The sequence below is a fragment of the Gracilinanus agilis genome, chromosome 3 (genome assembly GCF_016433145.1).
Source record: "Gracilinanus agilis isolate LMUSP501 chromosome 3, AgileGrace, whole genome shotgun sequence".
Taxonomy (NCBI): domain Eukaryota; kingdom Metazoa; phylum Chordata; class Mammalia; order Didelphimorphia; family Didelphidae; genus Gracilinanus; species Gracilinanus agilis.
This window is the reverse complement of record NC_058132.1, coordinates 143276560-143348648: the sequence shown is the minus strand read 5'-3', so window position 1 is coordinate 143348648 and position 72089 is coordinate 143276560. Positions and strand designations below refer to the sequence as shown.

At 34.5% G+C, this 72089-nt stretch overlaps 1 protein-coding gene across 1 annotated transcript; it reads left to right on the top strand.

Annotated features, from left to right (window-relative positions):
* The first annotated feature begins 24088 nt into the window (after nt 1–24088).
* Nucleotides 24089–67596, top strand: NUP58 (nucleoporin 58). Its single transcript, XM_044668969.1, has 16 exons — nt 24089–24150; nt 24630–24778; nt 29667–29702; nt 31781–31933; nt 32620–32754; nt 35241–35351; nt 36149–36173; nt 38860–38925; nt 39711–39885; nt 48122–48201; nt 52439–52557; nt 52997–53079; nt 57733–57934; nt 63655–63753; nt 65479–65574; nt 67015–67596. The coding sequence occupies exons 1-16, from the start codon at nt 24089–24091 to the stop codon at nt 67182–67184; spliced, it is 1761 nt and encodes a 586-aa protein (XP_044524904.1). The 3' UTR covers nt 67185–67596.
* Nucleotides 67597–72089: the final 4493 nt, after the last annotated feature.

Below are 72089 nucleotides of genomic sequence, written 5' to 3'. Positions count from 1 at the left end.
AATAATGTCATTTGCCCAAAGTCATATACCTAGAAAATGGCAGAACTAAATATTGAGCAAGAATCATCTGATCCCCAGGATACTGGTCTCTCCAATACATTAAGCTATTCCCAATCACAACCAAGATGAGTTTATTAATTATTAATGGTCTTTTCAAAAGTTTTGGAATTATATTGGAAATGATGTAGTATATAAGTACTTGTTGAATTAGGACAAAATCATAGTATTAAAATTTAAACCACAAGTGCTATGGCTATTTTGTAAGAAAATTAGTTGTACTGTGGGAAGTTTTGTGTTTTTTTTAAAGCATTTATTAAGCACCTACTATGTGTAAGATACCTCATTAAGTACTTTACAAATATCATCTGATTTGATTCTCATTACAATCCTGAGAAGATGTTTATATTATCCTCATTTTATACTTGAGGAAACTGAGGTAAACAGGTAAAATGACTTGCCCAGGTTCACACAGTGTTTCAGTTTATATTTGAACTCAGGTTTTCCTGACCTCTGTTCATTGCTCCACTTAACTGCCTCTGTACCACCTAGTTATCTCTACAATCTTTTTTTTATATTCTGTATAGTACAATTTTTAAAGAGAAATAAAGGTTAAGTAAAGCATGTAAGCAAATATATAAAACTTCTTGGCATAAGGAAGTTTGCAAAGCACTAAGAATTTAAAATAAAAACTACTCTTTTCACAGATATTGTATTCTATCAAAAACAATAATATTAAAAAATAATAAAAATCACACAGACACATCATGTATAATTGTTTAATTGATTCTAAGTAGCCATCTAAGTGTTGAAAAGTGTCTTTGACATACATTTAAGACAAAGGATAAAATGTACTTTTCTAACATTGTATATTGTAACCTTTTTATCACATTTGAGTATATAATTTCCCCCTTTTACTTCTAAATCAAGATTTTAAAGATACTTTATTGCTAAAAGAAGGAAAAAGGAGACAAATGTGTTCATCCTAACTGCCCCCCTTGCCCTTAGTAACCAATAACAATGCCTTTTAATGCTGAGTCTCAAAAGCTCAAAGATGAAAAGGTCTGAATAACAATTAACCAACTATTATTTTAAAAAAGGCTTTTAGATAGATTTCAAGACATTAGTTAGTGGAGTACTGTCACTGAGAATCAGCAAAACAAAACTAGCATGGTAGTGTGGTTGGGAATAAGGTTTCAGAAAAATTAAGAAAATGCAATTAATTCTTAGCCATTTTGCCAGGAAACTACCCTTAGCCTTTTAGAGAATAAGATAAAATCATTTGACAGCCTCTCCATTTCAAAGGAATGGTCAGGCTGTAGACATGTATATTGGTGGGTGCATTTACTGTCTCAAAATGAAAATCTAAAAATCAAGTAATTCCCTCAAAATTATATAAAAACTTTAGGATTGCTTGGGAAAATAAAAGGTTTATTCAACTAATTTCCACAGACATTTATTTAAGCACCAACTAAGTGCAAAACAGTGCTAGAGATGCAAAGAAACCCTCAAGGATTGTCTGGAGGATGAAGGAGGGGAGGAAAGACAGGGAAAGATAAAATTTATACAAGGATACAGTGGGAAAACCACTGGCCTTATGAGGCACAAGACGTGTCAAATCACAAGACCTATGATTCTGGACAAGTTACTTAAAATCTTAAAAGCTTGGTAAATTAGGGGAGCATTAAATAGTTTACCTGTCATACTTATGAAGGAAAAAAGAACATTACAGAATATTAAAATGAATAATTTTGATTACATTCCATTAAAAAGGTTTTGTACAAGCAAAACCAACACAACCAACATTAGAAGAAAAACAGAAAACTGAGGAAGGAGAAAATTTCCAACAAAGGCCTCATTTTCAGATATATCAAGAACTAAGTCAAATATGTAAGAATATAAGTCATTCCCCAATTGATAAATGATCAATGGATATGAATAGGTGGTTTTCAGATTTTAAAAAAAAAATCAAAGCTACCTTTAATTATAAGAAAAAATGTTACAAATCACTATTGATTAGAGAAATGCAAATTAAAACAACTTTGACCATCACCATCTCACATATATCAGATTGCCTACTATGACAGAAAAGGGAAATGATAAACGTTGAAGGGGGTATGGTAAGATTAGGAAACTAATGCACTATTGATGGTTGTGAACTAATTCAACCATTCTGCAGAGCAATATAGATCAGTTTTTACTACGGAGAATGGAACAATATTGTCCCCATTTTATAGTAAGGAAACTGAGGCATACAGAGGTTAAATTACTTTACCAGGGTCACAAAGATAGTAAGTGTTTATATTTTTTTAATTTTATATATATTTTATATTAGAACTCGGGCCCCTCATCTCTTCAACCTATTTGATCTCAGCTTCCTGGTTAACTTTTCTCTCACTGAAAAGGAGATGCTGTAGACAATGAGTAAGAAATTGTACTATGGCAGTGACTGGCTGGCTGTACTCCCCACAATTAGTCCTTGACTATTAAGGGGTGCCAGAATCACTATTCTTCACATTCCATCATAGTGACATCCCTCTGGTACAGGCTGGAAAAAGTAATACATGCTTGTAAAAATCCCCCAAAACAAATTATCAGCAGTCTTTTGAGTCAAATTCTTTCCCCCACTTCAGAGTAAAAACAATAGCCCTCTTCAAGGAAGAATAACTGCAAAGAACAAATGTGGAAGACTGAGCCAAGGACCTCTTTATATATAATAGCTGCTACTGCTCTGGTCTTTACTTTTCTAGTCCCATTATTTTACTATAGGCCTCCTCAAACTGCAGAACTATTGTGATGATATTTTAAAATAATACCATTTAAAATCATATGTATGGTACTTTACAGGGCACAAAAGGCTTTAAGCATGTTTTTCTCATTTGATCTTTATGGCAATGCTGAGAGGAAGCTAGAGTAGGGGGTATTATTTACATTTCAAAATTATGAAGCTGAGACTTGGAGAAGTTAACTTTGTTCCAAATTCACAAAGTTATTAAATAGAAGAACCAGAACTAGAACTCAGGTCTCCTCACTGCAGGTCCAGTGTTCTCTCTACAATGATCTCTCTAACTTAGCACTAAAGAATGAATCTGGCACTGAGAAACAAAGCTTTTTATAATTTAAGTGTCAACAACATCCCAGCAAAAATGTATCAAATTCATGATATCAGTTAATAGCTGTGATGGGAATGAAATATCTCATCTATAATTCAGTGCCCTGCGGCACAGGTCTTAATCAATGCTTTTTCATGACAACACTTTTTTTTTTAACCTACTACAAAGATCTCCAAAATGGAGTATGAGTACCCTGAGGACTATGTAAAATTTTCTTCTAAGGTGAAGAAAGAAATTACCAGATTTATATTTATCTTGTTTCAAAAAAATAAAGCTTTACTAATACTTAATATATACAACTCTTGATCTATAAATGAGATGGTCATGTATCCTGAGCCAAGAGCTGGAATTCCACAGTACAGAAAGGCTGACAGTGGCACCTCACTAATTTGTTTTCCGTGTACAGAGACGTATTGCAGTTTATTAGTGCCCAGTTGGGTGGAATTATATATATATTATCTAGGTTTAAATAAATGAATTCTCCAAAATTGGACAAGTGGAAAGATTCTTGCAAAAAAACTGAAAATTCAAGAGAATGGTAATAACATAAAAAACAATAAGAAAATGTAAGATCTGACACTTCACGCTTAATACAAGCTCTTCCCTCAATTAATCAGACCTGATTAGATATCAGCCAAAAAATTCCATATTATCAAAATTAGTTGAAATATACCTAATCTACTACCATTAATGATGAATCCTATGCTAAAGTATTTATTGTGTTTTGAGATAGTTTGATTAACAAGCTATTTTAAAACTATGCTTTTTGCTACTGAAAATTATGTCATCTAAAAAAAAAAAAACCTTACATTTTTTACACCTGAAAAACTTGGAAACAGAATTTTCTGATCTGTACAAAAATCTTTCAAATGAAGTTTCAGTGGATCTTAATCCATTCTTCAAAAATAAAGAACCATAATACCTTCTGATTGCTTTGTTGGAATAACTGATTAATATCAGGAAAATTTGCTAGCAGAATTTGAACAAAAATCCATTAACTAGTAGAAAAGATTAAAAAATGAGTATCATGATTCAATAAGCATAGGCAAAGAAAAGATCATTTCCACTTCCATCCACATCAGTTATCTTTTTCAGCTATGACAGCCATGAAATGTCAAAATAAACAATAGAATTAAACCTTCAAATGGTTGCATCTCAAAATATTATAACAAGATTTCCAAAATAAGAAGCATATAATGAATTATACTGCTATCACTAAAAAAAAAAATTCTAGTAATGCTTTTAGAGAGCAAAAAGATTTTTGTATGGTTAAAATAAAATTTAAAATTTTTAAAAAATATTTTATTTCACCTTTTTTTGTAGTATATTAGTACAGGAAATAAGTGCAAAATGATTAAAAGGTTGGAGGGGGAAATGAGAAATAATTGTTGACAGAAGTAAACACAACTAAAAGCAGGAGAGAAGATAAAATTAGAGAGGAATCAGAACTATAAAAACAAATAGTAAAGCAAGAATATTTTTATTATGAGGTCTATTTTTATATAAGAACAATAGGTAATATCTCCTTAGGGTAGCATTATACAATATTTGCTTTGCATAATAATTGCAGATAAATTATAGTCCCTATTCCCTAAATTATGAAGCATATTCTTTAAGAAGGCAGTTATGTATTCAACAGATTTTTTTGAAAAAGATTTCCATTGATAAAAAAAAATTAAGTTTTGATTTCAAGAATATGCGTGAGTAGAAAATTCGCTTTTGTGGGAGACCTTTATATTCCAGATAAATTTAGTGTTATATTATTTCTCCAAATCTGAAAAATATTTATAGAGAAAAATAATCATAATGACCCAAATAAATCACAGACCCAAAGAGAGGAATATTTTTTTTAATCAGATTCTAAGTCCATAACCATATTGTCCTTTACAACTAACTATATACAAAATGAGGTTGTTTTTTTATTACCTTCCTTAGCTAGATTTTGTTTCCCCAAGGTATTTAGTTGTCTATTAAAAAAACAGAATAAAGGAAAAACTACAGTTTAAAGTGAATAAAATGTCAATTCAAAAAAGGTCATAAATTATATTTTTAATTACCAGCTAATATTTGCATTTCCTTACTCTTTGAGTAGGTCTATGTCTTAGTTTTGTATTCTCACTTATTTAATTCTCTAATTAGTGAAATGTGGCCTCATATTCTACTGGCAGGAAGAGAAGTAAAGCTAAAGGATAAGCTAGTGGCTAGTGAGCATTGCTTTTGGAATCTGTACTACTCACTAACTGAAGGTTTAGATTCGGAAGGGAGAGTATTCCATAATGAGTCCTAGGAAGTGATATTTCACAAGGATCATGGAATCATATGATTACAACTAGAAGGGACCTTAGGGAAGCTCTTACCATTGTCCATCACTACCATGATTATTTTTTCTATTAAATTCAATACAGTATCACAGTTTAATTTAAAACCAATATGGAACAATTAGTGCCTTTAGAGGAAGAAGAGTCTGTATAATAAAGAATTGTCTTTATATATTTTTCATTGTTTCTTGGCAGGATTACCTCATTGGGGCTAAATTGGGACTCAGCAAACAGAGATGGCTCTGAAAAGCAAGTATATCTAGTTAAGTAATGCTCTTTCAGAGATCTAATCAGGCATTTACAATTTCAAGATCTTGCATAGATACCAGAAACCAAACCAGAAATAAGTTAGAATATTTATTCTTAAATGTAAATTTTTAAGTGTTCTTATGGCTGGTACTTTTATAAAATAATTGAGCTTAAATGTATTTATAAAACTATCAATAAACAAAATAATCAAAATGTATAAGCGATTTGAAAGATTAAAAAAAAGCTTTTAAAACAATTATTAAGTTCTATTGCTTTTTAAGCCTAAATAAAACCAAGCTACAACTCATGAAAACCATGCTGACACCTCACCTAAAAACACTAGGAGGAAAGAGAATAGTTTAAACAATGGTACAGTTTTATATATCTCGAATCTATCATTGGGGTCTATCAGAATTTATTTCCTTTATGTGTACTATGAGGACAAGTCTCTTAATAATCATTTTTATTTTCTTAGAAAATAAATTTGACTAGCAATATGATTACAAAATCCTTGAATTTGTCTTAGAAGGGAAATTATGAGCTAATATTTAGTGCAATTCATTCACAAAAGGAACTTTTGACAATAAAAACCTGAGAAGTGGTCATCCAGAGTAGGCTAAAAACCTTATAAAACATCAAAGAAATAATTTGAGAGAAAGAAAAGGGCTTAAAATTCATAAGAAACCAAGTTCAAATCCTAGTGACTTAACAATTTCTTTATCTATAAATCAGGGACAATACAAGTACTTTTAAGTTTTAAAAACCCAAACCATTAGGAAAATTGAATTTTTCTAAATTAGTTTTGTATTTCTGACAATATTCTTTCACAGACGCCAAAGTGATTTTCCTCTTTCACTCTCTTCTCTATAAGTTCCATCAATTCCCTCTTACCTGTAAGATAAAATGCCTCCGTTTAGTATTTAAAACTCCGGGTTGCATTTTCACTACTCCTATTACACACTATAGTTCAGTCAATTTGTTTACTTGCTATTACACACAACCTTCCATCTCCTATCTGCTCCCTCTACCAATCTTGAGAATGCACTCCTGCCAATATTTTTGCCATTGAAATCACAGTCTTCCTCCATGACACAATTTAAGTGCCACTTCCTTAAGGCCATTTCTCATTCTATCTACTCCTTCCTCCTCTCCCCCTCCCCCATGAAATTTCCTTGTATTTATTTTGGATATATTTTTATCAAATTACAGGTGTACATACTGTTTTCCAAGATACTAGCTTGATTACTAATTATGACCCTGACTAATCTCTGTTTCAGTAAAATAGGGATAGTAACAGTACCTACTTTCCAGGGTTGTTGTGAGGTTAAATGAGGTATCTGTAAAAACCTTCACATTATAAATGCTAGCTATTATTATTTATAGAATATAAATATAAATTTCTTAAGAGTCAATCCTACTATAGCAAAGATTACCTCAATATCTTAACAGTTCATCTATTTACTAAAACTACACCCACTTTCAAACCTTAAAAGCAAACTCCTAGATAAAGTTTCTAAAAAGAGGATTCCAGTCAAAATCTGGGAAAAAAATTGTGTAAATGGAGCCAATTACCATTACTGGTTTCATTTTGTACTTTATGAAGGCAAAATATGAATTTTTGAAACCTACATATACTTTAAATAAAAAAGATATGCAAACTGGTTTTAAAACAAAATTTTGCTAGTCAAATAAGAGGGTAACTGTTTTTACCATCACTTCCCTAAATGAATGGTACTTTAAAAAACGGGCTGGGTTGAACTGATGACTTCAGCAGAACACAGGAAGTTAAGAATCATGGGTGGATTTATCTTTCCTGATCCTGCATTCTATGATTTGGAGCAAGGGTAGATCTCTACTCCATCCCACCTCTACCCCAAACTTACAAGTATGAAACAGAAAACTATAATACATGTATGCACACCAGTATTAAGCATCCAGGGTCCCCCAACAGTTTGTAGACAAGGAAGGAGGAGGTAGCTAGGGGTTTCCAGGTGCACAGACTGCCCAGCCCCTGACCTGCGGCCTTTTCTGTACAAGAAAGAGTGTCTGGAGGGCGAGAGCTGCATATGTTTATTTCTCCAGTCCTAAAACTCCCATAATCATCGTCTCGAGGGCGGAAGGGTGTACACAGAAGGCCTCCCTCCTCTCTCCTAGGCCAAGGCATACTCTATTTCCTCGGAACCCCAATGCCTAGTCAGGAAAGACACTTTTGTCCCAGGACCAGCGAGTGTCTAGGTGACTCCCATCCCCCTCAAACCAGCGACCCCGCCAGCCGCTAGGCTGGCTCTTACTCCCGACGCCAGGAGGACGACGGGAGTTCTCCGCTTCGGTCCCCGAACTACCTTAGTCGTGCGAATATGCTCCATCCCGAAGCGCTACTGAAGGAAGGTCCCAGGGACTGCCTCAGGGGCGCGCCATGGATCCGAGAGAAAAGGTACGGCGGTGGCGACAGACGTGCAATAGACTGCGACAGACCGGAGTTACGGCACCCGGCACTGCACGATCCCGCCTACCAGCTGGCCCCCAACCTAGCGGACGCGCGCAGCCGCAAGAGCGATCGCAGTAGCCGGTCTCCTAGAAACTGTCCAAAACCGAGGCTGGGCGGAGAGAACGAGCTAGGGGGAGAGAGTGCCAAACAGAAGAGAGCGGTGCCACTTGGGTTGCGTTCTTCACAGCGCCCCCTGCAGGGAGGAGGAAAGACTGGTTCCTTACTAGTGATGAGACTTCAATAAGAACGGCCCTAGGTTCTGGAAGCTTTTTTTTTTTCCCCCAGATTTATTACTAAGAAATAAACCATAAAAGCTGCGGAATCATGTGGGAAAATATTTTACAACACTAAAAAATGCAAATAAGGTTTTTTAAAAATCCGTCTTTATTTGAATATTGTTTTAATGCTTTAATTTATATTTCCAGTCTAAATATACAAAAACTATCTCCATTTTGATTTTATAAGGCTTTGTGAATTTGTTTTTTATTATTTATTTTTAACATTAAAAATTTTTTTAATTCCAAATTCTCTCTCTCTCTCTCTCTCTCTCTCTCTCTCTCTCTCTCTCTCTCTCTCTCTCCTTCCCTTCAACTGGACCTCACCCACTGAGAAGGTAAGCAACGTGTTATTAATTGTACATATGAAATTGCAAAAAAAAAAAAAAGCAAGAAAAATAAAGTAAGAAAATTATACTTCAATTTGCCTTTAGAATTCGCTGTGGAAGTGGATAGCATTTTTTTCATCATAAATCCTTCAGAATTACCTTGGATCATTATATTGATAAGCCCTGCTATGTCTTTCACAGTTGATTATCATGCTCTTTGACTCTGGAGTTTTATAGCCCTTTGGGCATAGTTCCAAATTGTTCTCCAGAATGGTTAGACCAGTACATAACCTCACCAATAGTTTTTTTGGTGTAACTATTTTCCCTCATCCCCTCCAGAATTTATCATTTCTAATAGGTATGAAGTGGTTATTTTAATTTTCTTTTCTCTAATCAATAGGGATTTAGGACATTTTTGTCATATAATTTCATATAATTACTATAGATGGCTTTGATTTCTTTTTCTGAACACTGCTTGTTCAGTATTTGACCATTTGACAGCTTGAGAATCTTTTAAATTTATTAAAGAAAAATTAATCTTAAAAATACAGTTTTTCAAAGAGTTAATCAAATGAATTGGTAAAAAATATAGAATCAAAGAAAACTGAGCTTAATTAAAAACGCTGAGCAATTTTCCAATGGCAATCATGATGAGTCTCCTCTTCATTTCTCGGTCTATTTCAATGTCCATATGCAATGTCTGTCCAAGATAAGCATACATATCCAGTTCTATAAGTGGTCCATCCAATTGTATATCGTAGGATAGGGATTAGACTTATAATTTCATTGATATAGTACACCCTCAGATCAGGGAACACTCCCTTCCCAACCTATTGAGAAGGCAAGAAAAACAAAACTCATTACAACTTATGCAAAATGAATTCTTGTGTTAGCCATGTCCAAAACAATATATACTTCAATTTGGATACTGAGTCTATCAGTTCTCTTTCTGTGAGGGTGGTTGGTCATTATGTTGATTGGTTAAATCTTTCAAGATTGATTATCTGAATTCACAATGTTGGTGTTATTGTATAAATTGTTCTCCTGGTTCTGCTCACTTCACTTTGTATCAGTTCATACAAGGCTTCCCAAGTTTTTCTGAAACCATCTCCTTCATCATTTCTTCGAACAGAGTAGTATTCCATCACATTTACAACTTGACCAGTCATTCCTCAATTTGGGGGTAACCCCTCAGCTTTTAATTTTTTGCCACACAAGTAGAGCTGCTATAAATATCTTTCTATATATGAATCCTTTTTTTCTTGATCTTTTTGGGGAGATAGGCCTAATAGTGGTATTACTTGGTCAAAGAGTTTGCACAGTTTAATAGTTTGGGGAGCATAGTATTAAATTGCTTTCCACTCACAATGTGAGAAAACTTTATTGTATTGCTTGAACCATTGCATGGCTGAGAGACCAGTTCTGTTGCTTAGAGGCCAGATTTGTTTAATGCTTAACTCAAGACTCCAGTTAAGCTGACTAGAAACCTTCCAGGGGATCATAAGGAATGTAAGTTTTCTCCTGATATACAGCTCAAGAAATTGACATATTTTATCAGGAAACTGCTTCCATGCTGGCCAATAAGCTACTGTTTCCTTGTTTCTGTGTTTGAACTGTGAGATTAATATTGCAGAGAGTTCAAGCTACAACAGAACACCCTATAATGTAAAACTTACAGAGGCTCAAGGGAAAGTGAACCCCATCTGCCAAATGATAAAATAAACTTCTTTCTAATTTTTTTGAATTCTGGGTTTTATTTTCTACCAAAAATTAAGTGATAATGGTCTATCAAGAATACATTAACATACCCATTTTTCCTACAATCCTTCCAATATTTATCAGTTTCCTTTTTTTGGTGAATTTTGACAGTCTGATGGGTGTGAGGCAATACTTCAGATCTTTTTTAATGGACATTTAAAAATTATTTAGTAATTTTTAGTAAAATTATTTAGTAATTTTTAGTAAATTTAGTAATTTTTAGTAAAAATTATTTAGTAATTTAGAGCATTTAAAGAAAATGGATATTGATAAGTTGGATTTCTTCCTTTGAAAAATTGCCTATTTATATACTTTGACTCTTTGTCAATTAGAGAATGGCTCTTATTCTTATAGATCTGAAGTGAGATCTTTATTGCAAATATTTTTTTCCATTTGCTAGTTTGCTTTCTAATTAAAGCTGCATTAGTTTTGTTTGTGCAAAAACCTTAATTTTATGTAATCATAATTATCCATTTTAACTCTGTGAACCTCTGTATCTCTTATTTGGTCATGAACTCATCTCTTTTCTCTGGATCTGAGAGGTAATTTCTTCCATGTTTTGCTAATTTGCTTATGCTATCATCCTTCAAGGCTGAATCATGCACCCATTTAACTCATTTGAAACTAACAAAAACCTATGAAGTAAGTACTCAGATAAGGAATCAGAGGCACAGAGAAACTAAGTACTTACCCAGGGTTAAGCATCTAGTGTCTGAGTTCAAAATCAGGTTTTCCTATTTCAAAGACCAGCATTCTATTTACTCTGCCATCTAGCTGTTTATATAGGTCAGTATGTATTTATGAATGTTCTCTTGGTGATTAGTGTTTTTGCGTAAGGGTGCACTCAAAAGTATTTTACTTTTAAACTTGAACTTGGTGAGAACCTTTCAAAAATAAATCCCTTTGCCTTAAAATGAGTGCTGAAAGGCTTTTGAATTGGAACAAAATTTGGATGGGGCTGGAATCAATGTCTACACTCAAGGGATTGTTTATAAATTACCAACTGGGTTGGGAAGAGATTCTAAAAATTGGCGCAAAATGATATTATAGTTGACTGGTAATTTTTTTTTTTTCTGGTTGTCCTCTGATCTCTACCTTCCCCATGCTTCTGACTGGCTTCCTTAGCTTTAAGCCTCAACTAAAAAAAGGTCATCTTTTGCTAGAAGTCTTCCTCCTCTTAATTGTAGTGCCTCTGCATTTTTATTTCCTTCCTATGCTTTGGATTAAGGACTATTGAGCCCATTTTAATCATTTTAGAATTGTCAAAAGTGAGACTGGAGAGGGTCAGATCAATAATGGAGGCCAAGTGCTCTTGTTACAGATGAAATTGGTAGTATTGACCTTAAACAAGAAGGCAGTGGTTAAAACTTGAGTATTTACATCTACCATTAAACATTTGCAGTTTTATATTGTAGTTAACTTTGTTCTACAACTGACCTGTTCATTAAAACCTTGACAATTCAACTGTGGCAAAATTCTTTTACAGCAGTTTATACTAATTTTGCTTCCCCCTATTTGTTTGTTTTAATAGGGACTAAAGTGGAAAGGACTGATTTGTCACTTTACTTAAATGTATATAGCTTGCTTTGTATATATTTGTTTGCCATTGTGGGCTTCTTTGCTTCTTTTTGTAATTCCCCGACATGATTGTGGGCTTCTTTGCTTCTTTTTGTAATTCCAAGGCTTAGAACGCAGGCGCTTAACAAATATTGACTGATTGCACTGCTATGGGTCACCACCCCCTCATTAAAATGAGTTTAAGTAAATAACATCTAGAGCCCCTTCTTGTCTCAGAATCTGTGGTCTAAAGATTCGAATCCAGGAGCTCGATTCCCAAATCTGCGCACGAATCTACAGAGAGTGTCGTCACCTAAATAGAGAGGAAAAGCTTCTCAGGGCCGGCGCCTGTCCCTTTAAGATACGCGCTGATGACGTCCCAACTTCCATCCCGTGCTGCACCGCGGTGGCTCGGCCGGCTCCCGCGCGGCGGCGTGCGCGGGCCCAGGAGTTGCGGCCGCTCGCTCTCTCACTCTTCTTTCCCGCCCCCTCGTTGAGACTGAAGTGGCTGCCGTCGCTCTTCCAGGATCCTGCCGCCGGTCAACCCGGCCAGCCACTGTGGAGATGCTACGGTTCCCCCCGCGGCGCTGAGACGAGAGAGGAGGCTCAGGCCGCCGCGGCTGGCCGGCTTTAGCCATGTCCACGGGCTTCTCTTTTGGTACGGGGATGCTGGGCTCCACGGCCACCGCGCCGGCGGGCACCGGGACCCCAGGAGGAGGGTTCTCCTTTGGGACGGTCACTTCCAGGTAAGCCATCTCTTCCCGCTGCAGCCGCGCGCCCCTAGGCTCCGGGCACCCCGGGGCTCTCCTTGGCCTCGGGCCCGGACTGGCTGCGGCCCCACCGCACCACATGCTCAGCCCTCCGGCCTGAAGTCGGGCTCTTCTCTTGTCCCTTTTCTAAGGGCGGAGCCCCCCTTTTTCTCCTCCTCCTTTGGAGGACTGACTCCTCTCTCTTCCCCTCATCCTCTTCTTTCCCTGGAGGCGGCTTCACGCTTCTCACTCGATCTCTATTCATCCTCTTGGGTTCTGTCAGGGGGCGAGAATTGTAGAAGGAAAGGGAGTAGTCTGTGCAAAACATCTCTAGATCACCGTAGGGTTGCAGACATTGTTTTTCTAGGCCGAGGGGGGGGAGGGGGGAGAAGGCCAAGAAAGGGAGCCTAGTGATTGTGACTAAGGGACTATGGGAACAGGGGTTCCAGGTGATAGTAGGGACTGGGAAGGAGTAGCTGATGGGAATAACAGCCCCTTTCTTTGGGTACCCAGCTTTTGTGTAACTCTTAACACAGTGCCAGGATTTATTAAGCACCTACTGTGTGCCAGGCACGGTACTCAGCGTTGGGAATACAAAGAAAGGCAAAAGATAGTCCCCAAAGACATAGATTAAGATGATAGGGACTTCGGGTTCTCCGATCATAGGGGCTAGGGCAGGGGCTCCTAATCTTTAATGTGCCCTTTGGCAATCTGGTGAAACCTATGGACTCCTTTTCAGACTGATTTTAGATGTATAAAGTAAAATACATAAGATTACAAATTAAACAGAAAGTGAGTGGATATGATTCCCCCCCCCCCCAATCAATTTAACTTATTCCCGGAAATCTGTACTCGGACCCTAGATTAAGAACCTCTGCACTAAAAGATTCCATAAAGAGTAGTAGGGATTTGAATCCAGATCCTTTGGTTCCTTGTCAGATTCTGAAATTCTTAATATTAATAAAGTCATCTTAGTGGGATTCATTGATTACTTTTAGGGTCTGGGATCATGGATTTTTATTTGTACAGTGGCAGATAATTAAAATCTGATATAAATAAGTTTTTAATTTGATATGTGTGGAGAAGCAGCAATGCTTAGAACATTTTAAGCTTTGAAACTTTGAAGACTGAGTCCAAGATCTCTGACACAAACTGGTAGTATGACTTTGTCAAGTTACTTAAACTCCCAGTGCCCTAAGCAGCTCTCCAAGAGTACAGATTTAGAAGAAGAGGCAGTTTCCTATACCAAGGAAATCAGTCATCCAGTTGCTTCTCCTATGACATGTGTATAAGAAGAAATACAAAAATATAGTAATGATAATAGCTAATATACACATAGTGTCTATTACATGCTAGGCAGTATGCTAAGCACTTTACAATCATTATCTTATTTGATCCCCTCAACAACCCTGAGAGAAAGGTGCTATTGTTATCTCTATTTTGACAATTAGTAAATTGAGTCAAACAAGCAAAACGACTTGCCTAAGATCTCACAACTAGTGTCTGGAGTTGCTTTTGAATTCAGGTGTTTCAGATTCCAGCTCCAGTGCATCATACACTGCTCCACCCTAGCCACTTCAGATAAATAAATTATTTGGCATTTGGTAGTGTTTTACATGGATAGAGTATTTTTTTTTCCTTAACCCTTAATTTCAGTCTTAGAACCAAAACTGTGAATTGGTTTTAATGAAAAAGAGCAGTAAAGGCTTCTAGGCAATGGGAGTTAAGTGACTTGCCCAGAGTCACATAGCTAGGAAGTGTCTGGGTCATATTTGAACCCAGGACCTCCCATCTCTGAGCCTGGTTCTCAATCCAGTGAGCCACCTTGCTACTCCCATGGATAGAGTAATTTTAATAAATTCTACAGCATTTGGTATTGGAGATCCTTCTTGTTTTCTTCTTGTTGTTGTTAATTGTTTATCTTACTACTATTCTCACACTCCAGAGCTCAAACTTTGGACCTTGGAGTCTTCTTTCACTTCCTTTTCTTCCACATCCAACCCATGGTTTCTTGCTTCCCATCCCCAGGTCCATACCATACACTATATATCTTTTGTATGTCACATCCTGCTTTATATTACATTTATATGTTTAGGTTTCTTGTATGCCCTTTTAGCTTGTAATTAGTTCCTTGGCTTCAGAGATTTAGTTCTATTCTTTCCATTAAGTCTTACCTGATCTACCAACTAGAAGTAACTCTTTCATTCTTAGCCTTATTTTTCTCTGATCTTTACTGTGTTTCAGAGATTTCACAAAATATTAGAATTGGAAGAGAGCTTAGTGATCTCATCTATTCCTGCCCAAAAGAAAAAAGAAAAGAGGCTCCTTGAAGTTAAGTGACTTTCCCTAGGAGGTTAGGAGGTCAGTAGATACAAAATTCTGGCTTTCAAACTTAGGAATCCACACACTTAGTCTAGTGCTATATCTACTTTTATCACTTTATTACTGTCTAACTTGTTTTATAGTTATCCCCCTAGATTAAGTGGGCATTCATTTTTTTTTCTTCCTTGTATCTCCAGCATCTACTACCTCTACTGTTCTGTACTTTGTTCGGTTTTCAGTCATGTCCCACTCTTTCTAACCTCTGGGGTTTTCTTGGCAAAGATACTGGAGTCATTTGACATTGCCTTCTCCAGCTTATTTTATGGATGAGGATATGGAGGCAAACAGTAGTGACTTGACCAAAGTCACATAGCCAGTAACTGTCTGAGACCAGATTTGAACTCAGGAAGATAAAGTTTTTGTGACTCTAGGCCTGATACTCTAACCACTGTACCACCTAGCTTCCCTGTTCTGCCATGTTTTGCACAGCAAGTACAAATTTTATAAGTGTTCTTGAATTATCACCTTTATATTATTATAATTTGTCTGTAGGTAGCCACTAAATAGGTTTGGGTTGAATAAATATTAGAATTTCACCCAAGTTTAGATTGGAATTTTTGCATTGTCTTAAATTCAGAATGCAAAATATATGTTACTGATTCAATACTTATATTGCTATCAGGGCTAGACCTATGATTTTACTGTTACAAGGAACTCCTAAATGAAGAAATAACTATCAGTGTAGGTCATCCTTTCTTTGCAACTCAGTCTTAAGAGAGTTGCCTAGAGAACTGAGGAGCTAAATGATTTTTCAGAGGTCATAGCCAGTTTATGTCAGAGGCAATATGTGAATTCAGATATTCATGCTCCCAGAAAAACTCTGTCACTGCCTTTGCAGTTATAGATATGCTGTCATATATTTAACATTTTTGTTCAGTAATTTCTGATTGCCACAGAAATAGATCTAGATAAGGTTTATAAGTAGTTAAATAAAATCAAGGTGATAGGCCTACAGTTAGAGTTTTGAGATCTAATAAAGGTGTTGATAGAGAGAACTATTGTTAAAGTATATAAAATAATAAGGGGTATAGTTGGATGATCACTGATATTTATCAAGTCAGCATTTTGGAAAACTTTGGGTGGGTGAGAAGAGATAATTGTGTTTCTATACTATGTGATTGACTTTGATGGGAGACCAACAAAAACTTATACTTAATTGCAGCTTTTCTTACCAACTCTATTCCTTCGTATATAATAATTAAATTGAGGAATAGTGGAGGCATAAAATACCATTAGAAGAAATTTATTGTAATGAAAGCAAAGTATTTTAGTTAATAAAGAATTTATGCAATTGAAGAGAGCGCATATTTATAATATATATTTATATTTATAAATCAATGAATATGTATTCTTCAATGTGAGTCTTCCATCAATACAAATCATAACTTATCCAAGCCTTATCCTATGTGATTTTTGTTCAGATCCTCCCATAGACTCCACGGGTAGCCCACCAGTTTGGGGCTTTCTTAACTTTTGGTCTCTTGACATTATGTAGATACCTAATAAGTTATTAAAGATAATTTGGAATGTAGAAGATTTTGGATTAACAGTAAGGCCAATCATACTTCCCCAAAAAGATCCTCATTGTCATTGTACTCATTGTCAACAAGAAAGAAATACCAGGCTAGGTAGATGTAGTCTAATTTAGTACAATCTAGCATAGCATTTTTATTGGTGAGAATGATGTTATATAGTGAAAAGATTATTGGATTTGGAGCCAGGATTTCTGTACATGTCTTGCCTCATTCATTTACTACCTACATTTGTGATCCTGAGCAAGTCATTTAACCTCTACAGGCTTCAGTTTTCCTAATCTGAATTGAGATTGGACTAGACCAGTGATGGGCAAACTTTTTAAAGAGGAGGCCAAAGGAAAGGAAATGCTCATCTGTCAGTTTTTTCCTAAGGCAACTCTTTCTAAATTTCCTTGTATTGTATCTCCTACTCATTGTATTCATCGGATTAGGAATAATGTGGAGGGAGGGGCAGGATCAAACGTTTCAAGTCCCACCCCCACCCCCCCAATCTGGCCCTCAGGCTGAAATTTGCCCATCACTAGACTAGACAACTACTGAGTTTCCTACCAATCTTAAATCTATGATCCTATGTCGTTCTTTGAACTTTCCTCTCCTTGACACCAGGAGTTATCCCTATAACATCTCTAAGAAGTTCATTTCTTTAGTGGTATATCCAACTTTGGTTAGACAACTCCCTCTGTACTTCAGTTAAACAAATTCTAATTTATTAAGGGCCCTAATAAATGTAGAGAATGATAGGAATTTAGAAGTAAAGAGATAGATGAATAAGGCGAGATACTTCTGTTTATAATCTATCAAGAAAACTGAGTCAAAAAGATTTGCAAATTATTCATATTCACAAACCTAATAGAGCATTTAGCTCCTAGGGCAGTATTTTCTCTATCTTGTTGCCCTTGATTGTTAAATTATCTTAAGGCAGAGGTTCTTAACCTGCTGTCCATGACCTTGTTTTTAAAAATATCTCAATAATTGTTGCAGTAGAGTTGATTTCCTTTAGAATCCTATGTCTTTCATTTTGTAAATTTAAAAACATTCTGTTTTCTGTTGATAGTCTTCACTAAATTGCCAAAAGAGTTTGTGACACACTAAAAAAGGTTAAGTTCTGTTTTAAGGAATATTCAGAAATTCTTACCACAAAATTCCCTTGAATCAATTTTAGTTTGACAAATAAATATGCTATACAGTACTTTTTTTTCTATCTTTTCTTTTTAATTTAATTTAATTTTTTAGAAACAATTTTTTCCATGGTTACATGATCATGTTCTTACTCTTCCCCCCCTCCCCCAGTCAACTCCCCCTGTGGCCGACACACATTTCCACTGGTTTCTTCATGTGTCATCTATCAAGACCTATTTCCATATTATTGATAGTTGTACTAGGGTGGTCATTTAGAGTTTACTTCCCAAATCATGTCCACATCAACCCATGTATACAGTACTTTTTAATTTCTCTGGGTAGTTAGACAGTATGCTAGTTAGTCCAAAAATTTGGAGATTATTGACATTTGTAGATGAAGGAAAAATCAATTTCTTAATTTCTTTAAATTTTACAAATTATTTTAAATGATCTTCTTAAATGTTTGTTATCTTTGCTATTTAAAATAAGACCTAGCTTTTAATCAGTGAAGTTGGCAGGGACCTCAGAGACATCTTCCCCATCACTAACCAGAAATAAAATTTACTTCTTTCCCACATGTCATCTATCCTTTTCTTGAAAATCCCTAACAACAGGGAGAGATAGTTTCTTACAAAGGGAACCCATTCCATTTTTTCAGCAGCTCTTATTTTAGGAAGTTCTTCCTTACATTGAGCCAAAATCTGTCTTCCTTTAATTCACAACTATTAATGTGAGTTCTGTTTCTGGGGCCAAGCAATATAATCCTTCCTCCTCTGAAGAATCTTTCAGATATTTAAAAACATCAGTAATGCCCCCTTCAAGTCATCTTCTTCAGACTGATCATCTCAACAAATTATTTGATTTCAAGTATTCTTACTTGCTTTTTATCCTTACTTTGGTTATTCTAGCTTAATGTATTTTCTAGGATGTGCTCAGAGCTATAATCTATAATTATAATATATATATAATATATAAAATATATAATAAGTATATATTTTATATATTATTTATCTATAATAATATATATCTATAAATATATATAATCTATAATTAGTCAAATTTCTTTTTAAAACTGTTAATATACTTATATTTACAATGAGGTTGTAAAATCCTTGACAACTGGAACTGTTTTCTCCCATGACTTTCCACTCTGCCTTGTTTACGGTCTATCCTTAATAAAGGACTGATTGTGTCTAGTTCCAAGTATCTTGAAGAAATACCTCAGCATCTTTTCTCTGAGAAACTAAACATAGACAAGCACCTACATATATTGGGAAGATAGCTAAATTTGGAGTTGAATCTTGGTTCAAATTCCAACTCTTTTTACTATTTTGTGATCTTGGACTTGTCAGTCAATCAGTAAACATTTATTAAGCAACTATACTGTGCTTAGCTGTGGGGACATAAAGAAAGGCAAAAGACCATTTTAGCCCTCAAGGAGTTTACAATTTAATAACCTCTGAGTTTGTGTCTCTTCCAGCCTTCATTTTAAACTGAAGACACAGTAAGGGAAACTGATTCTAAGACTGTTCCATTATAATAGTTCAATTTTTTATAGTGCTTTAAGGTTTGCAAAGCACTTGACATACTTTATTTTATTTCTACATGCTACTGAGAAGGCGGAATGAGAGGAGCAGGATTGTTTGGAATAAATATAGTTGCATTTGTTTCCTATATACCCCATTTTTTCCTGCTCCTGCTGCAAGCCCCTTTTTCTACTCCCTTGATGGGTTACTCTCTTCACTTATAAAACTGTTGAGACTTTGAAATCTTGGTAAGAGTATTTTAGTAGTTGTGAATGGTGTTGATCTGTATCTTATCTGCCTATAATAAATGGAAAAGTTTACCTGCTGTTCAGATCTTAGCTTTTAATAAATTTGCAAAGAACTGATGCTCGTAATCATTAATATCTTGATAGAATAATTATACTTGGGACTTTATTCTTAGGAAAGGAGAAATAATTATACTTCAGGCTTCAATCTTGCTAAGACAGCTTAATTTAAATTAGAGGTTCATAAGGACTTCTAGAAGAGGTGGAGAGATCATAAGCCTCTTCTGTCCATTTTTTTCCCACCATTTAGTAGCAAATGGTTTCTCTATGAGTGCTTTTGTTTAATAGTAATAATTAATAACTTAATTAATGATTAATTGATAATTAATAAATCATCTGCCACACCAGGGGGAAAAAAAGAAAGATCATTCACAAAACCTAAGGATCTGGAACCAGATTTATTGAAAAATATTTAGGGTTCCCTCATTCTTTTCCTCTGTGGAGGTCCTAAGTTTTAGGATAATTGCTTACCAAGATCTTTTGAAGCACAACATGTAGACCTAGCTTATAGGATAAAAGCAGCAAAATGGCTTTTCAGCTTACTCCATATGCAGAAAAATTTCTTCTGTGATTTATATGACTATTTTATATTTTTTTTCCCCCAAGTTTTCAAAATGTATGTCTTATGTAGAGCTCAGAGGTCAAAGTTTGGCTTATGAATCTAAGGGCTTTTAAAAAAATGGTTTATTTGAACATTTAAAAGAAATTAAAATCTTCTAATTAAGGTAATTTCCAGTTATATTTAAAATATGGCATACATTTGTTTTTCCATCATGTCTGACTGGCTCTTCATGACCTCATTTGGGATTTTCTTGGCAAAAATACTGGAGTGGTTTGCCATTTCCTTTTCCAGTTCATTTTGCAGGGGAGAAAACTGAGACAAACAGGGTTAAGCAACTTACCCAGGGTCAGACAACTAGTAAATGTCTGAGGCTGAATTTGAACTTAGGAAGATGAATTTTCCTGCTAGGCCCAGTAGTCTATTCATTGTACCACCTCTCTGCCCCGATTAAAATAACTCCATATTAGAGAAATATAAAAGTTGTTCATTCAAGATACTTGCTAAATTTCTCTATCTACTTTTGCATTTCCATACTGAGTAGGTGTGGGCCAGAAAGCAGGTCCTTTTCTTCTCCTTCATATTGGGGTGGGGGGGACTTTCAACAGAAAGGGGAGAAAAGAAAGTCGAGCAAGTTAGCAACAGGAATAAAAACACTGTTAACTTTTATAAAGTTAAAATAATGTATCTTTGTATGTATATATGCCTACATGTAAGTAAACATAATATCTACTTAATACAGATGTTAATTTCCAACGTCCACATTTTATCTTTTGAAGGCAAGTCAAGAAGTAAGCTTGAAAAACTTTGTTCTTTCTTTCAGGGAAGTGTTTTTTTTCTTTCTCCTCTATCAAGAAAGATATTTTCAATTTTGTTTCTTGAAAGGAAGGAGAGTGATAATAGAGAGTGGCTTTAATAAACAAAGATAGTTTTAAAATAATTGTTCCCTCACTAATGAATTTGTATCTGTAGTAAACTTGGACTACTTGAGAAGGCAAAATATATAGCTACATATTAACAATAATGTTACATTTAGTAGTAACATAAGTAACATTTTAGGGACAACTAATTCCCTCTATATGGAAGATCTCAGAACTTCTCTGTACAAGGTCATGGCTGCAAAAACAAAGGCTTTATCATAGCAGAACAGGGCACTGGAAATTTTGCAAACAATTAGATTAATTTGTATTTATTACTAAAGTTATTTCTTATACTGAAAAGGGTAGATATCTAATCAGAAATTGATATGGGAGAGTGCTCATTTGCATTATTTTTGTAGAGGAAGACTATAATATATGTGTGTATATCTGTGTATATACATATAGTAGAAGTCATGGGTTGTTGAATTAAGATTTTTTACTATAGTGACCCCTTGAATAATGAGACCCTCTCTAGCAATTTCTTGGTTAGAACACTTGCCTTTAATTATTGGTTCTCACAAAATAATTTATAAGCTTTGAGATAAGTGGGAATATTTATTCAGTACTGGAATGTTTAATTTTTCACATTAAATCACCTAGCATTTTAATATGGATCAAACAAATGTGAAACAAGAATAGAGGTAGCTAGGTGATATAGTGGATAGAATGCCAGGTTTGAAATTAGGAAGACCCGAGTTCAAATTCTGCCATAGACATCTATTAGATGTGTGACCATGGGCAAATTACTTCCTTTTCCAGGCTCAATTTGGCCTCAGTTTCTTTATCTGTGAAATAGGGAAAATAATAGCACCTATTTTACAGGGTTATTTATGAGCCTCAAATGAGGTAATATAAGTGCCATATACATGCTAATTTATTAAATATATAAGGACCCTAATAAGCAATATTGCTACATCAAATTTCCCTGCATCCAAAAAAGTCTGTGTGTGGGTAGATAAGAATGAATATGATTATATAGCAATAGACATAAAGGGAAGGCAGTGTAGAAATTTATTCCTGGCCTATCCTTAGAGCCATTTTCTTTGTTTTTAATATTTATTGGGTAGAAGAACTAAGAAAACGGGATGATGAACAAATATATAAGGAGTTCACACTGTCATCTCGTACCGTGATCAGAAGGAAATTGATACATCAGATTAGTATGTGACCTGCTAAAAAATGTAACTTTTCAATCAGAAATAAAATTAGATGCAAAAAAGTATTATGTGATATGTATTTTTGACATAATCTCCTTTGAAATCTGAAGTCATAATTGCTAGAGGCATTTTCTTTTATTGAATATAGCATTATATTCATATTTCCCTTCCCTCCATTGATTTTATCTTAGATTTATTCGTTTCCATTGCCGCTATTAATAAACTAGTTCAGGCTATTTTCAATCCTCTCATTTGGACTACTGCAGTATTCTAATAAGAGGGTTCCTTGCTTTCCTTCTTATCTTGTTCTTGCCCACTTTATAGCTGCAGGTGTAATCTTGCTCCAAACTGTCCTTTAAACATCTACCAAAGTACTTTTACTAGTGCTTAGCACTGATCATCCAAATCTTTAAAACCTTTAAAGAGGTCCCCATTGCTAATTATACTAAATTAAGACTATATCCATCTAGCCTGTTTTTTTATCATTTGCTGACAGTGGGTACCAAAGGATTTTTTTTTTTAAATCCTTACCTTCTGCCTTAGAATCAATATTGTGTATTGGTTCTAAGCAGAAGCGCGTGGTAAGGGCTAGGTAATGGTGGTTAAGTGACTTGCCCAGGGTCACACAGCTAGGAAGTGTCTGAGGCCAGATTTAAACCCAGGAACTCCCATCTCTAGGCCTGGCTCTCCATCCAGCTGCCCCACCAAAGGATGTTTTGTGGGAAAGTATTGATTGCCCTTGTCAGAATCCAAAATCTTCTAGCATTGTCTAATTGTCTTATGTTGTTTCTTTTCACATATGTACACATTCCTATCAAACTAGATTACTAGCTGCACCAAGTGCTGTGCCTTTTGCATCTTTGCCTGTGACTGTATTATACTCTTCTGCCCAAACCCAGTTCTCACTAATCTCTTGAAATTTACCAATCCTTAAAGCTTAGTTCATCCTCTCTAGCTCTTTCTTGTACTCTTTTACCTCATTTGATCAGTGCAGAGAGTTCTTTTAAAACACTTACCTTCTGTCTTAGAAGTGATACAAAATATTGGTTCCAAGGCAGACAGGCGGAAAGGGCTAGACAATGGGGGTTAAGCAACTTGCCCCCAGGATCACACAGCTAGGAAGTGTCTGAAGCCAGATTTGAACCCAGGAACCTACCGCCTCTAGGCCTGGCTCTCTATCCACTAAGCCATCTGGCTGTCCATAGAGAATTTCTGTGAGGAAACTCCCTTTGATTTTTCCATTTGACAACTATTACGTCATTTATTTATTTATTGTGTAAACTTAAAAAGTTACTGTGGGTCTTTAAAGGTTAGGTCACTTGCCTGGGATCACCCAGCTGATATGGGACAGGAACTAGACTTGAACTCGGCTATTCTAGACTTTGACACTAACCCTGTATCTACCAGATGCATGTCACCTCCAAAACTCAAAGGTATAACTGAACCAGATTAAAATGTAATTGGAAAATGCTTAGTAAAATAAATAAAAATATAGTTAATGTTAATTTATACTTTTCTAATTTAGTATGCTGCCTCCAGGGATCCTGTTTGAGTTTGACACCACTTGACTATACCATACTACTATGCATCTATATTTTTATCATGTTCTGATATATATAATTTATTTTTGTAATTATCTTAGCCTCTACTAGTTAGAGGAAAACTACATTAGTCCTTGACAGCCTAGATTACCTCTTATTTGCCTTTGTGTCTCCTATCATTTAAGAGTTGTTTGTATATAATAGATGCTAGATGAATGTGAGATTGAATTGTTATGTTATCCTGAGAGCAAATTTGCATGATGGAGATGTACTGTATGTGTATTTTTCTCTGGATATTTATTTATTTGTTTGTTTATTTAAAAACCCTTGCCTTCACCCTTAGAATCAATTCTCTGTATTGGTTCCAAGGCAGAAAAGCAGTAAAGACTGGTAATGGGGGTCAAGTGACTTGCCCAGGGTCACATAGCTGGGAAGTGTCTGAGGCCAGATTTGAACCTAGAACCTGCTCTCTCTAGGTCTGGCTCTCAATCCACTGAGCTACCCAGCTGCCCCCTCTCCTTTAAAAGAAAGGAGAAGTATGTTTTTAACTACTTCATTAAAACTTAATTCATTGGTAATTATTCTTTTAGGAATTGGCATTTAAGGTTAAAAGTTGTATGTGATATGTTCAAATGAAAGAACACATTGGAAATTATAAAGCTCATGTTCTTTTTCCATTCTGATAAGTCTGTAATTTTATTTTATTGTATTGACTAATCGCTTTTGTTTTGTGTTTTATTTTTATTAATAAGTAATAGCGCCCCAGCAATAGGACTCAATTTTGGATCTCTTGGAAGCACAGCCAATCCAACAACTACAACTGCTCCTTCTGTGGGGTTTGGAACTGGACTGTTTGGTTCAAAATCTACAACAGGGTTCACTTTAGGTGGCACTAATACAGGTAGGGAATAATTAATTTTTAATTATATATTTTATTCAATTTTACAAATTAAATTTCTCAGCCCTTCTCTAACCTCAGCATGTTAATTGAGCCCTTTTACATATTTCAGTTTATGGGCTTTGCAGTTGATAAATGATTGCTCATACACAGTCCAGCAAGAAATATAGTGGGGAGGGGCAGCTGGATGGCTCAGTGGATTGAGAGTGAGGCCTAAAGATGGGGGGTCTTAGGTTCAAATCTGGCCTGAGACACTTCCCAGCTGTGTGACCCTGGGAAAGTCACTTAACCCCCATTGCCTAGCCCTTATAGCTCTTCTGTCTTAGAACCAATATTGATTCTAAGATGGAAGGTAAGGGTTTTAAAAAAAAAAAGAAATCTAGTTGGGTTGAGGGAAGTTGATATTAAAAGGCTCTGGAGGTTAGAAAGGGTTGAAGTAGGAAGAGTGAAGGGGAAAAGAATCTAGCTAGTTAGTCTATATATCTGGAATGACCCAGGTATATATGAAAGGTGTTATAACAGTGAGTAGATTGCTAGAATTAGAGCCCAAGATTAGACAATTTAGCTCCAATTTAGGATAAGGCATTATATAGTAGAGCAGGATTGGCATGGCTCATAGAAATAAATACTAGACACTTCTTCTCTGAGCTGAGTAGCTTATTTAATTTAAATTAAATTAAAATTAATTTCAATTTAATTAATTGGTCATGTTGCTTTACAGTATTAGAAGTTACTACTGACAGTTCTCAGTATCACAAAGGGACTAGTACTTTCTTTAGATTCTGTTGTGCATGAGAGAGTTTTAACTTTTGAATTAATGTTAAAGTATCTGAAATTTATAAGCAGTTTTTTCCTTTTGTTATAGTAGTATTTACAGGAACATAATTGGAAATTCTGGTATTGTTAGGCTGGCTTAGCCATTTAATGTTTAAATTGAGTTTTACTTTTCACCTCAAAGTTTGGTGAAGTCTTTCTACTTATTTAGGTTTAATTTCACATCATAATTTCTGAAAAATCAGACATCCAGGAAATAGATACAGAATATGAGACTAATGAAAGGGTACTTTAATTCACCTTCAGGTTTGGAACTGTCAGCTCATAACTTGTGGAAATAAATGAAGACTTGAACCCCAGGGTGTTAAGTGATTTATCCGTTGTCACATAAGTAATAAAATGGCAGAACCAGGATTGGAACCAAAATTCCCTTACTTTAATCCCAATACTTTTTCCAAGTTAAAAGTGTCCTACTTGAGCAAATGCGAAGGTTTATTTTTCCCTTTATCCCTTTGATTGTTAATTTGTAACAAAACTTAATGTTGCATATTTTAAATGTTGAGAAATACAGTTAAGTTTTCAACTGTGGATATGGGTATACCCCAAACTGTCCCTCTTCACTTCTTTTGCTATGCTTGCTTACTTGATAAGGCTATTAGCTCTCATGTGTTTAATTATCATCTCTGCATATGACTCTTAGGTTCATAAATCCAACCATAATCTCTCCTGAATTCTAGGTCTGTCACTAGTGCTTATTGGACATTTTTAATTGAATCTTCTTGTTAGAATCTCAAAGTCAACATTTCTTAACAGCTCTTTCTCTTTCCCCTTCCACCCTTCTAAACTTTTCTATTTTTATTAACTATTTCTGGAGTTTGAAACTTCACAGTCATCACTGATGTCTTTCTCTTACCCCCCATATTCAATAAGTTGGCAAATCCTAATTCTACCATCACAGTGTCTTCCCAGTTCATCCCCTTCCTTTAGTTTATATAGCTCTACCTAGTTTGGTCCCTCAATCCTTTTGGATGGATTATTGCAATAAATTCCTAATTAATCTTCCTGTTCCAAATTTCTCCTTTCTACCATACAGCCACCAAAGTGGTACTTTAAAAAAATAATTTTTTTCCAATTACATGAAAAAATATTTTTTTAACATTAATTTTCTTTAAAATTTTAAGTACCAAATTCTCTCCCTTCTTCATGCCCTTACTGTGTGGGATGAGATAATGAAACAAACAAAAGCTCCACACTTAAGAAAAACTGGATTCAGAAGGCTAGAGCAAGGAAGCAGCAGGTTTATTGTCATTCTTGAGAGAGGACAACCCCCAGCTTTGGATGCTTAAGGCAGGGGTAGGCAACGTATGGCTCTCGAGCCATATCTGACTCTTTTCAGGGCCAGATATGGCTCTTTCTACAGGAGCCATAAAGTCAATTTTTTTCCAGGTCCTGTTACAGGAGTGCGCACTGTGAGCACGGTATGGCTCTCATGAAATTACATTTTAAAAAATATGGCGTTTATGGCTCTCACGGCCAAAAAGGTTGCCAACTCCTGCTTAAGGGATGCCAATTGTTGAGTACAAGAGATCAGTATATATAGAATTCACTAATTGCAACTACCTTTTCCCTTCTGCCTCCTCCTTTCCTTTCATCCTGCCAGATTCTGGTTATCAAAATCATGACTTACAGGCGGTATGTATAGGTGTTTAGGTTTGAGGAATAGTGAGATAAATTCAAGGAGAAAACAAAGTATGGGTCCTCTCAGGAAACTTGTTCCTTCTGCTCCGAAATGGTTGCAGAGATCCTTAAGAAAGTTCCTTCTAAAATCTTTTTCAAGACAGATTTCAACATTATGAATATGTAAATAACAACACTTTTGTGAATAGTTTTCTCTACTCCAGGTTCTTTAAGAGATATAGAAATTCCTGGGCCATAATCCTGAGTCCAAGATTCAAGCTCCAATCATGTCAGTTAAAACTGAAGGTCCCCTTTTATAACTGTTTGGCTTCAGGCATCTCATTCATGTTCTGATTCTGGGGCACAGCTGTTCTTATGCCCTAAATAATAATTCTCCTAATTTCTATCATATTCTCCTTTTGGGCTGGGTTGCTGTGCTCCCAGTTAGGATCTTGTAGAGGGGATTTCTGTTCATCCCTCTGTCCACTTTGGGCTATAGGATGCGCATGATCCCAAGCTCTTGTAACAGTTTGCCTGATCTGGCTCTGCTCTTCCGAGAAAAGGTGATCCAATATGGACACTGTTTTGGGCCATGTATATAGATTAGGGTCAAGAAATTGATTAAATTGCTCTGCTAAACCCATAGGATCTTCCAGGTGATTTTTTATCTCTCTTGCTTGAAATTTCTAACCTCAGAACTACTCAGGGGAGCATTAATAAATCTGAATCCCTGTCCCAGAGGGACTTCCCTTAATGGGCACTGCTTCACTACCCAATTCCCCACCCCCACCCCCAGATTCTTCTCCACTAGCTGTCTAATTTCTTGACACAGAGGTCCATGAGGAGTAGGTGGAGAGACTAAATTCTCCTCAGTTGGGGGTGTTGATGCCTGGAGAAGAGGAGGCGGCAGTGGTGGTAGATGAAGAGGGGGATCTGGAGCTGGTGAATATAGGCAAGGAAGAGCTTCAAGTAGATTCCACAAATTCTAGTCTTCATAACATAGTTCTAAAACCTTCTCTTTTTTTCTTTTAAAACAAATGTTCCCACGGCAGCCAGAGGGCAGCATAAGCATAGTCTTCCTCATTCTGAGGCTGTTTTGAATTCATGTAAAGGTTCAACATTTGACACACTTTGTCCTCTTCGGACCTGAACCTGGGCCAAAACACATCAACTTTATCTAGGGGAAATCCAGCCCATTTCATATAATAGTATTTTATCATTATCTTAGGTTTAAATTTAGGTGAATCTTCTGGAATTATAATCTAATCCCTAAAGGGCTATCTCTGTGAAATTCGGTTGAATTTTTTTTCTCTCCTTCTTGTTGCCTTTCTTAACTGAGATTCTTTGACCTGTTTTCAATATTCAATGTTTGTTGGACTAAGAATCAAGATATTTAGAACTCTGTAAAATTTTTGTCAGCAGGCCTTAGCTGCTCAGTCTTCAGATACCTTGCAACCCAACTTTTCTCTGATTCACTCACTTCCAGACTCACCAGTCCTGACTGAGTCTTGTGTTTTGTCTGAGATGTCTTGCAACCCCCAAAAACCCACTAATTTGCTCACCCCTGAACTTCCCAGCCCAGAATATCTTGGAGATCTAGCCAGGGCATTCAGTCTTGCAAAACTTTCAACAGACTTAAGATGTTCTAGAGTCATTCAATCAAAAGACCATTCATTGTGCCCTGCCCACCCCCCACCCCCCCCATTCCAAATCTTTACTTCCCTTTACTCTTACCTTCCTCTTCCTTCTGGGCTTGGAAGCTTAGCAAAACAGACCGCCTTTCCTTGAGAGGCAGCCAAAAACAGTGGCTGATGCATCATCTTGCCTTTCAAAATTGAATTAATTGACTATTGGCCCTGGAATACAAGGACTGTTTTAGTTTTGTCTTTGTATCCCTAATGCCTAGCACAGTGCTTGACTTGTAGTGGATATTTAAGAAATGTTTAGTGGTTGATGTTGGTTTTAAACTCTCCTAAATGGTTGCAGTAAATATAATTTTTCTATATACTCAATCAGTATTTATTCAAACTAAGCATTTCACTAGGTACTGGGAATATAAATAAAAAAAAACATTAAAAATGAAATCTCTCCTTTTGAGCTTATTACTACATTCCCATGACATGGCATTATTAAGATACTATTTTTCTTGTAGATCATTCCAAGTCTTTTGCTATAGCACCATGATTACAGTGTGAGACCTACAGTACTGAATTTTGGGGTTCTAATCCCTTCTCAGACACTTAGCATTGTGTGACTCTGGGCAACTCATTACTCTCTTATGTTGGTTTCCTCATCAATAAAATAGGGTAATATTTGTTGCAAGGATTTATATGAAGCTCAAATAATATTTAAGTGCTTTGCAAATTTTAAAGCAGTATATAAATGTCTATTATTATAATCAATAACTGTTAACTTCTATTTTTTTTTTTTCTGTCTCTAGGAACAGCAACAACTTTAGGTACAGGATTAACTCTAGGTAAGAGCATTTTGGCAATAGATCTGAAACTAATTAATGGTTTTTGTAGTGTTTAATCCCTTGGCCACAATTGGCATGACTTTCTTAGAACTTGGCTAACTTTGCTATACTTTTAAAGCTAGGGATGTATGGAAGGAAGAAAATGCAGAAATAACTGAACATAATAAAGTCTTTTGAATGCCCTGAGAATCCAGGGATTGCTTTTATCCCTGTTTTAATTGTATTTCAGAGTTTTTAAAGTGAAAAAAAAATTATAATAAGCTACTAGAAAAGAAAATGAGACTGATGTAGTAGCTGGACCACTGATTATTCATGATATGACATTGGATCCCAGCAACATTGATAACCAAGACAAAGGAGCTAGAACCAACTCCCAAGGTACTAAAACACCTGAAACTGCTCCTGGCTGTGGGATTTGTAATATTTTTTTTATCTATCATGCTACTCATGCTGAAAGATATGAAGTCTCTTTGGTATGCTAACAATTGATGAAATAAACTAAAAGATATCAAAAGATTTTAAAAAATTCATGAATTATTTAAGAGACATAACTTAAAATTGGAAAAACTTTACCTAAAAATCACAAAACTTGACACTGGCAACTAATTAGGGATGGTCATTTGAAGTTCATTTTCTCATTTATAAAATAAGTGACTGAACTCTAGGGCGAGTCCTGATTTATGTGTTTGATTTCTGGCCCCCAACCCTCTGTTCTCCCAGGTTACACTCACATACAAATACTCATTCTATGGTAAGTTAGGCCCATAGTCTTGTGCAGTAATATTTCTAGTATGGTAACAGATATTAGAGGATATTATTAATTGCATCTATCATGGAAGTTTCAGTCAATCAATTTCAATCAGTAAATAGTAAGTACCTACTATATATTCCATACAGACACTTAAGCTGAGGTTGTTAGCATATAACTGCTTTCCTGAAACAAAATAGAAACTTGGAGATTGGAGCCAGTCTTCTTTGATTCTCTTACTAGTGAAATCAAGTGCCTTTTGCTCTTCCATTGTCAGTATCCATTCTTCCAAATCACTAAGGAAGTCTTTGTGTTTTACCTTCTTTAGTGCTGTTGATTTGTTGGTCCTTATCTATATCTTGAGTTGTTTTTCTTTTATTTTGCTTGAATCCCATGTTTGATTTGAGAACAATAATTAATCATTGCGCTTAAGAAAAATAATTTTTAAATGATATTGTATTAGGAACTTTTAAGAGAGCATATTTCTTTAAAAAGAAAAAAAAATCACGAATTTGTAGTTTTGATAGTCTAATTTGCTGCTCTTACCTAATCTACTAGGATCTGCTTGCTTAATTACTATTTGGCGATTTCATTTTATCTTTTTTTTTTTTTACTATAATTTGTTTTCACTACTTGGAATAATACATGTAGTTTATAAAATAATTTCAAATAGTTTGGAATAAATAGGAGGAAGAAATACAGGAATTCAATTAAAGAGGTATCATAGAATCATTGTATTCTGTCTTGATCTGGCCATACTTGGAGTATTTGAACGAAGTTCTGATTTCCCTAGTGAGAGTGAGATTTCAACTGTTCCCTACAAGGATAGTAGTAGAAAGAATGCTGGATTCGTAATCTTAGGACTTAAATTTTGATCTTGACTATCATACGTCTTACCTGCAAAATGTTGGGCAAGTAAGTTAACATCTCTGGAACTTCTTTTCTTCATCCATAAAATATGCAAATAGGACATGGTGTCCTCTCTAAATCTATTATCTTATGATTATTCCAGAGAAGTGAAGAGGTAGTTTAATGGGAAATGGGGAAACATGATATCACACATCTTCAAATATTTGAAAGATTATATTTAGTCAGCTTAGCTCTGGAAGCCAGATAAGCATTAAGGGATAAAAGCTCTAGGGAAGTAGATTTTGGTTTTATATGTAGAAGAACTTCTTAACAATTAGAACTTTTGATAATGCTTATTGATTGGTCATATCAATCTATGAAGAAGGACTACAGGTGGTATTATACCCATTTTACAAATGAGAAAACTGACAAGTTACAGATACAAAATATTTATATGATATCCTAAATGTTTTAATTACAGGAACTCCTGCCACTACATCTGCAACTACAACAGGTTTCAGTTTAGGATTCAGTAAACCTGCAGCATCTGCCACACCATTTGCTTTACCTACTACTTCTACCTCAGCTGGGCCTCTCTCTCTTTCATCTGCCCTTACATCAACTCCAGCAGCAGGTAAAGTCATGGGAGAAACACATGTTGCATTAAATTGGAATAAGTTTTGTTTTTATTTGGTTGAGGAGTATAAATGCTCCTCATTTTAAGAAAATTATATGAAAATTTGATTTTATGAAATATGTAAAATAGAAAGCATATTTGGCCCATCTTAACATGGAAATGTACATATCTAAAATTTTGGGTGTCTAAATTAAACTTTTAGGGAGAGGGAAAGTCAACATTATTTAATTTTAACTGGTGGTAGCAAACTTGGAAGGTTTGTCGTTTGATCCCAGGAACAAGGATGTATCTATGGCATGTAGGTTAACTAATAACAAGAACATATGTTTAGTCATTCTATTACACAGCAATGCTAAATAGTTTTCTGCATTTTGGATATCAAGTGTGTCATTTGAAATTGTTGTAAGCCCTGGGAGACTACAACTCCCAGGAAGGACAACTTGTTATTCTAATCATTGTAACATAAATATACAAATGCAGAGATTCTAAAGATTGTGTACCAAGGAACAATTTTTTTTAGCTTAACTTGAAAACTATTGCTTAGAGAGAAATTGATTCCCATTTTAATATGATTCTATTCATTTAGGAGTAAGGTTACATTTAGGAGAAGGATATTCAAGAAAAATCTGTAGTCTGAAGGAGGATTTCTTCTCGATGGCTTAGTCTTGTCTTTTTCATTGCAGCTTCCACAGGCTTTACTTTAAGTTTGGGTACAACACCTACCACAACTACAACTTCATCAACGGGGCCTTCTCTAGGGGGGGCCTTAGCTGGTTTGGGAAGCTCTCTTTTCCAGAATACAAACACAGCAACATCAGGTGATTGGTTAATTTTCTTTCAAAATTTATTTCCTCTTGAAATGATAAAGATTCAATGTTGAGATAATTTTTCTTTTTATCCTCAATTGCTGTTTTGAACAGGTTTATTTTCTGAGAGCATTAAAGTCTGTATTTAATTTTTAGTAAAAAACTTGAAAATAATTTATTTGAAATTTGTCTATAGCATTTTTCATTATTGAGCAGTCGCTTTTATTTTTAAATGCATTTTTTTTTCTGTTTCTTAGCATTTGTGGTATGCCAGATACTAAATGGAATTTAGACATTTTACAAACTGAGGAGATCCCTAGCACCATAGAAAAGTGATATTTTTGTCAAATGGCTAATCTCTAGTTTCATCTTAAAGGGATACTGGATTTTAATGCTTTGTGGCTTTTGTTACCTCATTCCATGTTGCTATTAAAATCACTCTGTTGCTAGAAAGCTGAGTTCACTGGGCATCTGTGTGTATATGTATATATTTTAATGTTCTGTTTGTCTACAACAAGTATTGATGTCTGGTTATTCTTTTAAATAGCATTCTTTTGTTGGTGGATTATAAAATAATAACTGTAGGCTTTGAATAGAACACTTGTAGAAAAAAGGCTTTGAAGTGGTAATAAGGCTGAATAGGTCATTTTTCCCTTTGTATTATTCTTGCTTCAACACCATTATACTCCAAATTTTCCTGGCTATTTTTGAAACTTCTACTCTTCATATCTCTAAGACACATATTTTTTTAAAAATTTTTTTTTTTTTTTAATTTTAAACCCTTAACTTCTGTGTATTGACTTATAGGTGGGAGAGTGGTAAGGGTAGGCAATGGGGGTCAAGTGACTTGCCCAGGGTCACACAGCTGGGAAGTGTCTGAGGCCGGATTTGAACCTAGGACCTCCTGTCTCTAGGCCTGGCTCTCAATCCACTGAGCTACCCCGCTGCCCCAACACACATATTTTTGATAGATGTTCATCCTAAAGTTATCTTAAATCCATTTGAGAAAATGTCAAAGCAGTATTAGAAAGGAAAGATGTGTTATGCTTCATTTGTTTCAGGTCTGTTTCCTGGTTTTTTTCTTGGTCTTTCCTTATTTTTCTTTGATCTTGAATTTGCAGTTTTGATTGTGCTAATCTAGAGATTCCACTTAATCTTTTAAACAAAAGCTTTGAAGGTCTTGATGGCATTTGATCAGAAAGGAGCAATAGGCCATGTAACTTAGTGATACATATTGATATATATGATATGTGTGTGTGCACACATACATATATGCATAGAGTAGAAAGAGGTAACATGATGCCTTAATTTTTTTATATTTTGCTAACTAATCTTCATTGATCTCATTATTAAAAATCACAAATAACAATGGTAATAATTTGAAGACAAAGAATCTGAGCTTGAATCTAGGTCTGTCACTAACCACCTTTTTGACCTTGCCACTCAACCTTACTGGATCTGTTTCCTTGTCAGTAAATTGATTGGGGTGGATTATATGACCGTTAACATTTCTTCAGGATCTAAAGCTATAATTTTATAATACAGTAAAAAAATTTTTCAAATAATTATTTTATAATTCCAAAATACTATTTATAACATCAAAATATAGGGTTGCCGAATTTTCCATTATAAGAAAGTAATTTTTTTTTTTTTTGTCAATTACAAGTAAAATAGTTTTATACTCCTGGATTTGTGATCTTATTGATATGGATATTGCCTTCAGCCATGCAGACTGCAACATTCAGCAGCGTGTATTAGTATATCAGCGTGTATTAGTATATCAGGGTGTCCAGTCTAGAAGATCGGAAGACCTATGGGGCAAGTCCTGCTTCTGACATATACTTGTGTTACCACGGGCAAGTTGTTTCTTCTCATCGCCCTAGAAAAACGGAGAAAGTCATAGACAGTTGCTGATCTGCATACATAGATAGAGTTTCTACACAAACCGTTCAGCACGTTGAAGAAACCCTAACAGCTAAAGCAAAACAAAAGAAAACAAACATAAAATTCAAAATAACTTCAGTTCTACAAGAAGTTATTTTATTACTTTATAGTAAAATTGCTGGATAATCTAAACCCATTTTGTTGAAATTCCTTTTTTCCTGGACATAATCTCAGAAATGTTTATTTCTGATTTTAGCTGGTCTTTTGTTTGTTTCTTTCTCCTAAAAGTCAAGTGCAGAAAATTAATTCTTTGCTCAAGTTAATAAGTGTTTTTGTTTTGTTTTTTAAGCCTTACCTTCCATCTTAGAATCAATACTGTGTATTGATTGATTCTAAGGCAGAAGAGCAATAACAGCTAGATAATGGAGTTAAGTGACTTGACCAGGATCACACAGCTGGGATGTGTCTGAGGACAGATTTGAAACTAGGGTCTCCCATCTCTAGGCCTGGCTCTCTATCCACCAAGCTACCCAGCTACTCCCTAATAAGTGTTTTTCTCTGTAATATGAAAGTGGTATTTTAAAGACATCTTTCCTTTACATGTCATTTTGTAGGACTTGGACAGAATCCTCTGGGCTTAACTTTGGGAACTACTGCAGCTCCTTCAACTACTGCCAATGAAGGTCTTGGTGGTGTAGATTTTAGTAGCTCTTCAGATAAAAAGAGTAAGTTGTCTTTTTATGATATTTGTATACATATTTAGGGGGGAAGTTGTATAGTAAATTTGGAACACAAACTACAAAACCAGTCAGTGAAATTGTATAAAGAAGACTGATGGCTTATAGGTATATAGGCATAGACTATGAGTTATAGTTTTACATTGTTTTCTTTCATTTCATTATCCAAGTAGGTGTCATAATTTGGGGTTTGAATGTAAGATCATTAAAAAAAATCAAATCTCAAATATTAGGAAAATATTGCATATTATAAACATGCTATTAATAACCAAATTTAGTGCCTAGGACTTAGAAGTAGACAAAATTCACTAGTTGGCTAGAGTGCATCATCCATGGAGGTGTAGTATGAAATATTTTTTAATGGTACTTTTAACAAGTTGAACACACTTTCAATGATAGATTTTTACCCTCTGTGGTGGACAGATTTTGATGTCATGATGAGGCAAGTCATGTCTCCCATGGACTTTTCAGTGTTGACCATAACACTGTGGTGGAGGGTGGAATCAGAACAAGGATTGAAATAGATTTTCAAACCTTGCTTTGGACCACAAATGCCTTGTCTTAGAAATATTTTAACTAAATGTATTTAAATGCATAAAATATATAATATCAGATATTTACAAATTTCAAATGGAGCCAAAACTTTAGTATCTCTACCTTAAAGTGAGTTGTGTGTGTGTGTGTGTATTGAGTTTCAGATCACTAATGTTTTTTAAAAGTTCTAAAATTTGTTTTTGAAAATAACGTTATATTTCTATTCTTACATAAAACTTCTTCATTTTTAGGTGATAAAACAGGAACAAGACCAGAGTAAGTAGTTTTCATTTTTCAGAAGGAACACACATACACAAGTTTAGTGTCTTGAGCTAAAAGCACGTTAGCACTAAAATCATAAGGTTTGGAATAAGACAATATTTTCTAATCATTTAGAAAAGTTACTTCACTTACTGGTTGGCTTTCTCCTTTCTAAAACTATATGATAATCAAAGCTGGCATGAACAAGCCCAATATCCATAAATTCTAGAGATATCTGTTATTGCCCTCTTCAAGAATTTTCCCTTAATGAAGACATCACATAATGAATAAGCTCCAAACTCAGTCTTTTTTTCAAGGTTTCTCATACTCTGTCCCCAACTTATCTTTCTAGTTATATCACTCACTTGTTCTCTTTTTTCCTTTTGTTAAATGTCTTTTAAGAATATCTTTTTGCTGTCTCATGTTTTTATATCATCCAGATTTCTCTGTTTCCACTTTGTTTCCAATTCTTTCCTACAACAAAAATGCTGTCAGTCTTTTGGTGAATGGGACACTTTTCTTTTGGCTACTGTCATCCTTGGGTCATATGCTAACAGCGGAGTTTCTGAGTCAAAGATTGTGGACACCTGAATCATTTCTAAAAAACAAACAATTGCAAATTGCTTTCTGGAATGATTCTATTATTTCATAGCTCTACCAGCAGTATATTAGTGTGCCTAACTTTTCAGAAACCCACTATCATTGACTGTTCCCATCTTTTTTTCTCTTTGTCAGTTCTCCCAGTATGAGTTAAGATCTCAGAAATATTTTTATTGTCATTTTTCTTTTGTGAGTGTGATTTGGGACATTCTTTCATATTGTTATTATTTGTAAATCTTCTGAGAACTATTGATCTTTATTGGGGAATTTTATATTTTACTTTTTTATCTTTTTTCTTTACTAGCTCTTATGAACACTCCATGTTTTAATTCCTTTGCCAGAAAAACATAATTTAAGAGTTTAAATAATGCATTATTTTTGTAATATCGCTGGATATAAGTCCACAAAAATCATATCTTTCAATAGTATTTCCAATAACAAAAAAAAATCAAAAATCGAAAGGGAATATTTACAACAACAATACAGCTTATTAAATATTGGGGCTCTGATTTAAAAATACTACATGAGGCTTGAGGCACTGGCTCTGGAGTCAAAGGACTTGAGTTTAAATTCTTACTGTGCCACTTGATGTTGTATGTAAAATGAGAGACCAAATGGCCTCCGAGACCCTTCTAACTATATGTCTTATTCAGTGAGTCTTACATATAAGTATATATAATATATAACATATATTTAGTATATAATGTATTATATATAATGATAAAACTATATAAAATATATGTAAATATGTATCTTATACAATGAAAACCTTAAAATAAGCTTGACAAATTAGGGAACTGAAAAATGTAGAAATTTTCCTCCTGAAATGGTTATGTCAAGTGAATATAATATAAATGTTAATGCTTATCAAATTAAATTACAGCCTAATGAAAATACCATTAGCATTACCAATAGACTAGAATTAGATAAAAAGGAAATAAAATGCCTTTAGAAGCATAAATAGACATGTATATGCAGAGGAATTATCAGGGCAAAAAATGATGGTTACCTTGCTAAATTTCAAAATAGTTTTTAACAATGATAATAACGTATTATGTGCTACTGGACAAAGATAGGAAATTAGATCTCTGTAGTAGTATAGAAAATCCAGAAATAGAACCATTGTATATAAGTGATTAGTGTTTGTTAATCTTAGAACTGAGGAAATTGAAACATTGGAGAGAAGAATAAAAAGTTTTGGAAAAATTGGAGAGAGTGTTGACAAGTGGGTTGATTCCTACCTCACCTCATATGATATATTACAATAAATACTAATTTTATAATTGTTACAAATACGATAAAATTATTATGTGTTTGTTATTGGGTCAAATCTGAACTCTTTATCTTGACATTCAAATGGCCTTACAAGCCTGTTTCTGCCTCATTTATTTTAGCTTTATTGCCTCTAGTATTCTTAACAAATTTTTTATTCTAGTCTTGCTGGCATATTTAGTAATTCTTCTCATCCTCTCCCAATTTCTAATGTTTATTCCAGTTCTGTTTTTACTTATCCATTTTGATTATACTTCTGCTTATCTAATTCATATAACAATAGCTCATGTTTTTGTTCTTTTGAGTTTTAAAAAGTTCTCCCATAACCATCTTATGAGACAGAGTCTCACAAACTGCTATGGCAGCAAGGGCTGTTTAAATACTGGCATTATACTTATATTCTTTTTTTTTAATATTAGAATTAAAGTTAAGCATTTAATGACAGTGGTAAGTTTGTATTTAAATAGGAAAAATGCTATCAATAAGTCTTACAGTTTCTTAAATGGTCTTGTTTTTTCTTAAGCATTTCTGTGAGTAATTTTTTGCTAAGTGTGAGGCGAAAGATGCTAGTATTCATACTTGCATACTGATAACAAAGAACTCATTGATGGAAGTGCTGATTTTATGACTGTCTTAGGACTTAAAAATTGTAAAGCTTTTAATTCTTCCAGGAAAGGTACTATGTAAATGGAAAGTATTGTTGTAATCATTATCAATGCATAAGTTGTTCTCTTGCATGATAAAATTGCCATTGCTTCACTTATCTTTGAAGAAGTTTCATCTTTCTTTTATTCTTTTTGTTAATATAAATGTGTGGTATTTTTCTTAGGGATAGTAAAGCACTGAAGGATGAAAATCTACCTCCTGTAATTTGCCAAGATGTTGAAAATCTTCAGTAAGTTTCCAATAAAATTAGAAATGTTGAACTTCAAAGATAAGTGTTCATATACCAATTTTGAATATTATCATAAATTGAATATATTTTTCCTGAGAATTTGCAATTGAATAAAAAACAATAAGCAATGGAGGATAAGACCCAAAATTTTCCATTCTGCTTAGAATTGTATAGCAGAGGACTTCATATTCAGTTGCTCTAACCATAGGGTCTATCAATAATATAAACCTAATAGATGAAGGATTTTGAGAATTCAAGCTTAATGATTGTCTCACTGTCACCTGAGTCTCCATATTGCTTCTAGATCTGAAAAATGAAATAGCATAGACAATGGTCCTAAGTTACTACCCTTTCCCAATAACTTTGCAGTCCACCAAGTGACCTGAGTTGATTAGAGTCTCTAAGGGACAAAAAAGAGGTGTCAGACTTTTACAAATGTTCCAATTTTGAGTAAGTAGACTAACAATCTTGAAATACCCCAGTAATGTGTAGATCAGATTGGGTTATATATAAGACTTTGTAATATTTATTTTCTTTTTTGGTGCCAGGGTTCTGTACTTAGTCCTTCTATCTCTCTCTTATTTGTTCCGTCACCTCTTGAGAATCCCAGGCAGGCAGACTACATTTAATTGTATTTTTGCAATAAGATAATGTACACTTTAGGTGAATCTTTTGAGCATATTTCTGGCACTTGGATTTTGGCATGTCGGCCAGCCTCTTATCTTTAATTGTACTTGGTTTAGAAAAGTGGATTTTTAAATTTCTTATTCTTGAAACTTTTACAGAAAATTTGTGAAAGAACAAAAACAAGTTCAAGAGGAAATTAGTCGAATGTCTTCTAAAGCAATGCTTAAAGTCCAAGAGGATATTAAAGCGCTAAAACAGCTTCTCTCATTGGCTGCCAGTGGATTACAGAGAAATACTCTCAATATTGACAAGTTGAAAATAGAAACTGCTCAGGTATTGTCATTTTAATATAGTACTACTTAATTGAAATGTAAAGTAGAATGCCAACATTTGTCTTTATTGGTGAAAATAAGGATTATATAAACTATGGAATCAAAGATACAGAGTAATGATTTATGGTGGAAAAATAAATAGCCATAGCCATAATCTCTTAGTGTCTCAGGTCTTCTAGGATCATTTAATTCACATTTGACTGCAGATAAAGTTTAACTGGTGTGGTTTTTGTATTAAGAACTAAATGAGACCTTAGCGGCTCAGAGAGGTGAAGTAACTTATTCAAATTATATCATTTCAAAAAGCAGCAGATTTGACACTTGAAATCATGTTATCTGGCTTCAAATCCAAGGTGCTTTTTAAAAAACCATATTATGTTTCCTTGTTTTTATATTTTGTGAAACGGAGATAGAATTTGCTTAAATATGATTCAAAAAATAATAGCTATCTGGTCCCTTTTCAGTTTGGCACATTCCACACCAGTCAGAGAGAAGTGATAGGTAATTGTTGTTGTTCAGTCCTTTAGTTGTGTCCAAAACCCAGTGGATTTATGTCTATAGGATTTTCTTAGCAGAGATACTGATTTGCCATTTCTTTCTCCTATGGATTAAAGCAGAGGTTAATTGACTTGCCCAGGGACACACAACTAATTAGTGTCCAAGGGAATTTGAACTCTTCCTGATTCCAGGCCCAGTGCTCTATCCATTGAGCCCTTTAGTTGCCTCCTATAATAGTTGATTAGCTTGTACTATTATGCCACATCATTATAAGGTATATTTATGTAGTGTTATCTATTCATGGCAATCTGTAAATTTTCCCCAGATTTTAAGTGGTTCTTTTGTTTAAGAAACTGCATAATCTCATAAGGAAGTAGTATGGTTTAGTGGATAGATTGCTGGATTTGGACCTGGATTCAAAACTTAGGCTAAGGATCTAATCACTTAATCTCTTTGGGTTTATTTCTTCCTCTAACAAATAAGGAAGCTGGATTTGATGAACACTCTAGCTCTAAATTCATTATCCTATAAAATCAGATTAATTCATATAAATATGATACTGTTCATATTTGATCTATAACTTTAAATGTTTGTGTATATCTTTAAACCTGATAATTATCAAGGACTATTTGTAATAAATTATTAAAATTAGGATCCTATATTATAAACATAACATTTGACTTCTAAAATTTTAATGTAGTTTCAAGGGGAAATATGGGACCGTGATGTCCACTTCAGGTTCTATGACAGCTGCTAGTAAGCCACTTAGTATCACAAAACCATTAACACTCATCTTCCTCCTGTTATCCCTTCTCCCAGCCATACCTTTTTTGTCTACTACCAGATATTGACTACCCTAGTATACAAGAAATGCTACTTCTGCTGAAGCTGAGAAATCTTTGTATTTGTGGGAAGTTATCTGAAGCCACTAGGAAAAGAACTTTGCAGATGTGAGTAGGAATAGTCAGTCATAAGGGAGAAATGTATCAAGAGCCAGATTGGAAAGAATTAGAGTAATTTATCAGTCATCCAGTCAGGCTTCTAATATGATTTAAATCTTAGAATTCTAGAATTCCATGTTCTTTTTATTTTTATTTTTAGATCAGAATCTGAAAAAACATGAGCACATTGTTAGAATTATGATAACAATCTAAAATAATTTCAACAAAATATTGTAGCTTTTTGCTGAAGGGCTGTAGATTGATGTAGAGTAGAATTTATTCTAAGACCATCCCATATTGGACTCTTTGTAGGGAATTTAAGGTTCTAAAAAGACCTTATTAAAATTAGTTTTTTCTATAAGACATTCATATCATATTAACATCTGAGGATAGCATTCTCTTATGAGATGGTATAGGTAAAAGTGTGTGGAGGGTGGGGAAGGAGGAGAGATGCAAATAAGGCTGTATATTATGCAGAAACCCAGAAACCAAATATGGGAAAGCATAGTGACAGCAAGCAATTGAGTGAAGGTCATTGAAGCCTTGAGACATGAGTGATTGATAGTGAATTAATTAGATTATCTGTGTAGAGAAAATAAATGGGGAGTTTGGGAAAGAGATCACAAGCCTAACATAGAGTCTTGTCATTGTAGAGATAGGAGACTTCAGTTATCTGAATATCCATAGTTTGCTTTCTGTGCTAACAGCAGTGGGGCTCTAATTATTTCTTGTTTTGAATTAATGATAATGTCATCTTTCAAAAGATAGAATTAACAAGGGGGAATTCTATTCTGTATTTAACTTTTACCGAGGAAGAATTGGCTAGTAGAGTAGAAATGAAGGGTGACCACATCATCTTAGAATTTGTGAAGGAAAGAAAAGCTGATAATAGTCTTAACATACTTTGTAGATTCTAGAAGAATGGATTTCAAAGTTCCTAAGAGGCATGGTGGTATCCTATGGGCTAAAAATTTATGGGAGGAGTCACCTTAAAAGCAATGGGAATTTTTGGAGAATTAAATGATTAAGACACAAACAATTCTGATAAAGCACAAAAAGATAAGCTTTCTAAAGATACTGATATACATGCAAAGAGAATTGCTGATCTATAGTCCTGTCTTCCAGGTGCTTACCTTGTGATATAGAGAGAGGACATTACAGGAAGGTGAACCTGAGAGGCAGATTACAAGGCCTGGTGGTATAGCAGCTTTAGTAGTAGAGTAAATTGTAATAAAGTGATATGGAACTGGTCAGTTATTATTTTGCTTCTCTTTTCCCTGCTAGAGGGAGTGTGGTGTAGTGGGCAGAGAGCTTCCCTGGAAGCCAGGAAGACTTGGGCTCAAGTCCTGCCTCTGACACATACTGGCCCTGTTTCCCCAGGCAAGTTATTTAATCTCTTAGTGCTTTAGGCTCCTCTTTCAAGACTCTTTAAGTTGCAGAGAAGTTGCCTACCTACATTTTTACTTCATCTGGGAATTTTCTATACCAATGACATCATCAGATCAAAGTCCTGTTTTCCCTTTCCTTTCTCTGCCTTGTAGAATGATGCTTTTGCTAGAGAGGATACAATAAAAAGGACTAATAGGGAGTTGATACCCAAAATAAGTAGGGAGAGAATGAGAAAAGATTGGCCTTTTTATAAGTTTGTTACCTGAATCAGATTAAGTACATACATCCTACATTGTCTGAAGAACTGGCAGAAGTTTTAACTGAGCTCTAGATCACCCCAGTTTTAAAATAGAAAGGAGACTAAAATCTGCAAATATAGGCAAATAAACGTGACTTAAACTCCTGGCCAAATTCTAACATGTGTTAATAAAGAAATGGCTAATGAACTTCTGGATAAGGAAACGATCAATCAGTAAGCATTTATGAAGTTACTTGTCTGTGCCAAGATCTTAGTCTAATATAAAAGTCCCTTCTCTCAAGGTGCTTATGTTGGGTATTCTTTGGGATAATTAGAAAGAGTTAGCATAGCTTCATAAAGAGCAGATCCTTCACACAATTAAAACTAGATCTAAATAATTGGAAAAACATTAATTACTCATGAATAGGATGAGCTAATATAATAAAAATGACAATCTTGCCCAAATTAATCTACTTATTCAGTTCCATACCTATCAAACTACCAAAAAACTTTTTTATAGAATTAGGAAAAATTATACCAAAGTTCATCTGGAAGAATAAGAGATCAAGAATATCAAGGGAAATAATGAAAAAAAAAATGTGAAGGATGGGGGCCTAGCAGTACCAGATCTTAAACTATACTATAAAGCAGTGTTTTTCAAAACAATATGGTACTGATTAAGAGACAGAAGGGTAGATCAATGGAATAGACTAGGAATAAATGACCTCAGTAAGCTAGTGTTCGATAAACCCCAAAGACCCCAGCTTTTGGGACAAGAACTCACTATCTGACAAAAACTGCTGGGAAAATTGGAAAATAGTATGGGAAAAATTAGGTTTAGATCAACTTCTTACACCCTATACTAAGATCAATTCAAAATGGGTAATTGACTTAAATGTAAAGAATGAAATCATAAATAAATTAGGTGAACAAAGAATAGTATACCTCTCAGATCTGTGGGAAAGGAAGGAATTTAAGACTAAGCAAGAGATAGAGAACATTACAACATGTAAAATGAATGACTTTGATTATATCAAATTAAAAAGGTTTTGCACAAACAAAACCAATACAACCAAAATTAAAAGGAAAGCAACAAACTAAACTGGGAGAATATTTTTATAACAAAACTCTGACAAAGGTTTAGTTTCCCAAATAGATAAGGAACTAAGTCAAATTTACAAAAAAAAAAAAAAAAAAGCCATTCCCCAGTCAACAAATGGTCAAGGGACATAATTAGGCAGTTTTTCACAGGATGAAATGAAAACTATCAATAATCACATAAAAAAGTGTTCTAAATCCCTCCTGATTAGAGAAATGCAAAGTAAAACTACGCTGAGGTACCACCTGACACCTAGCAGACTGGCCAATATAGTACCAAAGGAAAGTGATAAATGTTGGAAGGGATGTGGCAAAATTGGGACACTAATACACTGCTGGTGGAATTGTGAATTGGTCCAACCATTCTGGAGGGCAATTTGGAATTACATGCAAAGGACTTTAAAAGAATGCCTACCCTTTGACCCAGTCATACCACTATTGGGTTTGTACCCCAAAGAGATAATAAGGAAAAAGACTTGTATAAAAATATTTATAGCTGCGCTCTTTGTGGTGGAAAAAAATTAGAAAATGAGGGGTGTCCATTGATTGGGGAATGGCTGAATAAACTATGGTATCTGATGGTAATGGAATACTATTGTGCTGAAAGGAATAAAGAAATGAAGGAATTCCATGTGAACTGGAATGACCTCCAGGAATTGATGCAGAGCAAAAGGAGCAGAACCAGGAGAACATGGTACAGAGACTGATATACTGTGGTATAATTGAATGTAATGGACTCCTCTACTAGCAACAATGCAATGACCTAGGACAATCCAGAGGAACTTAGGAGAAAGAACGCTATCCACATCCAAAAAAAGAACTATGGAACCAGAAATGCATTAGAAAAATATGATTGATCACGTAGTGTGATAGGGATGATTAAGGCTTTGATGTTAAAGGATCACTCTGCTACAAATATGAATAACATGGAAATAGGTTTTGAACAGTAATATATGTATGACCCAGTGGTACTGCTTGTCAGCTCTGGGAGGAGGGAGGGAAAAGGGGGAAGGGAGATCATGAATCATGTAACCATGGAAAAATATTCTAAATTTTAAAAAAATTTTATTTTAAAGAGCTTGTCTTGTTGGTCTAACCTAATCTCTGTGTTGATAGGATTATTATACTAGTGAGTCATTGGGACCCCTAGCCAAAGTAAAAATTCAGTTTAGAATATAAATTAGACCAAAGAGCAGTAGCACCATAAAATGGAGAGGAGCAGTGAAAGGTAAAACACTTTGAAAAAGTTTGGTGAAATTTCCAGATAAGCAACATAATTTTGAGAATGTTGAAGGATCACAGCAAACAAAAGAAAAAATAGAAAAGTGGGAAAGCTCTATAAATATTTTTAAATTAAAGTAATATTACCTTTAAGAATAGTAGATTGACTATACTTGGTATCTGATATCTCACTCGTGCTTGAAGGGGAGGGCTTGTCATCTTGGAGGGTCTTTGGTGGATTGTCCCTTATCCTTATGTTTTTTAATATTTCTATCCATGAAGACAAAATAACTATCACACTGTTAAGATTAAAAAAGATCTTGACAGGCTAATCACTCTGCATAGCTTCAGTACTGTATCACCAACTAATTATGAGACATTTCAAACTGTACGTTCTAGAGACATCTAAAATAAAATGCCCAAAACAGAATCTTTCCTCATGGGCCACTTTCTGAACTTATTTCTTTTGATTGTACCATTATGCTTCACTCTTTTTTTGTCACCCATTTTTGCAATTATGTTGTTATCCCTGACTCCCTTATATACAGTCAGTTGCCAATCTTGTTATTTCTGTCTCCAGTCTACCTTTCATCCATCCCCTTCTCTCCACTCTTGTGACCACTTTCCCCAGTTGCGTATCTTCTCACTTCTCATTTGGTTTATCCTAATTGCAACTTGGTGAGAGACTCTTGGCCTTGTAATCAGGAAAAACTGAGTTCAAATCCTAACTCCATTTATTTAATCTCTCAGCCTCAGTTTCTTTATCTGTAGAATGAGGATAGTACCAGCTTCTACTTCACAGGATTGTTGAAGATCAAATGCTTTTAAAGCCTTTAAGTACTATATAAAAAACACTCCCATTTCATTCTCTTCTCAATTGACAGTAGTGACTTTAGTGAAGTGCAGGTCCGAATGTTACTTTTCTGCTTAGTAAATTCCAGTGACTACCTATCACCTCTTAAGATCAAATACTCACTCCTGTGTTTGATATTCAAAGCTATTTACTCCCTGGCTACTTTAACCTTTCTAGCTTTATTTATATATTGTGTCCCTTCTAACATTCATCTGGCCAAATTGGCTTTCTTAACATTACTCATAAATGATAACTATCTCTTCTCTGGGTTTATTTACAGTGCTCTCCCATATCTGGAGAGTACGTTTTCTTTACCTCTCCTTCCAGAAATCCCTAGTTTCCTTCAAAATTCATCTTAACCAAAATTAAGATTAGAAAAAGAATTAGAACTATATTGGAATTATCATATTAAAATTATTTTATACTCATAATAATGATTTGCAGTTTCAGATATAGTTTTCTTATGGTTCTTTGTATGTGGAAATCTTTATGTTTGTTGATATCTATCAATTTCATAAAAAAATTTTTTAAGTCTCTCCCCAGTGCTGCCTGTAACATGAAGCTTTTCCTGATTGTCCCTGCTCCTAATACCTCCTCCTTCCAAATAGCTGTGTATCTATTTTGCATGTCCAGAGTGAGTGAATGAATGAATGAATGGATGAATATGTGTCTGTGGTTGTATGTATTTGACTCCCCTTGTAGAATGTAATCTTTTGAAGGCAGATGTTTCCATTTTTGTCATTGAATCTATAGTGCCTGGCACATAGCAGGAGCTTCATGAATGTTAATTGATTGATTGAATGGTAGAAACTTGGGTTCAGTTGAGTAAGATGAAGTTGAATAGGATTAAATATAAAGTCTTACATTTGGGTTCAGATTTCACAAGTATAATATGGGAAGGACTTAATTAGGTATATGAAAAAAACCTCATTTTATAAATATATATATATATATATGTATATATATGTATATGTATATATGAAAGATAAATTAGTACTGGTATATTTTGTTTTTACATTTCCTAGATTTCTTCTTGTGTCTACCCTCTTCCCAAAGAGCCGTCCCACATAACAAAAAAAGGGAAGTGGGGAGCAGGGATTTAGCAAAACCAATCAGCACCTAGAAAAAAAAATTGGAGATATGTTCAGGGTTCACACCTTTGGACCTTTGCAAAGGAATAGGAGGAGGAGGTATCTTCTCATATCTCTTGTTTGGGACCATACCTATAATTTTTCAGCCTTTTGTTTTGTGGTGGTTCTCTCCAATTACATCGTGTCAGTCTTCATGTATCTTGCTTTTCTGCCTCTGCTTACTTCACTATATCAAGCACCTAGGGAAGAATGTCAATATTTTAGGAAGTCTAAAGAGAGCTCAGGCCTGGGGAAATGACAGATCTTTCTGAACTTTGCCTTGTTTATACCAGATCTAGAGTATTGCAATCATTTCTGAGTTTCACATTTTAGGAAGAATGTTGATAAGCTGGAAATTGCTTAGGATAGAATAACCAGGATGCTTAAAAGGCCTCAGGTTCATACCATATGAAGATTGATTTGTGGAACTGGGGATTATCCTAGGGAAGAGAAAACTTGATAGTTCTTTTTAAGTATTTGAAGAAATATCACATTGAAGAAAGTTTAAACTTGTTTTTTTTTTTTTTTTACCACAAGGGGAAGAATTAAAAAATAGTTGAGCTCTGTAAAGAGGATGATAACTAGAAACTATAGATGAGAACTACAAAAAAGGCTATGTAAGCTTGACATAGAGTGTTTTCTAAAACTTGCAGCTATCCAAAATTGTGGGCTACATTGAGAGGCCTTCACACAAACACTAGATGATCACTTTAATAGTATAACTTAGAGAGGATTCTAGTTCAGGTAGAGTTTGACTAGAGAGACATTGATATTCCTTCCAATTCTGAGATTCTTGAATAATTGAAGTCTGTATTTTATTTAACTATATGTAACTAACCTATATTTTCCCACTTTCCCTGCATTTTTAGGAGTTAAAGAATGCAGAAATTGCCTTAAGAACACAGAAAACTCCACCTGGACTTCAACATGAAAATACAGCCCCCGCAGAGTAAGTGAATGAGTTTGTGTGTTTTTGTGTGGAGTGCTAGGAATCATAGTTTTGATGGGGATCATGGTTTTTAGGGTAACAGATTCAAATTACTCATTCGATACTAGAGCATCTCATTCTAAACCAGTGTTATTTGCTTAACTCAGCAAACATTTTTGGATACAGACTGTAAGCGAGACATAACGTTAATTTGCTTTTTAATGTAAGCTAAAAATTCTTATCCCATAAGTGTATTTTCTAGACAACTGTAGCCTCTTCCTTCAAGTAGCAGCACTTTTAAAAATTTTAATGAATTTTTCATCATTGTTTATTTCTAACATGTTCATAGAAACTTTCTCTAATGTTATTATACTTTGTATTCTCATTAAATAGGATAGAAAATATAAATTTCCTTTTTTTATGACTGAGAATCATAATTATGAATGTTGTAACAATAATGTTAATCATATTGTGCTATATTCTCTGGTCAGTTGTATGAGGCTGAGATTTCTTACCCTTAGAGTAAATGGATACACCTGCTCTTAGTGGATTTTGGTATTACCTTCATTGTCACATGTCACTGCAGGGGCTTCATGGTATGTTTTTACTTTTAGCAGTTGCTCACCTTCTCCCTTTGAGTTTATTATCTCTTATTTGTTGTGGACTTTGAAGTCCTGTGATCAAGGATGTGGGGAACTTTGTGTTAGTAACAGGCTACAGATCATTGTGACTCTTTAGGACTCCCAAAAGATTGTTTTCCTCGCTTCTTTTTGTGTAGAAGGCTGAGATACTTAAAATGCTAATAACTTAGAATTTGCTTTGTTAAATGCTTGCTACCCTAATGCATTTAAAATATGATTCAGTTGCAAGTTCTTTTGATTTTCCTTTAGCAGCATCTCACATCTTTTTATTCTATTCCTATTGTTCTCACCTTAGAAGTGTAAGCCTCTATCCATTCTGCCACCTCAGACAACTAAGACCTAGAACAGCTAGGGAGTGCAATGAATAGAGCACTGGTCCTAGAATTAGGAAGACCTGAGTTCAAATATGAGCTCAGATATTAGCTGTGTGACCCTGGGCAAGTTACTTAACCTGTGTCTGATTCCATTTCCTTACCTGGAAAATGGGAATAATAACAGCACCTGCCTCCCTGGGTTGTGAAAATCAAATGAGATGTTTGCATTTGTAAAATATTTGAAAGCACTTTGCATAATTCCTATCTCAATAGTGAATACTTGATCCATGCTTGTTCCTTTCCCTTCCCCTGAGTCCAAAGACTATCTCTTCTAACTCTTAATCCAATGCTCTGCATACAATAAACACTTAATAATATATCTTGAGTAAATGATTGAGATAATAGAGTCTATCCTGACTACCTTCTTAGATTTGTAGTAGTCTAACTTCTCTTCCTCCCTTCTTCCATCTCCAATTCATCTGTCATACATCTCCTACACTTTCCCATATGGAAGCCTTAAACTAAATGACTTGTTATGATTTTTTTTCCTATGGTAATAAAATTTCTATAAAATTTCACTTTTTTACACAGAATTCGCACAGCAGCTTCCTGATGATAAAGTTCATCAACAAAAAACATTTATTAAGCATCTAATACATGCCAAGCAATATGTTAAGCGCTGGAGCAATAAAGACAAAAATGAAAATAAGCTCAAGGAGTTTACTGGAGGATGGGAGAGAAACAAGTACATGGAAAATTAAATATAGAGTGTCTTAGGGCAGGACACAATGATATGAGCTTTTTTTATTAAGTAGCACTTGAGATCAGCTTTGAAAGAAGCTAGGAATCCTATGATGAGGATTAAGAGTGTGTAATATTTATGAGGAACAGCTTGTGCAAAGGCACAAAAACAAAGATGAAATGTAAGAAATGTTAGAGACAGCAAGAAGGCCAATTCATTTGGATTGTAGTATGTACAAATCCGTGGCAAAAAGCCTGAAAGTGGACTGCAAACAGTTTATGAAAGACTTTAAATGTCAAGTGGAAGAGTTTAACCTACAGATCACAGGGTATCACTAAAAGTTGTTATGCAGGAGATTGACAAAGGGGGATTTAGGAAAAATGAACAACAACTAATTATAAAATAACTCATGTGGGACTGACTTTTTTTTTTAATTTTTAAAAAACCCTAATATCTTTTTTTATATATATCCTTCTATATTAATTTTATTTGTTACAGGGGTAGGCAATGGGGGTTAAGTGACTTGCCCGGGGTCACACAGCTAGAAAGTGTCTGAGACCAGATCTGAACCCAGGACCTCCAGTCTCTAGGCCTGGCTCTCAATCCACTGAGCCATCCAGCTGCCCCCTAGGAACTTTTGTAATCAAACAGTTATGGAAAAGAGAGAGAGGATGGTAGTTTACAAATGTTGGGTTGGGAGGTTGTAGATTAAGCAGATTTAAGTTGTTTTATTTTTAAATAATATCTCACACAGGGAGACCTGAGCACAGAAGAAGCAGTAAGAACCGAGGGAGAGACTAAAGATGTAGTGAGGGATTGAATGATTGATAGAAGATCCTAAATAAAGTAGGAAGTGGTGAGTTGGAGGGAAAAAAGGAAGATAACCTCTTCCACTGAAACTTTGAAGAAGATGATTTCTCTTGAGAGAGAAAGGAGTTCAGATAATGAGCTTAAATCAGCCGAGCTCGATTGTTTTAGTAAATTTAGGGAAACAAATATCCGTTGAGAAGATGCAAAGGGTGGACATGCCGTTTGAAGCTTGAGCACTGAAAATTTGAAATGGTCACTCATGAAAAAAGATATCTGTTAAAGATGAATAAAAGAAAAAACATGGGCTACATAATTTGAATTGATAGTGGAATCAAATGATCTGGTTTCATGTTTTTTTCCCAATGATGTTTGGCATCCTAGAAACAAGCAACAAAACTAGTTAGGATTATGTGAGGTAGTCATTGAAATGCATGACCAGTCATGGAATATTGGCTGGATAGGGAAGAAAATGAAGTAAATGTGAGCTTATATTCTGGAGGAAGAGAGGTTTTGAGATGAGAGAACAATGAGGGCAAAGACATCTAGCTCAAGTACAAGTTTCGTAAATGTTTCCAATTCCAGTTGTTAGAGCAGAACAAAAATTAAGCTTTGTTTATAACTATCAAGAATTGAGGAAGGGGACAGATGGTGTAGGGCACTGCTGATATGAAAACTATCTCCACTAACGTAGATCAGCAAATCTATAACTTAAACTTTTATATACTTGTATGAGACACAAGAGGGTAAGTGATTTGACAGTGAGGTGGCATCGATGATGAGTTCTGGACATGGAGTCCAAAAGATCTGAGTTGATATTGTGCCTTAGACACTACCTATATGACCCTAACAACTTATTTAACCTCTCAGCCCCAGTTTTCTTACATAAAATGTAAATAGTAATAGCAACTAGTTTCCAGGTTCATCATGAAGATCAAATGAGATAAACCTTAAGGAGTTATATAAATGATAGTATCTTTATTACTATTATTAGTCATACAAATAGTATATGTGTGAAGTAGCCCACATTTTTTTTGACCCCAAGGCTAGTTGACTATCCACAGCTGCTTTCTTAAAAAAAGAATACAAGACAATCTTTCCTTTTTTTCTGTTTGATTTTTAATAAGGTTGGATTGTTGTTTTTAAAAATAACAGGCACTTTAATGGGGTAAGACTATTCATATTTGATGCTAAAATTTGTTGTTGAGATGGAAAGACATCTTAGAAATCATCTGGCTTACAAGTGACTTTAATCCCTTGATTTTATTGATGAAAAAAGGAAAGACCAAAGTTGAATGACTTCCTGAAGTCACACAGATATATAATGACAGAGCTAGGATTTAAATCCATATCTGACTTTGAGTTTAGTACTTTCCCCACTGTACCTTGAAGCTTCTCACTTTTGTGTTTCAAGGGTTATTATATATAACAGTATTCTCATTCTGCAGAATTACTTGTTAGCATTTTTTTTTTCATCTAGATCTTCATTGATTAAAGTGTACTCCTTCTACTAATTCAGATTGGCAACTTTTGTCAACTTATAGGGTACTCCCTATTTTGGATTGCTGAATATCAGAGTTGGAACTTGAGTTCACATCTTTTTATGCCTGGTTCTCTTTCTAGTACTCTATGATGCCATAGCATTGTAATTATATTTTCTAATAACACATAGGAAAATAAATGTCTCTCTTTTCCTTGTCCTTCCCCCAAGATAATAATCAGTGATCTGATAATGTTTAAATGCATTCATATAGCTATTTCAGAATCTTGGTTGGACAATTTGAGGTACAACTACAACAATACAGACAGCAGATTGAAGAACTAGAAAATCATCTTGCTACTCAAGCAAACAATTCACATATAACTCCACAAGGTAACATGCTTCCTATACTAATTTTTCAATGGAAGACTTTAAAAAATTTAAAATATTGTGTACAAAATAAAACACTAGATACTGGATACCTTGGAAAATGCTAACTGGAAATTTGCTTTTAGGGTTTTTATTTGGATTTGATATAATTTTTCTACTTTGTGAAATACAAAATATAATGACTTGCAGAATTTAGTCATAATTGAAGAAAGCTAAGTAACAAATGTGTTAGTTTACCAGTTTTATAAATTAGCCTTATTCAGGCATTTCTTTGTACATGTGAAGGTATGGCATCCTCTCTTTTGGTTAATGGAAATGTGATTTTCTTCTTTCTACACACTAATAAAATTCTATTCTGAACAGTAAAAATAAATTGATCTTATTTCTTCTTGTGTTTTCATAATTAGTATATTTTTTGCTAACATAAATTTTTGTCTTATAGATTTGTCACTGGCTATGCAGAAAATTTATCAAACATTTGTAGCTTTAGCTGCACAGCTTCAATCTATCCATGAAAATGTAAAGGTATGTTTTAATACATAGTTTATATATTTAATAAATATGGGACCCTATATATAAACCTTAGTTTTGCATCTATACTTGTAATATTCATTCAGATTGCTTGACTTTATCAAACTGCTTTGTCACAAAGTACCTTTTCACTTTTGCTTAGTTAAAACTTTTCTATTGACAGATTTTCAAGTAAAATGATTATTTAAAAAAGACAACTTTGATCTAATAAAGAAAGCAATTGAGTACTTTAAATATTTTTTAAACTTCCAGCTTCTATTATTTATTTATTTAAACAGTCTTTTAAAAAGAAATTTGAGTTCCATATTCTTTTGCTCCCTCTTGCCCCCCATAACAAAAAGGCAAGCAGTATACCAGTTATAAATATAAAATTATGCAAAATAGATTTCCGTATTAGCCATATCATGAGAAAAGCAAGAAAAATAAAGTGAGAAAATTATACTTTAGTTCCCACTTAGAGTTTGATCTCTGGAGGTGATAGCATTTTTTTTTAATCATGAATCCTTTTGAAATCATCTTGGATCATTGTATTGTAGATGAGAACAACTAAGTTTTTCACAGTTGATCATCATTATAATGTGGTTGTTACTCTGCTTAATAATCTACTAGTTCATATAACTCTTCCCATGTTTTTCTGAAACTAACCCCTCATTTTTTTATACGTAATATTACTCCATCACAATCAAATGCCATAATTTGTTAAGTCTCCCTATTGATGAGCATCCCCTCAATTTCCAATTCTTTGGCCCCACAAAAAGAGCTGCTATAAATATTTTTTGTTCAAATAAATATATGCTCTTTTTTTTTCTTTGACCTCTTTGTAGTACAGACCTAATAATGGTATTGCTGGGTCAAAGGATTTGCACACTTTTCTAACCTTTTGGGTATAGTTCCAGGTTTTCTCCATAATGGTTGGACCAGTTCCCAGTTCCATCAACAGTTCATTAGTATATCTATTTTTCTTCATTCCCTCCAACACTTGTCATTTCGGATGTGTATCTCAGCATTTTAATTTGTATTTCTCTAATCAATAGTGATTTAAAGAGTTTTTTTATATAACTATAGATAGCTTTGATTTCTTCTTGTTTAAACTACCTGTTTGTCCTTTGACTAGCTATTTGGAAATGGCTTCTTTTTTTTTTTTTTTATCAGTTTGACTAAGGTCCATATATTTGAGGAATGAAGCCCGTATCAGAGAAACTTGCTATAAAATTTTTTGATATTCATTGGCTATGGTGCTATTTAGCCAAATGTAGTTACCCTTGATTATCTCTTTTAATTAAGTCTATTTTTACTTTTGAGTTGTCTGAGATCATGATTGCTCTTCCTACCTTTTTTACTTTATCTGCAGCATAATAGATTCTGCTTCAGCCACTTATATTTATAAGTTTTTGGTGCTTCCAAGTGCTGTGATCCAGGGAGAGGTTTGGTCACTGCTTTCCTGGTCTATGTTTACCTAGGAAAGATCCCTCTTTCCTCTAGCTACAAGTGCTAGTACTCCTATTGGCCCTGGAACTGCAACTAGGAGCCTTATTCTCCTGCAGTAGTAGTGCTTAGTGCCCCTCTCTGCCTTAGAACTGGGACCAAGGTCCCTGCTCCCTTGTGACCTACCATAGGTGCTCCTGTCCACCCTATAACTATGACCCAGAACTGCATATGGGGGATAGAGTTGCCAATCAGCACCAGCTGCACCCAGTGTTGGGTAAGGGTCCTATATGATCTCTTCTTGACCAGTTGTTTGACCCTACCATCTCTAAGCTGCAAGCTCCTGAAATTACTTCTTTGTGTGATGTGATTTTGGCCAGCCTTGATCCAGGTGTCACAGACTTCTTTTGCTGAACTCCTAAGTTGTCTTAGGCTAGAAAAATGTCTCACCTTGACCTTTTGTTGACTTTTTCATTCCAGAATTTGATTTAAGGCATTATTTTAAAGTTGTTGAGAGGGGTATACTGGCAGAGGTCTGCTGGGTTGCTGCCTTTATTCTGCCTTTTTGGCTTTACCTCCCAAGTACTTTTAAGCAAATAGGCATTTGCCACATAAAATTAGAAATCATGTAATCCAACCTTAAACCAAGGTTGGATTAAACCTCGATCATAAACCCCCTTTACAATGTCACTGACAAGTAGTCATCCAGATGCTCAGGCTCTAGTTAAATACCTGTCTTTGGAAGTTTACTTCCCTGAATTCCTTTTTGGAAAGTTATGTTAAGAAACTATAATGTGCTGGGCACTGTGCTGAGTGATGGAGATATAAAAAATGGCAAAAACCAGTCCCTGGTCTCATGGAGCTTATAATCTAAATGGTGGGGCAGGGAAGCATTCAAACACAAAAAGCTATATACAGGAAAAATAGGAAATAATTAACAAAAGAAAGTCATTAGAATTAAGAGGGGTTGGGAAAGGCTTCCTGTAAAAGATAGACTTTAGTTGGGACTTAAAAGAAGCCAGAGGTGTCAGTAGTCAGGATGGAGGAGTAAGAACATTCCCATCTCTATAGAAAATGCCCAGAGCTGAATGATGGAGGGTCTTGTTCTTGGAATGGCTAAGAAGCTAGTATCACTGGATCAGAGTATGTGTTGGACAGTAAAGTATATGAAGGACTTTGCCAAGTAGAGCAATTTGTGTTTGATCGTGGAGGTGATAGGGAGCCATTGGAGTTTATTGATTAGGGTAGGGGAATGGCATACCTCATGTTTTAGGAAAATCTTTTTGGTGACTGAATAGAGGACGAGGTAGGCAGACCCCCACCCTTCTCCTGCAGCGGGCTATTGCAAATATTTGTGAACTTCGAAGAGCCTGATATCCAGGTCCCTCATCTAGCTGTTGATGAAAAGGCTTCTCTTTAATACCACCATCTTCCCAATTCCCCAAGCCTACAACCTAAGAGTCATTGTGGGCTCTTCATTGTCTCTTACCCCCCATATACAAGTTGTTGCCAGGATCTATAGATCTCACCTTTGACTCTTGACTATGCTCATTATCTCAGTTCAAGAATACACACAAATTTCATTTGTTTGCTCAAAATTTACCCTCAATATTTCTGTCACTTCTACTTTATTAGGTTTCATTAGTGTTTTTCTCTTTACATTGCTGTCCCTTCCTATTCTCTTCCATATTGATCCTCTTGATGACACAGAAAAAAGAAATTAAGAATAAACAACTGATGCAGAAACTTGATCTGACCATGTTTACAATGGTGGTTCTTAGTAGTTCCTAACCTCTCTCCTTGTGAAGCACTTAGTAATAAATGCTGTTAATCAGAAATATTTCCAATTTTATTGAATACTTTACATAAAAAATGAAGTTCTAGGGGCAGCTGGGTAGCTCAGTGGATTGAGAGCCAGGCCTAGAGACGGGAGGTCCTAGGTTCAAATCCGGCCTCAGCCACTTCCCAGCTGTGTGACCCTGGGCAAGTCACTTGACCCCCATTGCCTACCCTTACCACTCTTCTACCTATAAGTCAATATACAGAAGTTAAGGGTTAAAAAAAAAAAAAAAATGAAGTTCTAAAGTGGTTTACTGTACATTGATTTCCAGTGCACCAAAAATAGAAGTTTATAAAAGATGTGAATATCAGTCTTTGTGCCTTAGTTCAGTGTCTCACTCATTCTGTGCCCTGCCTTCTAAACCCTTGTACTCTTTCCACTTGACAGCTTTTAGAAAAGATTCACTTCAACTAGTTTCATAGGTAGCAGAAAATTGAAACTGATAAAGGCTTAATGCTATTTTATTTCAGTAACAAATATTAGAAAATAAATAGGGGGTAGCTGGATAGCTCAGTGGATTGAGAGCCAGGCCTAGAGACAGGAGGTCCTAGGTTCAAATCCGGCCTCAGACACTTCCCAGCTGTGTGACCCTGGGCAAGTCACTTGACCCCCATTGCCTACCCTTACCAATCTTCCACCTATAAGTCAATACACAGAAGTTAAGGGTTTAAAATTTAAAAAAAAAATGAATTCTTCTTACATTTTACTTCCATTCTGAGAGGTGATATAATCCTACATTTCATTTACTAATGCTTTTAAAATAGATGTCATAAACCCCCTTTACAATTGTCATTTACATAATTATTTCTAGCACTATAAGGACAAATACATAAACAATTTGATGGGATTTCAACAATTTGCTCCTGCTACTTTAAGCATACATTTAGTTTGTTTGTTTTCATCTTTTTGATGAAAACTTTTCATTCATCTACCAGCAAGAAATTGGGTTCTACCCATTCCTCTGCCAGAAAAATTGACCAGTTGGGAGGGAATTGCAAGAAAGAGAAGAATGTGTAAAGTGGTATTTAAAACTTACATCTAGTTATCCTAAAGCTTGGTTAAAGAACTTGGTTATTTTAGTTTTTATTTCTTTAAATGTGCCTTTGGCAAACAAGGAATGTATAAAATAAATAAAGAGAATTTTAAAAAAATTTGGAGATTACCCTCATAAATACTATATATTATATATAAATACTACTATTTCCTTTTGTAAAAGTTCATCTATACTACCATTACCCTCAGTTTAGGAGGAAAAATGGTTATTGAGTAGTGGCTTTAGACTTTAGTATACTTTGCTGATATAGTATTCACAGTTTATTTTACTATCAAATACGATGGAGCTTTATTGGAAACTTTTTTGTTGTTTTTGTTTATCCTTTTAGATGCTCAAAGAACAATATCTTGGTTATAGAAAAATGTTCCTGGGAGATTCTGTGGATGTTTTTGAGGCAAGACGAGCAGAAGCCAAGAAGTGGCAGAGTGCCCCAAGAGTTACAACTGGTCCTACCCCTTTCAGCAACATACCAAATGCAGCAGCCGTTGCCATGGCTGCAACACTCACACAGCAGCAACAGCCTGCTACAGGTCTGAATGCATTCAAGTTATAGCTTATTAGTGTTACAACTACAGTCAGTTTGTGTACATTTTTATATAAGGTCTTCTTTTGTGTTAGTACTTAACGTTTCTATGAGTAGTTGTTTGCTAGAAAAATTTGATCATTGTGACAAAATTATAAAAATATATGTTAGAAAATGCAGGGTAGACTTAGCAATAATAACAAATCAGATATTTAATGTTGTCAGTATTCTTAATGGTATTTGCTAAATCACTCAGTACCTTATGGGATCTTTTTGCTATTAAATTGCCCTGAAGAATATACTATTAAATTCTAAAATTGTAATAATGTAGTTTGTAACTTCAAAGTCAGAAATAAGCAATCCAGCTACACATTACATTTTCCTATGTAAAGCAGTTGATTCATTTTCACATTTTCATCATAAAACATTGTATTTGGCAACCTACATGTACATCCCAAATGAAGTTTGCTTTTACTGAAGGCATGTTAAAGGTCACGCAGATATTGTCTGTGTGTTTGTGTTAACTGGAAGGCATATGAACTGACTCACCAAACTCATTTCTGAAGAAGAAATATATTAGACCAGCTTTTGGTCTAGTGCCTTGAAAATGAATAGAGAGATGATGAAAGAAAGGAAAGCTTGTGTGTGTGTGTATTGAACTTGCTTAGGTTAGGTTGAACATAAAGAGATACTTGAATAGAGGAAAATTAAGTTGATTACAAAATAATGGTTGAGGAGGATATAATCAGATTCTTTTTAAATCTATTTCTAGGCAAATCTGCATTTTGGGGACAAAATAACTTTTCTTATATTTACTCCAACCCTTATCTCTAGTCTAATTACTTACCCACTTTCACAGACCTGTTTTATCTGTGATTGGCTGCACTAGATTTTGGGATACAGAAGACATATACTTTACTTAGATGAAGATGATATTTCTCCTTTTTTCATAGAAATAGATTTTTACAAAATGTAAAAAACCAAGTTATTACTTCCACAGCACCTTAATTTATTCTGGCACACATACATACATACATACATACATACATACATACATACATACATACACACACACATACACACATACACACATGTATATGTATAAGAGGCTAGGTCTAACAGTTAAAATAGTACAAGAAATCAAAAAATATTTATTTAAATAAAATCTTGACTGTTCTATGGCCTTTCAATTTATATTTAGCCTCTGTGCTAAGAATAACATGGATTAAACATTTATTCACTAAACACTGTCCTGTGATGGGTATAAAGATGAATAATATGATCCCTGCCTTCAATGAGCTTGCAATCTTATATATTCTTTGGTGTTTGCTGCTTGGTAGGATTATTATTCTCATTTAACTTTATAAACAAAAATTATGTTGCTGACCCACCATCATTAGAGCACCTTGAATTTTTTCCATCATTGGTGATGGATTTGCACTGATCCATAGACACTTTCTATTTCCTGGTCCCTTCGTGACTGGTGGCATATTTGCATATACACAACTGTTAATGAGGTTATGAAAGAGAAGAATGCTAATTGGTCTCTAAGAAAATAAACCTTTAACTAAGGAATCATTAGTACTGAGCATTGAGTTAAAACTAAGTTACAGAGTTAGAACGGTACTAATTCCTCTCCTACTTAGAGAAGTTTTTGAGGAAAAGTCTGAATTACAAAAGTATTATACCAAAAAATGAATTCTTCTGGTGTAGACAACCATGATAAATTGCAATAAACTGTTCAGTCAGAGGGAGTTAAAACTTGCTAATGAGACATAATCTTACCTTGAAAGTTCTTGGGTTTTTCCTCTAGAGTTTTGATGCCTTTCATTTATATCTATGTATGTAGAGGCTTAAATTAGAGTGCCTGTTAATTACTCTAAGAAGCATTTTTTTCTCTTTGCCCATATGCTTTCATTTTAAGATGTTTTCCTTAGGCTTTAGGGCAGTCAGCCTTATCTTCTTTTCATCGCTGCCAAAACTTCTGTTCACTTTTACTCCAATCCTTTAAATTTTTTTTTACTTTTGTGAAGTCTGGATTTCCAATTTGAGATAGGAATACCTCCAACCTTGTCAGCCTCATCAGTATTAAAGATAAGTGGTAATGGGACTCTCTTTGACAGATTGAGTTTTAATTTATAGTTGTATGAACATTGAGCAGTTGAGCACTTTGATAACCAGATTATATTGTGTTAGAACTTGACTATGTCCCCTTCATTTTTTCCCTGCTGTAGAGGTATTTTGTGTCCATGACTCAGCCATTTTATTGGGCATCTTCCCAGGGGAAGTTTTAGTAATCTTGGTATAGTGATTGTCAATATTAGCGGTTAACAGGAATGAGGTTTATGCATCCTTCAGATTGCATGTACAAAACAGTATTCTGTTGAGCTCTTTACTGCTCAACTGGAAACCAAGTTCATTTTTGATTTGTATACCTTTCAGCAGACTACAAAGCTAACTTAATCTTTGTCCATGACTTTGTGCATCTATTTTAAAGTGTTTTAGTAAACAAAGGAGAAATTTTTCTCTAATACATACCAGTAGAAAGTTTTAAAACCCATCTGTGAGCAGCTAGGGTATTTTTTTTTTTATTCTTTTCAGATGCCACTAGTGACCTGTGCAGGATTTGAGCCAGTTTCTAAGTTGTCAGGTGCTTTTTTGATTTTTAAAGCTAGATCTACTCCTTGTCTATGATAATGTAAATATATGGTCACAGGGCTGATTTTTTAGACAACTATCTCTTGCAGATGGTTTGTATGTCTTTCCCAGAGACATAGGAATCAAATAGATGATCTTTTGAGGCCCTTTATTAGTCCTGGCTTTGATTTTCTTTATGTAGATATATTTGTAGGTCTTAGGCAAATGTATTCTATAGCCACTACTTTTCTAGAGGCTGAAATGTACCCAAAAAGCTCTTGTAAGGTAGCATGTATATATGAGACAAACATAAGAATAAGTTTTTGGATAAGTTAAAGGATACTGGGAAAAGAATCTATTTGCTCCACAAGAGCTCCCTTGGCTTTTTTATAAATTGATGTACAATAATTTAAATGTAATGTTTGCAGTATAATTGTTAACTGTGAATAGATGAAAACTAATTTATTGAGTGTTTTGTTATGATTTGCTTATTTTAAAAGTATTTAATGTTTACATAATGAGACTTTTCTCATACTTGGCTGCTGTTCTTAAGGAGAGCTGAGACCATTTTATTAGTAATTCATATTTTCTAGCTTTGGATATAGGATTGGAAATCATAGGCTTAGTGTTAATCAGGAAATCCTAAGTCTTCCATCCAGAAATTTTAGGGTTTTGTGATTTTATTATTATTTATTAGCCAAAGGAACATTCCCCATTTAAATATTTTCAACTGGGGGGGGGTATGGTTTTTTGGTTTTTTTTAAATATGATTTGATTACAATAAGGTAGTATCATTAAGGTGTTTTTGACTGATCCTTAAATATGTTAATGAGGTTTTAAGCACTTACCTTTTTTTGTAAATCATCTGTATAAGGTAGAATTTGATAGAAAATAGGAATTAATGATGCTACTACACTTGATTATATTGTATGTGAATGTTATGTGGTTCACTTTGGGCAGTCATAATGACTTACTACTACTTAAATGGTTTCTTAGTGGAGGGCTCATTAAATTGAGTTCTTTAGGGAATAACTTAAGATTTTGAAGTATATTTTTAGACTTGTTTATTAGAATAACTCGTCTGAAGGATTTGTCTCTCATGTCCTGAAAATGAAACTATTTTATGACATTAGCCAAAGAATGCATTATTTGCGAGTACTTTGGCACAGGACAAACTTTTCACTATTTGAAAATGATGTACATTTGCCTACTAGATTATAAATGATATGTTGCCTTCAGAATTTTATGTTAAAGTATGAAATCAACTAAAGTATGATATATCTGTTGTACAATGGAAAATCTTGTCAGCTTAAGGATGGATTCTGATTTTTTTTTCTATAGCTTGACAGTTGGTGTTTAGAATAACAATGTTCTGTTGGTCTTAAAATATATACACAAAACAACAAAAACAGCATGATATATTTGATAAATATCTTAATTTGGAGGGCCGAGGGATGTGGTGTTTTTATTCTTCTTGGTCTTCCACCAGCAGTGCCTCCCATTAATGTGTAACTTGAGGCCTTCCCTTAAACTTGAAGATACTAGACATTTGTTTTCTGCATATTTTGTTCAAATTATGAAATTGTTTTTAGTTTATTTGTACTGTGATAACAGTTTTTTAAAGGAGCTACTAAGCAGATATTTGAATCTCAAAAAATGGATGTAAAAATTAAATGGATTTTTTAACTTATTTTTTAAAATAGTGTAAGGGCCCTGGCTGCTATCAGTTATGTTACTTTTTTACTTTATGTTTACAATCTATTTGGAAAATCTAGTTTATCTCATTGTTTAGACAGAACAAAGTTTCTCAGCTATAATAATCCATAAGTACTTTATCATTTAAACGTACTTTTTGAATAATCAAATCTTACTCTGCATTTGACAACTTGAAGATTTTGATTTATTTTAAAATTTCTATTTGTCAGTATGAGTTTTGCTTTGGTGACTCCTACCCCCTCCGCCCCCCACTTTCAGATGCACTGATCACTGTGTTTGAAAATGACAAGACGATGAAGATTGTACTGTGCTGAAAACCTGTCGAATCATTTTCATAAATCATTTATCAAAATGAGAGATTTTTAGACTTTTGTATTCTGGGTCATTAACACTGTTCAAAGGAGAGGCTAGTTTGTTTCTGTCCTCACCACACTCAGCCTAAATTATAAACTTACAGATGGGAAAGGAGTTTCTAATGAATCTTGATCTAAGATATATCCAAAATTATGGGGGAAAGTTTCTGAACTGAAATCTTGAATGTATTTATTGAATTGGTCAAGGTACACAGCCGTGCCTTTGTAAATGTTTATTAATCTATCATATTTATTAATCAGGTGATTTGAGTAATTAACTTTATGGAATGGTGTAATGTAGCAGAACTTAACAACAGAACTCGGTTATCACTTTTTGTGAACAAGTTTGAATTGTCATGTTACTGTGTGATTGATTTGCTTTAAAATGAACAATAAATTTAATAAAATAAAATATTGTCTTGTTTTTTATCCATTTATCATACATATAAAATTTGATCATTCAAATGCAAACCATACCTAGTTTTAGTTTCACTCTTAGTAAATAATATGATAGTTTTACAGCATTAGCACCAGCCTTTTTGCTAAAAAGTAAGACCCGACACTAATAGGAATAAAACAGTTTCTTTTAAGTAAGGAACAAAAACCATGAAATCCTACACTTGATTTCATTGTCTAGTTTTGCTAATAGGTGAGTAGGAGAGTTAAGATAATAATTTTAGAACTAAACCAGTAAGGTTTGTATTGATAATACATTAAATATTTCTGTTATTTCGGTGTATAGCTTTTTATATTAGGTGGCTTATATTTTTATTCTTTATAAGTTCCTTTCCATGTGCTAATACTGTTTTAGTTCTCTAATTTTCAATTTAAAATTTTTCATCTTAGGTTTTTCAAGTGGAAAAGATAAGTTAGATATGAGAAAAATTTTGAGACTTGGGTTTTAAATTTTTAATGAAATTTGTTTTAAAACAATGTTCACTCTTAAAATAAAGAAACTTCAATCTCGAAAGAGTAAGGCAAGCTTTTTTTCCCCGTTTTCTTTTTTTTTTTTTTATACCAGGGCCACAGCCATCTCTGGGAGTTAGTTTTGGAGCACCATTCGGCTCAGGTATTGGCACTGGCTTGCAGTCAAGTGGCTTAGGTTCTTCAAACCTTGGAGGTACAATTTAACTTTTCTAATGTTTCTTTTAATCTTTATATTTCTGAACTGGTAATAACAAAAAAATTGCAAGAGGATCTTCTGATGCTTCAGAAGTTAAAATTAGATCTGGCAAGAAAGATTCTCCAAACTAATTAATGCCTTATAGTAACAACTTCATAGAGAACAAATAGGTAATTATTAGGGCTATAAAAATTCACTACAAAAATATGAAGATGGTCAATATAAAGTAACACTTAAAATTATATTAATTTAGTCTTTATAGTGTTGATGCCACTTTGGAGCCCAAGCTATTTTATCTTAGAATTAGTTAATTAAGCTTAAGCAAATCCTTATTTGTAGAAGAGGGAACATTTTAATCAATTAAACACATTTTAATACAGGAAATACAAATTTAATAACAAATTGATTATTAACTTAGACTACACAAAGAGTAATTCCTGGTTACCAGCTTTGTAAATTATAGCTTGGCTTCTATCTGTGAAGTACATTTCCTTTTTGTGTGCCTGGTTATACACCTGCATGCTTAAACATTGCAAAATAGTTTTAATGTTGCCATGAGAAAATCCAATTAAAAAAATCAAAATATATTTTAATACTTTTGACAAGGTGAGTTGGGAGAGTAATGATACTATGAATAAACTGTGTTTCTGTAGCATGTGATAGGATTCAAAAATAATTTTTCTTTAATTTTAAGTTTTGCTGTAATTAATGAAGATACAGTATTATTCTGATTTTGTATTGTGGCCTTTAGCTTACAAATAAATTTGATGTTTCACACTAAGCATCAAAATCAATATTGGAATAAACTTCTTCAGAAAATTTTGTGAACTGATAAATCTATTTTAAATATTGTAAACATTTCAAGTTATTTGTTATTAATTTTTAGGCTTGTTGAACAACTGGCTTTCTAATATGTAGTCTTCAAGGAACTGTGTGTAATTTTCAAATTGTGTAATTCATATAATAGGGAAAATATAATTTGTTTTTGCATTTTTGAAAACAGTTTTGCTGTTTATAAAGAAACTCCTGTTTTACATTAGGTCAATTTAAACAGAACAGATGAAAGCTGATTGGATTTCATGAAGAAATGTGGGAATTGTAGCATAGACATTCTATTTAATTGAAATTTTTGCATATTGAAAGCAGAATAAAATGAAATTTTAATATATGTGTAAATATCTATAAATAGTCATGCTCTTGACTTAGAGAATTTTCTTTCATTAAATGAAATAATTTAAAAGAAGGAAATACTTTTGTACCTGATAAACTGGCATTCGCCTTTGGTATTCACTAAAAATCTCTAACCCATTTTGTAGAGAAGCTAATGAATAATATATCCTGATTCCTGTTGAATGACTAGAGTGTTTTCTTATCTAAAATACGAATGGATTATTAATGTGGATTTTAAGCAGGTACAAATTAATTCTGAGTTAATTTTATTATTTCCTTATGAAATCTAATTAAAAGTTTACATGTCTATGCAGCACTGTTTTGAGCAAATGATGTCTACTAGATTAGCATTTTGAGTGTACTCATTTCAGCAATTCCACAAATATAAATTACTAAAGTTTTGAGATAAGTTTTCATCAATATAATTTATATTTACATAATTATATAAGAATATGTTTGTGAATCTTCTGACAATTTTAGATTTAATTTGTTAGTAGTTTTTGACCTATCTTTTATGTGCCATTGTGTGTTTCTCTACTGCCCTTCCACTAGGATTTGGAACTAGCTCTGGTTTTGGAAGCAACACCACAGGGGCCTCCACATTTGGATTTGGAGCAACAAATAAACCCTCAGGAAGTCTTAGTGCAGGTTTGTTTGTGTCTGAATTTTAGAAAAATTTAAAAGTATAAAGAATTTGATTTAAAGATATACATGTTGCTATTATTCCACATATCCAAAGATCACTCTTAGTTTCACCCTATCTTATGGTGTACAAAAATATATCTACATAGATCTTAATCTTTGTCCTGCTTCTTCTAAATATGTCAGATTTTTCAGACTTCTTAATTTAATTCCCTAATTATATTCATCCGTAGAAATGATAGCTGTAATAATAATAGCTAGAATTTGTGTAGCTAGTGCTTTATGACTTAAAACATTTTACATATGTTATCTCCTTTTATCTTCCTGACAACATTGGGATATAGATACTATTATTCCCATTTTAAGATGAGGAAATTGAGGCTAAAAGAGGGCAGATGTTTTGTTCAGGGTCACAAAGATAGTAAGAATCCAAGGCTGGATTGGAATTCCTAGTTTTCCTGATAACAAATCCAGTCCTTCATTGGCCTCTTTATTTAAGCAGCACTTCTTTTGGACATAAGTGACCTGTTTCACTTGAAACAGTTTAATTCGGCTTAACGAAATTATTGTGAAATTGTAGCCAAATATAATTATCATCCTTGGACCATTTTGGGGAAGGATTTCTATTCCAAAGGTAAAATATTAAGCAATTAAATGTTCCATTTGGCTTTACTTCACTTGAAATCGTAAGTAGTCCATAAGTCATCTATGCTTAAAAGAACACTATTTCTCTCCATTTGCATTTAACTGTTTACTTTGGAAATATAATTTTTGACTGCCACTAATATAAGACTTCAAATTATATTTAACTTTGAAATAATCTTAGAATTGTAACTAATAATTATTGTTTTATGGTTTATGTTCATTGTTTGATTATAAATAGCATACCCCTAGAGGTTTATTGTGTTATTGGATAATGTTTAAAATGGACACGTCCAACTAGCCTACTAAGCTAGTCATAATGCTTTTCACTTTTGAGGGCTGTGAGGATTGCTGTTCTGAAGAGATGCTAGTGGTGGTATGATTAACTCAGCATAGAATGTCATGTCATCTTAATTACCCAAAGGTAATTATATCAAATTAGGGTTGCAAAATTATTCATCTTTTTAACTTTCCCCTTGAAACGAGACCCTTGTGTATGGTGGTGGGCTGCTTGGTTGTAGAAGAAGTGGCTAAGGACTGAGCAGTTATGATAAGTCTCACTTTCATCATACAGAGTCAGAATGGTTGTTGTAGGCTTTATGAAGGAAGAGCCTTGGCTTATCTCTAGTAGTAGAAAGATTTTTCTGTCTAATTCCACATGTTAGAAGTTTAGTAGCCTGGGATTACTGAGCTATTTAAATTTCTCTCAGTTCTTTCAGAGACCAATTGCTTTTTCCAAGACATATATGAAGTTGTTGTTATGATGTAACTTCTGATATAAATATTTTCTCCCCTACACACAAGGCTTTGGCAGTTCAAGTACAACTGGGTTTAACTTCAGCAATCCCGGCATCACAGCATCAGCTGGCCTGACATTCGGGGTGTCCAATCCTGCCTCTGCAGGATTTGGAACAGGAGGACAACTCCTTCAGCTGAAGAAACCGCCAGCTGGAAACAAAAGAGGAAAGAGATAAACATTTGGGTGGGCGGTGTAGTAAAAGCTGCAACCGCTCTGTTCATTCTACAAATCTATTTTTCTAGAAACTGATGCAACAATTAAATTGCATCCGGGAGATTTATAAGGTTTTGATATTTTTCCCTACTCTGAAATTTAAATTGTATCCATACCGGTCATGATGAACAGCTATTTTCTTGTTAATATTAACCCACTTGTGTGTTTTTATTATTTTATTTCCTAGCCTTAGAAATGTTTTGATGATATCACTGAGAAAACTTGTAAAACCATTTATTCACCTTAATGTTAGCAATGTTTTTGTTAATAAGTCCTATGCATAGAAATCAATGCATATTTGTTCCTTGTACATATATAAAGTATATTCTAGTATAGATCTAAAAAATTCATAATTTCTTTGAGAAGGCCTTTTGGAATCCACTGCAGGGCATTTTTGTGAATATGTATGTAAATATATACAGTATAATGCACACATGTGTGTACATATTAAAATATATATTTACACACGTACAAACCTTGCCTCAATGTTAATCTCCTTTCCCTTTTGGGTAGATCCTTTTCCGTGTTCCAGTCTTCAGAGCCTCACTGCTTGTTAGAATGTTATGTTGCAGTTCATTGCTAACAGACCTTTTCCAGTCTGCTTCATTGTCTCTTCCCTCTCCTTTCAGCCTTTCCTATCCATTGCCACTCCAAAGAGCGAACTCATATCATCTGATCCTGTGGCATATGCAAAGGGCTTTTAGAACCTTATCCATTCCTATATCGATCAGCATCCTGGATGATAATGAGGTTTTAAAAGTTTTCTTTCTTTCTTTTTTTCTAAGACTGACCTTCAGGAGACTATTTCGAATTGTAGACATTGGTTTAGGGGCAAAGAACTGTGAAGCCAAAGTTCCCAATTCTATGCAGGTGAAGGATGCACTGACTGTATTACTCTAATGGCAACTTTTCTAACCATTCCAATATGGAGTTCTTTCATTAGGGCTACTGACATTGACACCAAAAGAAGTGGCTTTTTCAGCCCTCATCGTCTTAAATAACTGCTTAATATGGAATAGAGAAATAGTATATTTTGAGAGTAGAATATTCATTCTTGCCAGCATCTCTAAACTATCCCTAGTCTTTCTAATAGAGGGAACTCCATGTTATATCATGCTAATAATGTCAAATCGCTTCTGTGTAGTTAGTGTTAAGTAAGATGGTTGGGGTTAGAGGGGGGAACCCCTTTTAAGGAGTAAGATGCCTTATCTGAGATTTATTAAAAAAAATAATAGCTTCCTCCACCAAACATTGACTTATTTATCTTGCAAGTACAGGTATCAGATGGAGTGTGAGCATGGAACTTCATTGACAGTAATGTACTTTTTTATATAGAAAGGTTTTGTATATAATGTGCATCAAATCAAATATTTACAGAATCATTTTCACCAAGGCAACTTTTTTTTCTAAAACAAGTATTGGGTATATGTGTATATATATATATACACACACATATATATGTATATATATGTATGTATGTGTGTGTGTATATATATATACATATATATACATATAATTTTTTTTCTAGTATGATGTCAGTTGCTTTTGATTGTAACAGTGTTGTCAAGTACCATTTTCTGTGTTTGGAGTGGTTCTATATACAATGATTGGCCTTCATTGAATTGGAATATCTGTTCATTAATGCATTAAAAAAGGGATTGGTTTTTAGTACTAAAATTGTATTCACTTTTGTTACTGAATATGAGATTATGGGGGGGAGGGAGATATTATAGAAACAGATGTGATTTGTTTTTTAAACATTGATCATAATTAAGCATTGCATTCAAACCAAACTTTTCTTTAAAAGGTATATTGCATTGGACTGCAAAAAAACAAAAACCAAAAAAAAAAAAACAATCTGGGTATTTGCATTTCTTTGTTACTGTTTTTTTTTCTTTTAAAAATGTTAAATTTTAAAATGTTGAACCACTGGAATTCTTGTAACATTTGTGAAATTTTTTAATGTGCTGCCATTGTCCACATTGTCTGCACTTTGTCTGTGACCTACCATTATGTAAACAATAAAATTTATTGCATCAGTGCTCCAAATCTTTATAGGTATTAGTTTCCCATTAATATGAGAATTTGCTGATTGTTCTTAGAATTTTAGTCTTTTAGTTGAATGGGTGGTCTTGATGTGTTTTATTATTTGGTTTGTATTCTTTTGAATCCTCTAGCAACATCTAGACAGGCTACTTTCTCAAATCCTCCACATTTGTTTGTGGGTCGCTCAGGACAAAGTGAGCACCGTGTCAATTGTTTTTATGAACAAAAATGTTGCCCCTTTGTTGGAACAAGATAAATCTCATTATAGTAAATACTACCATAGTGGGCTGTGCTTTTTGTTCTGTGGATATTCATTTTTAGAACAAGACAGATTTGTTCATTTGTATTTTCTAGTATGCACACCTAAGTATGTCACCTTTATATAGCATTCTCCCTATCACACACAAATGCAGAATTACTTGAACAAATATTTCCTTGAGGGTTGAGAACCTCAAATATACTTGGTGAGGAAGCTCCAAAACATACTTCCTCAGTGGCCATATGCAGCTTTTCTTAGTTCAAAGGGAACTTCCATCACTAATTTTGAAATTTCTTGTTTCAGGAAACGTAACTGGTAATTTATTTACTTTCTGTTGCTACGATAAAATGAGAAATTTAGTACCTGGTCCTCGTCTCCTTTTACACACTGCATTGGGGAGGTCTCTAACAAGGAGGACAACAGGTTGTCCCTGGCCCCAGTGCTTAGCTGAGTCTGGGTACAGATTGGGAGCCCTCTTGGCATAATTAGCAGACTGAAAGTGGATAGCACCATAGGCTGCTAGATCTTCCTACTAGACTCTAAAGTCAAATGCTTTACCTCTTCTCATTCTATCAACAGAAGAGAAGCTAGCATTATGGTTCCAAAGGTGACCATTCCTCAGTGGAATTAGTACAGCACAGGCGGGGCGAAATAAAAGGGGGAATGGACAGATATCTATATAGTTTGTCAGCCAGGAACTCTTTGTTTCCTTGGTCAGTGAGACCAAAAAAGACTTACTTAGACAATTGTGTGACAAAAATGCACTTTATCATATACTATATGTATCATCTAGTTATAGTTCCAGTCCTGCTTAAATTAAACATTTTTCTTTTCTGCCTTATAAATTATCCTTTACCTAGAGGCCAATAATATATTTTGACTTTGCAAGGAATTTTAAACCATTTGGTTGACTTTTGAAGGTGCTGTGGTTTAAGGATGTAGAACGTGTGGATTCAAGGATGGTGCCAGACTCTTGAACAACTATATCTGGAAGGATCTGTCATAGAAATAGCCAGGTAACTTGCCACATGTTAGAAGCCAGCTGAAATCCAGCCATGAATGGACTAGCAGGAAAGGGATTATGACCAACCACTAGCCAGGAAAATTGACCTTGATTTCAACAAAATTATAAGCATTGTGTGCAAGGAACTGAGATGTTGAGATACATTGTGAAAAATGAGGATTCCCTGGCCTCCTCAAGGAAGATATGTACACAAATTAGTTAATATAATGGAATGAGCTAGGGGCAAATGAAATACCCTACATTTTAGGGCCTGAAGGGGCTTTAGAAGTTATCTAGTTTACTAATTTGCTCAAGCAAGCCAGTTAAAAGGTTAAGTGATAGACCAAGGTCCTATAAGTAGTAAATAGAATAACTGAGGTCCCAATTGGTGTCCTCTGACTCCAGGTGCAAATACATACATATTACTCCGTTTAAGGATGTAGAACCTTAGCCGAGGGTATTGGGAGATAATGGAAGATGTGGCACCTGACCTGAGCCTTGAAGGATTTCAGCAGACATTGAAGAAGAGAATATTTCAAGCATGGAAGTATCATGTCAGAACACTGTCAGTATCAAAGTCAGTGGTTTTGATGCTGAGAATGCCAGTTGTGTGATTGTTGGTCAGGTCATTTGGCATCAGGTTCCTTTTCTGTAAAATGAAGGATTTGGGAAATAGGAAATAAGATGAGGTTGAAGTAGCTAGTAGACCAGTTTATTAATATTTATATCCAAGCGCATGGGCTAAGGTGGTTTTCTTATGCATCTGGAAAAAAATGCCATTGACAAAAGTGTTCCCAAACACTTTTAGGATTTTGAAGAATTTCATTTGTTTCCCTAACCCTGTTTCAAATTTATATGAATTATCTGAAAAGTATTTTGTCTGACTTTTGTAGAATAAGTATTCACAATGACTTGCACATAGTATTTAGTAAATATTTATTTGATAGAATTTTTTGACATTCTAAAGAGAATTATAAATTTTAAATTGGCAGGAACTTTATATTCACTGTGGCACAGTGGAAAAGTATGGGATTTAGAGAGAAAATGGATCAGATCCCTACTCCCACTTAACTGTGTGATATTGGGGAAGTAATTTAGCATTTTCAGGATCAGTTTACTCACTTATGAGTAAAATGAAGAGAGATTGGACTTGATGACCTCTTTCTAAGATCCTTCATATGACCCTATGTTCTCTTATGACCCCTTTGTTTTAGGTGAGGAGCCTGAGGGCATCACACAGGTGGGGGCATTCACAGTGGCAGAACCCACTCAGGGCATTTCCTCTGGCTAGCCCTCATACTTGCAACATTCTCAACCCTGCCTCCTGGTTTCTTTGGCTTCTGCTAAGTCCCCAGCTAAGATCTTTCCTTTTACAACTCTTAATTCTAGTGCCTTCCCTCTGATAATTATTTCTTAAATAACTTGTATATAATTTGTACATAATTGTTTGCTTGTTGTTTCTGCCATTTAACTGTGAGCTCCTCAAAAGCAGGGACTGTCTTTTGCCTCTTTTTGTGTCAGTGCTTAGCACAGTGCCTGGCACATAGTAGGTGCTTTAA

Bases quoted from the DNA above. Each gene is read 5' to 3' on its own strand.
- NUP58 (XM_044668969.1), top strand. From the start codon at position 24,089: ATGAATGTGAGATTGAATTGTTATGTTATCCTGAGAGCAAATTTGCAT. The intron at 31,934-32,619 runs GTAAAGTCATGG...TTTTCATTGCAG, and splicing joins TACATCAACTCCAGCAGCAG to CTTCCACAGGCTTTACTTTA. The intron at 48,202-52,438 runs GTAAGTGAATGA...GCATTCATATAG, and splicing joins GAAAATACAGCCCCCGCAGA to CTATTTCAGAATCTTGGTTG.